The sequence below is a fragment of the Tasmannia lanceolata genome, unplaced genomic scaffold, assembly GCF_043159265.1.
Source record: "Tasmannia lanceolata isolate RefF3 unplaced genomic scaffold, GAP_Taslan_0.1 ptg000004l, whole genome shotgun sequence".
Taxonomy (NCBI): Eukaryota; Viridiplantae; Streptophyta; class Magnoliopsida; order Canellales; family Winteraceae; genus Tasmannia; species Tasmannia lanceolata.
The window spans coordinates 6872741-6942857 of NW_027518681.1; the positions used below are offsets into that span (position 1 = coordinate 6872741).

At 38.6% G+C, this 70117-nt stretch overlaps 7 protein-coding genes and 1 pseudogene across 9 annotated transcripts in view; 2 read left to right on the forward strand and 6 right to left on the reverse strand.

The window, feature by feature from the left end:
- Positions 1-265: 265 nt before the first annotated feature.
- LOC143876165 (homeobox-leucine zipper protein HAT22-like) lies at positions 266-2100 on the forward strand. The gene is made up of 3 exons (XM_077377851.1): positions 266-1075; positions 1489-1568; positions 1670-2100. The coding sequence occupies exons 1-3, from the start codon at positions 650-652 to the stop codon at positions 1962-1964; spliced, it is 801 nt and encodes a 266-aa protein (XP_077233966.1). The 5' UTR covers positions 266-649; the 3' UTR covers positions 1965-2100.
- A 12270-nt stretch (positions 2101-14370) lies between these two features.
- LOC143875778 (putative ubiquitin-like-specific protease 1B) lies at positions 14371-15407 on the reverse strand. Its single transcript, XM_077377379.1, has 3 exons — positions 15217-15407; positions 15043-15140; positions 14371-14941 (listed from the first exon to the last, which is right to left on the reverse strand). The coding sequence occupies exons 1-3, from the start codon at positions 15286-15288 to the stop codon at positions 14791-14793; spliced, it is 321 nt and encodes a 106-aa protein (XP_077233494.1). The 5' UTR covers positions 15289-15407; the 3' UTR covers positions 14371-14790.
- A 58-nt stretch (positions 15408-15465) lies between these two features.
- Positions 15466-16242, reverse strand: LOC143875779 (uncharacterized). Its single transcript, XM_077377381.1, has 3 exons — positions 15881-16242; positions 15718-15805; positions 15466-15633 (listed from the first exon to the last, which is right to left on the reverse strand). Exons 1-3 carry the CDS (start codon positions 16240-16242, stop codon positions 15487-15489), a joined length of 597 nt encoding a protein of 198 aa, XP_077233496.1. The 3' UTR covers positions 15466-15486.
- Positions 16243-16710: 468 nt separating this feature from the next.
- On the reverse strand, positions 16711-18885 carry LOC143875960 (uncharacterized). The gene is made up of 5 exons (XM_077377540.1): positions 18840-18885; positions 17938-18003; positions 17234-17860; positions 16997-17149; positions 16711-16926 (listed from the first exon to the last, which is right to left on the reverse strand). Exons 2-5 carry the CDS (start codon positions 17938-17940, stop codon positions 16711-16713), a joined length of 999 nt encoding a protein of 332 aa, XP_077233655.1. The 5' UTR covers positions 17941-18003; positions 18840-18885.
- A 2875-nt stretch (positions 18886-21760) lies between these two features.
- Positions 21761-45784, forward strand: LOC143876167 (zinc ion binding protein). Of its 2 annotated transcripts, none has more exons than XM_077377855.1 (11): positions 21761-21983; positions 25757-25827; positions 28596-28666; positions 32949-33027; positions 38685-38759; positions 38961-39057; positions 39143-39200; positions 39286-39357; positions 44663-44793; positions 45014-45137; positions 45408-45784. In XM_077377855.1, exons 2-11 carry the CDS (start codon positions 25786-25788, stop codon positions 45481-45483), a joined length of 825 nt encoding a protein of 274 aa, XP_077233970.1. In that variant the 5' UTR covers positions 21761-21983; positions 25757-25785; the 3' UTR covers positions 45484-45784. The 2 variants fall into 2 exon arrangements, with proteins under 2 accessions (XP_077233970.1, XP_077233969.1); XM_077377854.1 differs by having other exon boundaries at positions 21767-21983; positions 38943-39057.
- A 3639-nt stretch (positions 45785-49423) lies between these two features.
- LOC143876166 (putative xyloglucan endotransglucosylase/hydrolase protein 7) lies at positions 49424-51851 on the reverse strand. Its single transcript, XM_077377852.1, has 4 exons — positions 51593-51851; positions 51298-51398; positions 51000-51196; positions 49424-50051 (listed from the first exon to the last, which is right to left on the reverse strand). Exons 1-4 carry the CDS (start codon positions 51777-51779, stop codon positions 49661-49663), a joined length of 876 nt encoding a protein of 291 aa, XP_077233967.1. The 5' UTR covers positions 51780-51851; the 3' UTR covers positions 49424-49660.
- Positions 51852-60426: 8575 nt separating this feature from the next.
- Positions 60427-62024, reverse strand: XTH10 (xyloglucan endotransglucosylase/hydrolase 10). The gene is made up of 4 exons (XM_077377382.1): positions 61780-62024; positions 61591-61691; positions 61325-61518; positions 60427-61009 (listed from the first exon to the last, which is right to left on the reverse strand). The coding sequence occupies exons 1-4, from the start codon at positions 61964-61966 to the stop codon at positions 60607-60609; spliced, it is 885 nt and encodes a 294-aa protein (XP_077233497.1). The 5' UTR covers positions 61967-62024; the 3' UTR covers positions 60427-60606.
- A 3518-nt stretch (positions 62025-65542) lies between these two features.
- The window catches only part of LOC143875961 (endo-1,4-beta-xylanase 1-like), an 8635-nt pseudogene continuing 4060 nt past the window's right edge, over positions 65543-70117 (reverse strand). The window contains exons 6-7 of the transcript XR_013250243.1: positions 69271-70117; positions 65543-65737 (exon numbers count right to left, since the gene is read on the reverse strand). The exon at positions 69271-70117 is cut by the window's right edge and continues 78 nt beyond it. The product of XR_013250243.1 is annotated as an endo-1,4-beta-xylanase 1-like (transcript). The remainder of the gene's footprint in view (positions 65738-69270) is intronic.

Sequence of the window (70117 nt, forward strand, 5' to 3'; positions counted from 1 at the left end):
TCATGGTGTGGGTGACATTTCGTGTGGTCTGCGACTAGGTGGGCATCAAATGAATGGGCATATCCAATCATGACTTCTATCAACTTCCTGATTGATATTGACACCCCTCTGAAACAGGATATATAAACCGTATGATCTCATGTGTATATGATACCTCACTCAACCATCTACTTTATAAGAAAATCAACCCTTATTCCACGCTAAATAACAATAAGATATGGTATTTTATTCTTGAAAAATACCCATAAAAAGGTTACTAACCTAGACTAACGCAAGCATGTCAAGCTTGCCTTCTTGTCTTCAAGTAAGGTTGAAGAGACTAATATAAATGCAAAGATGTGTAGTTAATGTGAGTACGTGGGTGGGTGGCAAAGGGAGACGAATCATTCTCTTGATGTGTTCTTATTGTGTACCCACTCCCATGTGAATCCACGTATTCATCTCCCTTGCTTTGCTTTCTCCTTTCCCCCTCTCTACTATATTTAATAGTAGGTTTTGTTCTTATAGTCAACCTTTGAGAGTGATATGTGAGAATTATCATAATTCCAAAAAACCAGATTCATTCCTCTACTCATTCCCAGTCATTATTAATCATCCCCCCCCTTCACTTCTTTTGCAAAAGAGAGCTTGTAGAGAGAAAGGAAAAAAAATGGGTTTTGATGATGTTTGTAACACTGGTCTTGTTCTTGGATTAGGCTGTGAAGGGAAGTTTGGGAATAGATTGAAGGATAATCTTCATCCTCCACAAAACCCATGTCTTAAATTTGATCGATTAAACCCCATGAGTCTTGAGCCCTCCTTGACCTTAGGCCTCGCTGTGAATAAGGTGATTGAGGAGGCCCAATCTTCTCCTCGTAGCACGGTTTCATCCTTCTCTAATACCAACCATGAGAATTTTCTAAGTAGTGTGAAGAGAGAGAGGGATTTAGGAAGTGAAGAGATTGAGTTAGAGAGGGTTTCTTGGCGGGTTAGCGATGAAGATGAAGATGGTAGTGCTAGAAAGAAGCTTAGACTCACCAAAGAGCAATCCGCTCTCTTAGAAGATAGCTTCAAAGAGCACAGCACTCTCAATCCGGTACACCCTTTTTTATATATTTCTTCTTCTTAATACTTTCACTTTCATATACGAGTAGTTAAGGAAAGCCATTTAAAAAAAATAAATTATGGGCATCTTCGAATCTTTCTAAAGATAATTTACATATAATCTAATATGCAAATTATTTAAAGGTTAATATGATTATTTGTAAGTAATTGTCTACACCAGTTTAATTTAGATATGATATTGTTAAGGGCTTCCAAAGAGTCCTTAATCCTTATACCCCATTAGCAAATAAGATTAAATTAAAATTAACAAACATTTTTCTGCAAATAGGGACTTAGTTTTGTGGCATCCAAAGGGGGCCTATAGTTTGTAATTTAATTTGTCAATTAAATTATCAAAACTTCTAAAGTGGGTTTATGTTTTCTTCTTCTTTTCTTAATAATCAGAAGCAAAAGCAAGCATTGGCCAAGCAATTGAAACTACGCCCAAGACAAGTCGAAGTATGGTTCCAAAATAGGAGAGCCAGGTATGAAATTTGCTAAACCAAAGTGGGGGTTTTGAATTTATGATCCAATCGCGCTTTTTTCAAAGAGTTTCTCAACTAAATTTTGTATACTTTTATTGCAGAACGAAGCTTAAACAAACTGAAGTAGATTGTGAATTTCTAAAGAGATGTTATGAGACTCTAACTGAAGAGAATAGGCGATTACACAAAGAGCTTCAAGAACTCAAGGCTTTGAAATTCCCTTCACCGTTGTACATGCAACTCCCTGCGGCCACCCTTACCATGTGCCCTTCTTGTGAGAGAATTGGGACCGGCTCCGGCACCGGCGCCGGAGAAAATTCTACGAAGAACCCATATACAATTGCACCCAAGTCTCACTTCTACAATCCCTTCACCCATTCATCCACAGCATGTTAAAAGAATTACACCATTTTATTGTGTATTTCTCTCTTTATATCTTACCTCTTTTTTATTGAGAAGTAGTGTTAATTTTGTAACTATAAGTCATGTGTAGAAAGAAACTAATTAGCTCTTAATAATACTCTTTTGTTGAGATGGGTTTTTATTTTCTTTCAAATTTGCATAACTTGAGTTCCTCCTATATGGTATAAGCCTGAATAGTCCAGTATTTTGCAAAAGTACTGTACGGTGAGCACCGTAGGATGATCCAAACCGTTCATTTTATGGGCCATAATATACAGGTTGTGCTCAAAAAGTCATTTCCATAGGATGATCTTAGCCATCCGATCTAGAGGTATGGAAATTATTTCAGGATACAACCTATTTACATCATGGCCTGTCAAATGAACGGTTTGGATCATCATCCTATGATGTGTCTCATAGAATCCTTTTTGAAAAATACTGGACTATATAAAATCTCATGGCTTGTGGAGCAAGAAAGGAATGATGTTAAGAAAGAAGGGAGTTGGAGAGGGACGGTTCCTCCTTTTCACAAACCGGTGGGTCATACGCCCCACGTGATGACGTGATGTTGCCAATGTCTTCTTTTTCTTTGTTGTGTATCCTACGGCTTCTTTTTGGGAGTGCTTATTATAGGTGAAAACTGATATGTGAAACCATATTAATTATAGGGCAGTGATAATCGACTCCCCATGTGTCTTTCTCTCTCCTCTGGGTTAGAGAGAGAAAGAGGAGAGAGATAGACACATGTGGAGTCCCCCTAATTATATTGACACTCAAAATAATTTGTATGGAATGATACAAATAATAAGGCTATTTTATGGGCTACTACAATGGCACTACTATGTTTTGACTTTTGATAATTGCACTAAATGAACTTGTCATTTATTAATTAAGCAGCTGTCAAAAGACAAGTTGAGTTTGCGCAATTACTAAAACATGGTAGTGAGAATATCAGTAGCCATTTTATAATAGGGAAGTGATATATCCGCCCTCCTGATTACTTGCGACACTGTACGTGGCAATCAGGCCCATTGAATCCTTCTGACGTGAAGTACTTCAGCCTCTGGGGCAGTCACTGATACACTGCTGCTGGCTGTCCCAAGTATTCAAAAGGGGTGGATATTTCACTTCCTTTTATAATATAATTTATTATAATTTACCAGTGCATTTTAGTAATTTTTATAAAAAATATACAAATACTCAGTGCACTAGGTAATAACATTGTTTAATTTTTATAATGATAACTAAAGTTTTTTATTTGTTGATGGATGGTAAGAAGTTGGACTCAAACACCAAGTGTCAGATCAGAGGAATTTTTCGATTAGGATCCGAGAAGATCATGACAAGCACATGGGCTGATCTGATCCGAAGCATCTTGCTAATTGATAACCTTACAAAGAAGCTGAAAGTATGCTATATTTCCCCAGTAGTCATTTGGGAGGTCCTTCTATTTTTTATGCATATTTTAAACTTAAAAAAAAAACCCTTAATAATTCAGAGGTTCTTGCACTTTTCAAGTTAAATGTGTTTTTTTTTTAAAATTTAGATACAACTTTGATTTATGATTCATCAATTTCTCATATATTATTTATAAATCTTGTGCGAAATTTTAAATTGTTGAAAACAATATTGTGGTGAAAGCTGAAGTCACATCCTAATCTAGCAAACACATTTACTTATTAACTATCAATCCATGTTACTTGGAGTGAAAATAGAGAGAAAGAAAGGATGTATCTACTAAAACAAGAGGGTGTAAATCTCTCTCTCTCTCTCTCTCTCTCTCTCTCTCTACTTAGAGTGAAAATAGAGAGAAAGAGAGGATGTATCTACTAAAACAAGAGGGTGTAAATCTCTCTCTCTCTCTCACACACACAGCATACATCACACCTCTTCGAGTGCCATATATGATGGGAAGGAAGAAAATGATGAGCGCTTTCTAAGAAAGTACATGCCCAAGTTAGATGGCTGATCATCAATGTCTTCTTCCACTTCCAAGGGATATTAGACAAAGTAAAAATAAAAAAATGAAGTTTCATGCTCTTTTGCTTTTGGAATTGTGCGTGTTAAGTGGTTGCTGAGTGAGATTGGGAAAAAACCTAGTAAGTCATCCCACTTTCTTTATGTGGATTGCTTCATATAATAAAATCTAGAAATATGGTCAGTGGTGGATGGTTTACAATGATCTAGGGTTTGTCTATTCAATGTTTTATAATGATCTAGGATTTGTCTAGTCAATGGTTTTTTAAATATTTTAAGTGGTTTCCAGGGACAACCTTAAGATTATGCATAACACTCATGTTTGCTTATCCGGTATACATATTAAAAAATGGGATTTGCAAATCAAATAAGACAATGGGAAATCCCTCAATTCCATATTTCAATATTCATCTATTTAATTAATCAGTTGTCACGTGCAATGCATGTGCATGCAGCGAGGGTTCGAAAGGTTTCTTATAAGAGAAAAGGGTTGCTGCGCTCGAGCATAGAAAGCTCGAGCATAGAAACAGGAGGGTGGGGCCATTGGGGGGAGATCCTAAGCATTCATTTGGAAGGCCCCATCATGGATGGGGGCCCTACCAAAAATCAGCTCTATTGGATCACCTTAGGGTGTCCATTTGTGGGGCCAAAAATGCATGAAAGGGCCCATCAAATGAATGCTTTGGATCCCACCCAAAATGTGGCCCCGCCCTGTTTCTGTGCTCCAGCGTAGCAAATGCATGCTCTTCTTATAAATGGAGCATTTTAGTAAAGGGAAGTGATATATTTGCCCCCTTTTTTTTTACTTGGGACAGCCCCCTCTAGTGTATTTATGACAACTCTTTTACACTAGGTAGCTGTCCCAAGTAAAAAAAAAGGGCGAATATATCATTTCCTATAAATGTACATAAATAGGGCTGCGAAATCTAATCTAATCTAATCTACAGGAAAAGGTTATTTTAATTATAAGTCAGACTGATGTGGATGTGTTTGGATCTGTTTATCGGACCGAAAACCACGAGTCTGGGCTATTGTTGATCCCAGCTCGAACGGATGATCCCAGACGCTTGATCCATGAAGCCTACTTTTAGGGTTAATTAGCCAAGAAACCTACTCTATTGATTCTTGTAGTCCTTAATGTTAAAGTATAAAAGATTAAATAACGCCTCCTCCAACAGCTTAAGCTTTTGGAGTAATGGGTTGTTTCACATGGTATCAGAGTACAGGTCCTTAGTTCAAACCTCCTTGAGAGCAAAAAAATCCATATGCAATGGCCAAACCCGAAAGCGGGGCCACATGTGTAACGTGTAGGCCAACCCTAAAAAGAGGGGCCACACGTGAGGGAAAGTGTTAAAGTATAAAAGATTAATCCAGCAGCTTAAGCTTTTGGAGTAACTGGTTGTTTCACACTTAATACTATAGATGGGATTCCTATTCAGCGCAGGACCAAGATCGACCACGTGGATCCGCTCATGATGTTCAATGATCTAACGATCATACAAAGAAATCTCCCACACTCGATATTGGCCAGTTGGAAGATTTCTTCATGCGGCCACTAACCAAATGAACCAGGGAGCAACCAATATGGAGGCAGCTTCCGAAGAGATAAGAGAGGATAATTAATCCTACTGGGATTTCTGCCTTTCCACGGAGGACCATGACATAGTGTTTGCTTTTTGAACTGTTGGTTTGTCATGCAATAGTCATCGTGAATATCGTGCATGCCTCTAATAACTTATCATCCAATTTATAGGATCACATCCAAAAGCAGCTTATCTTTGATGCATAAGTCATTGGATACATAGCTAAAGTTGAGATATCCATATCGATTTCTCAATGGGTAGTGCTCTCAAGAGTCACTACATGTTTAGATTACAGTATATTTGTTAAATTTAAAGTCTGTTTTGGAAACACATTTTCCATGTTGGGAGAAACTCCAAACCCACTTCATGGGATGTTGTTTGGCATTTTCTGTTTCTAAACCTCCAATATCATCTTTTTATGACTCACCATCACTTCGATATTGGCACACCTTTGGAAACACTAAACCTCCCATAAAGTGGGTTTACAGAGGGTTTAGAGTTTCACCCTCTTATTTCGATATTGGCACACCTTTGTTTATTTTCTGTTTCTCCCCTAATCTGTAAAATATATTCAAAATAGTCATTAAAAAGATGAAATGGCTAAAAACTTAATTTCCTAAAAAGTATTTTCAACAAGTCCCCGAATTGTATTTTTTCTAATATATACTAGAAATTAAACCTTATGACACCATAAAAAAAGCTAGGAGCAACCACAAACCTGTTGGAATTCTAACCTTGACCACTTGACCATTATCGCTCTTAGAACTTGCAACATACTTGGAGCTTGCCAACTTCTCCATTGACTTTGCGACATTGGGACCTGCTACATAAAAATTTACTCTCTTGGGAGTTTATTATAGGGAAAATGACCAAATAGAAGGGGTTTCTTCTGACTATGACATTTCAAGAGGGCTGTTTTCTAAATCACCAATCAAGAGTGCATATGACTAAAATGCCCTTGACTCTCTCTCTCTCTCTCTCTCTCTCTCTCTCTCTCTCTCCCTATCAAATCACCTATTTGAAATGATTACATTTAGGAGAAAACAAATCCCAAAACCCACCTTTTTCCCTCTTCTTCTTCTTCCTCCCACCTACCAAAAAAACGTACGTATGAAAAACCCAAAAACCTCCATTTTTGAAACCCAAAAACCTCCATTGTTAGATGCCAAAAGCTCCATTCTAATGCTAAAAACCTCATTTTTAGATGTGAAAGCCTTCGTAACCCTTCATTGCATTGCACAGCGCTTCCATTTTCAACAAATATTGGAAAAAAACGTTATTAGATTTGAAAATCTTAAAAATCTTCACTAGAAACCACCATTCCATTGCAGAAAGCTTCCATTGAATGGAAAGGTACCCCTCTCCCTTCTCTTTCCATTATTAGGCATGTTTATAAACTTGAATGAAAGTTTTTCATGTTAAACTACTGTCTTCCATTGCAGAAGAATCACTATTTAATCTTATTTAAATTACTTTAAACACTTTATAATCGTTGTTATTTTACTGTAATCCACTAATTTCTTAAGTTAAACCAGTATTTCACTACCATAAACCAGTACTCAAGTGGGTGTTTATAAGTGCTTTATATAGGTTCTTTGGGTAAGATTCCTCCGTAGTGGTTTATAATCGTAATTAGTGGTTTATTAAGGGTTACCAGTGGTTTAGAGTGTTTATAAATGGTTTATAAGGATTAACAATGGTTTAAAATGTTTATAAATGATTTATACAGGGTAAGAAGTAGTTTCTAGTGTTTATAAGTGGTTTATATAGGCTTATCAGTGGTTTAGAGTGTTTACAACTGGTTTATATAGGGTAAACAGTAGTTTATATAAGCCTATTGGTGGTTTAGACTGTTTATAAGTGGTTTATGTAGGCTTATCAGTGGTTTAGAGTACTTATACATGGTATATACAGGGTAAGAAGTATTTTATACTGTTTATAAGTGGTTATATAGGTTTATCAGTGGTTTAAGTTTTTACAACTGGTTTATATAAGGTAAACAGTGGTTTATATAGGCCTATCAGTGGTTTAGACTGTTTATAAGTGGTTTATATAGGCTTATCAGTGGTTTAGAGTGTTTATAGATGGTTTATACAGGGTAAGAAGTAGTTTATAGTGTTTATAAGTGGTTTATATAGGTTTATCAGTGGTTTAGAGTTTTTACAACTGCTTTATATAAGGTAAACAGTGGTTTATATAAGCCTATCAGTAGTTTATATAAGCCTATCAGTGGTTTATACTGTTTATAAGTGGTTTATGTAGGCTTATCAGTGGTTTAGAGTGTTTATACATGGTTTATACAGGGTAAGAAGTAGTTTATACTGTTTATAAGTGGTTTATATAGGTTTATCAGTGGTTTAGAGTTTTTACAACTGGTTTATATAGGGTAAACAGTGGTTTATATAACCCTATCAGTGGTTTAGACTGTTTATAACTGGTTTATGTAGGCTTATCAGTGGTTTAGAATGTTTATACATGGTTTATATAAGGTAAGAAGTAGTTTATAGTGTTTATAAGTGGTTTATATAGGTTTATCAGTGGTTTAGAGTTTCTACAACTGCTTTATATAAGGTAAACAGTGGTTTATATAAGTCTATCAGTGGTTTATACTGTTTATAAGTGGTTTATGTAGGCTTATCAGTGGTTTAGAGTGTTTATACATGGTTTATACAGGGTAAGAAGTAGTTTATACTGTTTAAAAGTGGTTTATATAGGTTTATCAGTGGTTTAGAGTTTTTACAACTGCTTTATATAAGGTAAACAGTGGTTTATATAAGCCTATCAGTGGTTTATATAAGCCTATCAGTGGTTTAGACTGTTTATAAGTGGTTTATGTAGGCTTATCAGTGGTTTAGAGTGTTTATACATGGTTTATACAGGGTAAGAAGTAGTTTATACTGTTTATAAGTGGTTTATATAGGTTTATCAGTGGTTTAGAGTTTTTACAACTGGTTTATATAGGGTAAACAGTGGTTTATATAACCCTATCAGTGGTTTAGACTGTTTATAAGTAGTTTATATAGAGTTACCAGTTGTTTTAGAGTGTTTATAAGTTGTTTATTTAGGATAACCATTGGTTTAAAGTGTTTATAAGTGGTTTATATTGGCTTAACAGTGGTTTATATTGGCTTAACAGTGGTTTATAGTATTTCTAAGTGCTTTATATGGGGTAAGTAGTGGTTCATATTTCCTTGTCATGACTTAGTAGGTCTTAGTAGTGGTTTATGTTGTTTTATGGAGACTTAGCAATGGTTGAAGTTGTGCATAATTCAAAAATGGGTGCTTTACTTGTTAATTGGAATGGTTTTTTTTTGAATTGGTTATTTTGACAATGGTTTAATTTTGTGTACACAGGAGAACAGTAGAACGAAGAGCTTCTTTTATCTTACACGTCGACGGCTTTGTAAAGGATGCGGTATCATTTGAATACGTAGGAGGGAAGAAGTTGCCATTAATTGTGGGTCAGAAAATAAAATTTAGAGAATTTGACACTCTAATTCACAGGAAAATTGGGACTAATCGAAGTAATGTTTCTTTATCCATCAAGTGTCGATATATTTTAGACCCATATCAGATCATCTTATACGATATTCGAGATGATAACGACCTTGATCTGGTGATGATGCTTTTTGATAGTACGGTTATTAATTCTCTGAGCTTGTATGTAACTAAAGAGTACAATTTTGGAGGAAACAATTCTCCTCACCCTACGGATGTCGGTCTACTGTATCGGTGTGGAGATCCTCCTGATGAAGGAAGATGTGGTGATGGATATACGAGTGATAGGTAAAATAGTTGATTGTTTACAATCCATTTGTGAAATTGCCTTCCCTTTATTGTTACTCACCTTTGCGCAGATGTCACGCCAACTTAAGTGAAGTTTATGAAGATCATATTTCTTACCGGAATGTTGGTGTCGCAACGATCCCTACCTCATTTGCAGACGCTTCGAGGCCGAAAATTAATTCTGTCCCTGCATTACCGAGTCCATCGGTCGTTGCTCGAGAAGGAAAAAAAAGAAGACATAGCAGTAGTCATAACATACATCGGTAAATTATAGTAGAGAGCAATTGTTGAGTGCTATTCATATTCCTTCATTTCATTTATGAATCGATTATTTTATCTCTAATTGCTACCCGATGTGCAGCTACGAAGTGGACTTGAATCAGGATTTTGATGATCCCAATTTTAATGAGACCGACACCACTGAGACCGAGTTTGAGACAACCCACCCAAGCCAATACGAGGAGGAGTTGTCTAGGAATTTTGGAGGTGATGTTCATGCTAATGAATTGATTAGACCGAACGATGGCAGTAATAACGATGATGATGACTTTGGTGATGATGAAGAGGACTTCAGTGACAGTGAGGACATGGGTGATGAGCAGGATGAACCTACTAATTATCTAGGCAATGCTTTGGGAAATACGTATGAAAGGCAGCCGATGGAAGCAGATGAAATGGTTGTAGGGGCTGATGAAGTAAATGAGATTGTGCGACTTGAGGAGTTCACGGTTGGGGCAATGTTCCCAAATCTTAAAGTCTTTGAAAAGAAACTCAGAGACTATGCAATCCAGCATCATTTTGTGTTTGTCCCACAGGAGAAAAATCCCACAAAGTATGGCGTTAGATGCAAGGAGCGTAGTTGCCCGTGGCGTATCACAGGGACCACTTACACAGATTATGTTAAGGTAAAAACATTTATCCCCCAACACACATGCTCAGGCACAGTGAAAGGGAACGATCATCCCATGGCCACTGCAAAATGGGCTGCTGAAAATTGTGTAGCCTTATTCCCCCGACCAGAAGACGTCAAGGCTACTTTGATAAGAGAGTACATCAAGGTCCAGTGGGGTATAACATTGTCCTATCGAAAAGCCCACATGGCGAAGGAGCTTATACACGAAATTAAGTGCGGAAATGCCGAGGCGTCTTACCGCATCCTGCCTGCGTATACTGAGGAGTTGGTAAGAAGGAATCATGGCACAATAATACGGTTGTGCCGATCCCGAGAGTTACGGCCAAGAGGGGATGATACTTTCGCCCGTTTATTTTGGTCATTTGGCCCTAGCATACTTGCATTCAACCGAACAGTTAGGCCCCTCGCCCTAATTGACGGGACCCATTTGCGGGGGAAGTACAGGGGGACTCTACTAGCCGCAACTGGGATAGACGGCAACGGTGGGTTATTCCCGCTAGCATTTGCAGTAGTCGAGGCTGAGACGTATGAAAGCTGGGTATGGTTTCTGCATTTGTTCCGTCATAATTTCATTTCAGCGGGTCGAGATGTCATCACGATTGGGTCGGACCGGATGAAGGGGTTGCCTAGAGCCGTAACTGAAGCTTTGCCCAGGTCACACCATAGCTATTGCATCCATCACCTCAGTGCCAACTTCCATTCAAACTTTAAAAATGAAAAGCTCCGGAAACTCCTTATGACAGCTGCATATTCCCTAAGGGAGGGTGCTTTTAAGGAAGCGATGGAGAGTATTAAAAGTCAGAGTAAAAGAGCACACCAATGGATATCGGACATTCCTAAAGAAAATTGGGCGAGCGCGTATTTTGAGGGATGCAGATATAATGTGTTGACAACTAACGCAGCTGAGTGCTTCAATGCCGTTTTAAAGGGAGCAAGGGAGTTGCCAATTGCAGCACTTGTCGAACACACAAGATGGAAAGTTTGCGACTTCTTTCAGTTCCGTCAGAAGACATGTAGCAAATGGACGACTCGTTTGACACCAAAAGCGGAATCCTGGTTGGCGGAAGCACGTAAAGAAGCAGGTGCCTATACGCCGTGGCAGTGTAGTTGGACCGAATTTCAAGTAACGTCCAGGTATCACGTTGACCAGGTGGACTTAGCTAAGCAAACATGTACGTGTCATATGTTCCAAACGATGGGAATTCCGTGCGGGCATGCGATAGCAGCCATGGGACTAAACCACCAAGATCCATACTGTTACTGCCAGGATTGGTATCTGGCCGATGCATATCGGAAGACTTATGATGGAGTAGTTTATCCCACGTTAGATCGATCGCAATGGCCAGATCCTTCCCATACTTTGCCGTTGGTATTGCCGCCAAAAGTAAGACGACAGCCAGGGCGACCAAAAAAAGTCAGAGTGGAGAGAGGACTGGAAAGAGGAGTGCATCATAAGTGCGGTACCTGCGGGCAACTTGGACATAATAAGAGATCGTGCAAGAATCCTCCCATCGTAAATCGTCAGCAAAACGAGGCTCCAATCGGGCCTTCCGCACCAATGGAGAACAGGTATGATCAATCTAACATGTTTTTTTTACTAGTCCTCGATACAACCCGTGCTAGCGTTAATCGATTCGTGCAAATTTTATTGCAGGCCTGGTCTATCCTGTCTGCCTCCGTTTTTTCTGTAAGTATGAATTGCAGGCCCGGCATTTTTTGGAATACATAAACATTTTTTGGAATAATTGTATGTTTTTTTTAGTACATGTATGTTTTCTGTAATGGGGTGCTATAATTAATGAGAATTTTTTTTTACGAAGCAAAGGAGCACTTACAATTGTCAAAACCTGAAAGCGACTGATCACAGAATCTACCTATCAGGTGCTTGGCCAGCATACGAACTACATTATCCAAATTATCATCCAAGAAGATAAGCTTAATACATCATATGTCAGTATATATAAAGCGTCTGAGCAAAAAAGTATCCATCATCATCGGAGAACTGAAGCCATCTACTGCTCTGGAGGTGGTGGTGGAGGATATGAGGAACTGGCAGGCTGCTGACCCCACTGACCACCGGAGAGGTACTGGTAATAGGTGGTCCACTGTTCATCAATGTGTGTAGTAAGAGTCTGAAAGCGACTACCCATCTCCGTGTCAACGTGAGTACTGAGCGCCTGGAAGCGACTGGCCATCTCCGTGTCAACGTGAGTAGTGAGCGTTTCGAAGCGACTGGTCATCTCCCTGTCAACGTGAGTAGTGAGCTTCTCAAACTGAGAAGCCATGGATAGCTGAAGGGCCTCCTGCATAGCGGTGAAATCCTGAGATGCCCATGGTGCCACAGGTGCCTCAGTATCCTGATCCGCCTCTTCTTCTTCATCTTCTTCTTCTTCTTCTTCCTCTCCTTCTTCTTCTCCTTCTTCGTCTTCTTCTCCAGCTGCAACTTCAACTACTTCTTTGTTTAGAGCCATGCGCCAGAAAGACTTATCATCAAATGGAGCGGTAGGAATGATGGTCGCCTCACTATCCAGAGCAATGCCAAAGTTGCGGAAGATACACGTAAGGAGCATGCCATATGGCAAGGAGGCTCTGGACCGCTTAAGTGTTTGGAACATAAAACGGAAGATGATATAGGGTAGGCAAACCTTGCGACGCTCAAGAATACAATAGATGAGGTAGGCCTCTAAGGGCCTTAGAGCATCGGTCATGCCCCCGCGAGGGGTGAAGTTGCTAAACATGAAGTTGTGAAGCATCTTAGCTTCAGGAATGAGATGGGAGGCTTTCACTATCATGTTGGATCTATAACTCCAATCCGACCATACACAGTGTCGTGATCAAGATCATTAAGTGAATGGATCCCATTTCCAGGCCAAAAGTAATGCTCAAAACCATTGGGACTAATCTCAAGCATCTCAGCAAGTTCATGATAATTGAGTCGAATCGTTGTTTTCTTGACGCGAGACTCAATTTCGAAGTACGTAGGACTGATTGTGAGATTGGCATAGAAAAGACGTACCAATCTAGGATAGATAAGCTCATCAAGATGAAGAAATTGTGTCCATCCAAGAGCGTCAAACCGAGCTTTAAGGTCGAAGTGTTTGAGGACGTCGGGCTCTATGAAGCGTCCGGTGCGGACACCACGATTAGCCATTTTCGGCCATGCCTTCTTCGCTTGTGCAGAGGAGAAGTAGGAATTTGGAATAAGCTCCGGTTCGGGAGCCGGAGCCGTAGCTTTCTTAGACCGCTTCCTCAATGGTCCTTCATCGTCCTGGCGTTGGGTAGAACCTCTGATTTGGACATTTTTGGTTCGAGGCATCTTGAGAACAGTTAGGGAATAAGAGAAGTTGTAATGGAGGGTAAACGGAAGATGGGAAACCTTAGATTTCTGAAAATGGAGATTATGAAAGAAAATGGAAGAGAAATTGATTATAATGGAAGAGATGACAAAGAAAATGAGGAATGTGGAAGAAAAAGAAGAGAAAATGGAAGGAGAAGGAGTGTGAATGGAAGAAAATTGACAAAAGGAGGAGGAAATTGAGGAATAGGAAGAGAAATTGGGGGTTTTAGCAGGGATGACGCATTTTATGGGTTTTTGGGTAAAAAACAGGGTTGTGGAGGATGAAGATGATAAATTAGGGTTAGATTTGAACGAATTGTAAGGGAAAATGGTTAATGGAGTTAGGGTTTGGGAACGGTTTTCAGAGAGAACGGAAAACGAAGGGAGATTAGAAGAGGGAAATGAAAAAAAAAGCACGTTCGAGGGTTTAAAAGGGGTTACATAAGTGTCGGAATTCTGAGACTATGTCTCGGAATTCCGAAAGTTTTTTAAAAACCATCAGACTCGCTGCGGAATTCCGAGACATAATTCTCGGAGTTCCGACCACATAGGTTTTACATTTTCCAAAAAGTCGAAGTTTACTGCGGAATTCCGAGAAAAAACTCTCGAAATTCCGACCAGGATTGTGAAAAACCCATAAATTTACGTATACTTTCTACGGAATTCCGAAAATAATTCTCGGAATTCCGAAAATAATTCTCGGAATTCCGAGAATTTTTTTATTTGCTGCGGAATTCCGAGTAAATGTCGGACTTCCGACCAGTACTAAATTTTTTTTTTCTAACATAAATATCATATGTACCCTATTGTGCTATGTTGGATTTGTTTGACCACCTCCATTATGTCCATTATTTTGGAGCCTTTTCCATCCATCCTATCCCCATGAAAACAAAAAAAATTGAATTTGTTTCGAATAGTGTATCTCACTGCAAGCAGCATATGTGAACTCATGACCATGCGCAACAATCAAATCCTAATCCAACCAATTATTAGATGCCAAGGTCATGAAAGTTACATTCGATTTGAACCTGCATTGGAGTTGGAAAATGGAAGACATTGTCTGATCCTTACACAATGGACAAATTTACACACATTACAATTTGGAACTGAAGAAATGGAATAAGTGGTCTGACAATCACCATAATACATTACAATTTACAGACATTACAATTTCGAAATAATATGTCTCGAGAGCGTCGACCTGCAACAACACCACCACAGCCCCTACAAGTTGACAGTCGTGCCACACCGGCCATCTAAAAAATCCTCCAGTAGTTGTCTTCTCATGACCGTGATCTCTGCCTGACTGAACTTTGGCGGCACATCACGTGCCAGGCAATCCATCTCCTTCAGCACAAACAACCCACAATCATTGCTGCAAAAGAAGAAGACATCATCGACCAAGCTCGTGGAGCGCAAATAAGAGGCACAATGAATTTAAGTTTCCTAACCCCTGATTCTAATGAAATTTAGTACCTGTTTCTCTGTATGGGCCTCTTGTCAAGTTCTTCCACTAGAAACTTACTTACGTCCACCTTCCACTTTTCTAAGTATAGCCCCTCCAGGTATCGAACCTATGAAACAATCATTACAGGGTAACAGTTTTATATACTTACAAATTTAACGAAGGAAGGTGAGACTCGAACTCACCAATGGTCGAACCTCTGTCCAGTACTTAACATCTTTCAAGGAGTTGTAGATGTAGAACTTTTCGTCCACCATATCAAGGACCAGAAGAATCCAATGTTGAGGGACATGCACCGGGAAGAGGACTCTTTTTAGGGTATCCGGCGGGCATTGATTCAAGCGGCAAACGTACTTCTCAACGGAGTCGGGCCCGGCGTAGCCCTTGTCAATTATACAATCCTACAGAAGCAATACAAGCAAAGTGATTCGTGACCAACACACATTCAAAGCTTCCTAAAAAATTATAAAATGAAAGTTTGGGAATGAAAAACGATTTATTCTTACGTAGAGGTAGGTGCTGATGGAAACACAGGCTCTTTCTCCAGGTTTTCTATTCTGTTCATCCCGGACGTTCAGATACTCGCCGTATACGTTCATAAGCTACGTAAGATAACATATAGATATTAGAGACGAATATCACTACTGAAAGAAGTCAGTATTAGAAAAAATAACCAAAACACTTACCGGAGAAGTTAACCACGCTACGGGGTCGTTAAGAATAACCAAGTCTTCCGCACACATGTACTCGTTGTTGATCTGTATGACTCGGTGGCTGCAAAACTCCGAATTGTTTAGCATTTACAAAGGGTAGATAACTATATTACAGAAGAGCTTCAATCCAATTTACCTTTTCGGAAGTGCAAGAAGCGGTCCGAGCAACCGATGGTTTTGCGGCTCTGTCACCGTCTGTTTATTGTTCGTCTTCTTACGCCCAATACCTCTAAACGGCGAACTAGTGTATTTAGAGGCTTTCTTCCTTCTTAAACCCAGCTTCACTACTCTCTCAATACTCCAAACTTTCGGACCCATAGGTTTTACTGGAGTGTCGTGGATGGAAATTACTACCGGCTCTATTCCCTTTCGTCGGTCTTGGCTTCCAAACATGACCAACTGCTGGTCGTCCCCTCCATCCGGACCTTCACCTTCAACCACCTCCGGTGTATCCTGGCTGGGAATGATGACCAACTGTCGGTCATCCCCTCCTTTCATCACCTCCCCCACTCCTTCATCTCCATCCTGGCCTTCGGCCTCCTGGTCCCCTTCAGCCTCCTGGTCCCCTTCAGCCAGCTTCCTCTTCAACTCAGCTACTTCATCTTCCAACTCAGCCACTTGATCTTCAAGTTGTCTTAACCTCCCCACTATGAAATTTAATTCAGCCCTGCTTATAGGCTTCTCTTCTCCATCCACTTTATTCTTTTCCTTATCAGTTTCTTTTTTTGTCCATCTTCTTCTCTTAACAGCTACGTTGCTCTGCAAAACGTAAATGTGAAGTTAATAACATATGAAATATATAGTTATTGAAAATGAACTATAAAGACCGTACCAGTAGACTCAGGGACGCTATCGTTTCTTCCTCTGAAATGTGAATGTCTTGGAGACGATCATTGTCTCCAACACCTTTTCTCTTATAAACCTACGAAGATTAAAGGAAATTTAGATAACTTGAATACAATGACCCTATGTAAGCAAGAGAGTGATGTTCCTTACCACTGATATCGGAGTAGAACGTTTTTCGATCAACACATTCTCGACATCTAAGACATCATCTTCTACGACGGACTGCCGCTGTCCCTCTTCTCGAGGAAGAAGAGGATCGTCGAGATTGTCTACATCATCTGCTACGATGGATAAGAGACTCTCTTCTTCAGGAATAGGTAGTAAGCACTTCACAACCTGAAATCGAATAGTTCATTTCGGTTAGAATAAGTGAGACCTAGAGGAGTACAGAAGCTTTATGTCTCACCTCCTTCTTCTTTAGCTTCCTATCACGGATCAGGGTAATGAGGGTTGTCTGCTCCTTCATCCGTGTATCGATCCTCGAGGTCCACTTCAATAGGCGTGGACGCGCATCTGGAACTGAAGGTTCCCACAGGGTAGTATGCTCGAATAGCCACACCTGGAATGAAGACGTACGATGATTAGAGAACAAAAATTTAACTTACATATCACTTATATGGTACATACTATATGTACTCTTTACCTGTAGCAGAATAGCACAACCGTTGATATATCCCATCCCCTTCTTCGAATATGAATCCAATGACTCTATGAGGAAGTCATAGACAGGGTATGCCCAACCAATTCTTCTGATGGTCTCTGCTTCTAAGTAGGGGAAAATGCAGGATTTCGTCTTGTGATCCGTGGCGTCGGCATGTGCAAAAAGCACAGAGCAGCAGAGGAGTAGCAAGACATGTCTGACTGTCGCCTGGATCGATAAAATCTCGTCCGACATGGACTCTGCCCTAATAACCTTCGCAATCTCAGCGAATCTTGCCGTTGGACTGCCAAACCTCCAACCTTCGACCTCTTCCGTCGAATGCCAGTCTATCCTTATTCTATCCCCTTTAAGGCTTAGACCTAATGCTAATGCTACATCCTTAACCTCAAAGGGGACTACGATGCTGCCTACTCTAAATGCCCTGGACTTGGGTATCCAGGATCGCACGAGGGTGGTCAAAATTGCCTTGTGCAATTTTACACCTTCTAGGTTAAGCAAGCCTCCAAATGGGCTTCTACTTAGGATATCAGTATGTACATTCCTCAACTGCAGGGACTGGAAGAAGTCGTAAAACTTGGAGGGGCAGCATCTTGACGTAACATAAGACGGCTGGAAAATAAAGCATTATTAGATATATAGCACATTACCAGAAATACAACACTTAAAAGAATAACAGGAGGCATTACCATGATTTCACGAGATGATTACTATATGCAAAAGATGAATATGAATCCAAATAATCAGATGTGGACCTGTTCAAACACAATGTGAGGAAACAAATTAACAAATATCCATTTAATTTCTTAAAAGCCTATTAGGGTGTTGAGCAAATCTCTAAGGAGAATTAAACCCCTAATTTATCTATTAAACCACTGTTAACATGAAAAATTAGGGGTTTAAACACCTGATTGCTCGCAAACTCAAACCCAATATACCACTGAAATGTCTATTCTATTTTTTAATAGCCTAGTAGGGTGCTGACCAAATCACTACGGAGAATAAACCCCTAATTTATCAATTAAATCACTGTTAACATAAAAAAGTAAGGGTTTAAACAACTGATTTGTAACAAATTCAGCCCCTATAGAGCAATGACATGTCCATTCATTTTATTACAAGCCTATTAGGGTGTTGAGCAAATCACTATGGAGAATAAACGCGTCATTTCTCAATTAAACCACTAATTTCTCCTAAATTAGGTTTTTAAACCACCAATAGTTAGTTCAAACACCTTATTTATCAATTAAACGAGTGATTTCTCACAAATTAGGTGTTTCAACAAATAATTTCTCACAAATTAGGAGTTTAAACCACCGATTTCTCAGAAATTAGGTGTTTAAACCACCGATTTCTCAGAAATTAGGTGTTTAAACCACTGCTTTCTAACAAATTAGGGGATTATAACCATCAATAGTTACTTCAAATCCCTCATTTATCAATTAAATCACTGAGATTGGTTTAAACCACTGATTTTTCATAACCCTAACTGAGAAAACGACTAAATCTCTGACTTATCAAAACCCTAAATGACAAAACCACATAAAGACTGAAAGGGAGAGAGTGACAGTGAGAGAAATGGGTTACCAACCTGTGAGATTTGCCGCTGAGATTTCCCGCTGAGATTTGCCGCTCAGATTTACCTAGAGAGAGATACAGAGAGGCCGAGAGATAGAGAGAGAGAGAGAGAGAGAGAGAGAGAGAGAGAGAGAGAGAGAGAGAGAGAGAGAGAGAGACGGAGAGATGGAGAGACTTGCCGGAATTTCTCCGCCGACGCTCGTATTTGCAGCGAGAGAGAGAGAGAGAGAGAGAGAGTAAACAGTGGAAGTAAAAAGTAAAAAATAAAATCAAGAGAGTAAAAACAGAGGGAGAGAAAGAGAGTAAAGTTAAAACCGTGTTTTTTAACTAAGGGTATTTCCGTCCCATGGTCATCCAAACCAGTCAACATCACTTCTGTTTGGTGATTTAGAAAACAGCCCTTTTGAAATGTCATTCTCAGTAGAAACCGCTTCTATTTGGTCATTTTCCCTTTATTATATTCTTGCAACTTAGTCTTTGTTTTAGAATTGTGTTTGTAAATTGTTAAACGAGAAGACTATTTTTTTTTTTTTTTTCAAATAAAGCGGAGTAGAAGACTTCTGTTGCAAAAACCCCAAAATTAAATTAGCGACACTCGATATTGAGGCGAATAATATTCTGCCACCGATTATTGTCTTTTGTCGCCGATGAGTGTATTTCTTGTAGTGATTGTTGTTGGACAGATGGTTCCTTAGCTAACTTTAAAGCGAAACCCATTTGATATTTTAAAAGGTTGGCCATGCCTCCCTGTTGGTTGCTCCCTCATTCATTTGGTTAGTGGTCACATAAAGAAATTTTCCAATTTCTGGCCAATATCGAGTGCGGGAGATTTCTACAATCGCCATGGATGACAATACCTGAATTTTTTTAGAAAATGGAATGAACCCAATGGTGAGTAAATATTGAAAACATCAAATTGTGCAGTTCTCCTTTTGAAGCTTGTGGTTCATGTCTTTGTTGGATAATGATGTACTTGCGTGAATGAAATTTGAAGATTTCACATGAGGACGTGAGAAACATTAAATAGCAAGAATAAATTGATAAAGAGATTTCTAGGAGTTGCAAAAATGAATAGAAAAAAATTAAAACCGATTACTCAAGTTGTGAGTTGGATGTACCATTTTGCCTCATGTTTTAATCGGGTACGTCCCACAATCCCCACGCGAGCCCACGTGTATGGTGGGGCCCACAATTTACACGTCATGTGTTTCATGGGGTGGGCCCATTTTATTACACCCATGCATAAGAAAGCTAGTACATGTATAAAAAGGCTGCACACGGTTCAGTCCGGTTTAGCTTAGGTAGGTTTTTTGAACCGAACCGATCCCATCGGTTTGGAGAAAATCCAAACCGTAGGGGGGTATAACCGAACCAAACTGAACCGATTTTGGCTGGTTTGGTTTGATTCAGTTCACGGTTTATACCTCCAATGAGGCTTTTATGTTACATTTATATCTAAGGTTGATACCCTTAGGGTGATTACAATGACAAAATTACCCCTAGACTACCCAAAATGGCGAAAATGCCCTCTAATAAGAAGAGAAAAGAAAGGAGGTGCAATTTTGAGTTCTTAGAGAGGGGGGTGATGGGCATCTACAGGGGGTGGCCAAAATGGGATGTCTTCAGTTTCGGTTCGGTTCATTTTCGGATTAAAACTCAAAAACCGTCAACTGTACTGACCATCGGTTCAGTAAAAGTCCTAACCGTGGCCGAACCAATGCCTAGAAAAACTGAACCGAAACAAACCGACAAGCCTGGTTCTGTTCGGTTTATCACTTTGGCCAGTTTTTTGTGCAGCCCTGTATAGAAATGACATTCCTACACCCTTGATTCAAAGTACTTATCATTGACTGCCATGGGTATATTGGTCTTTTTACTTGGTATTTTTTTGTCCTTTCATGAATGAGGACATTTTGGTCACTATCAATGAGTCAATTGTTTTTAACATGGGTATTTTGGTCACAAGTTAATGGCATGACCTAATTTGCAGAATTCGCTGAGACATGACTCCATTTGCAAATTGCAAACTAAGACTCCTTTTGCAAATAAAGCTAAGTAGAAGATTTCTTTGCAAAAAACCCATTTTTTAATTGGCTAGCTGAGAGCTCTTTGGGAGTAATAATTGCTTTTCATAGCACTTAAATAACAAAGGACGACAAGGACTATTATGACGTTTACAGAAGAGTACTGCCTGCCAGCCAGGTGAACTAGAGCAATAAGACAAAATTTTGCTAAAAGTATGCTTGTGTGGGGGTATTCTCTCCTTCAAAAGTGAGCCATGAAATTGCTTTCAGTTAAATTGCCTAGCAAATTCCATGGATAGTGTTTGGTTGCACAAATTCTCATCAACTGCTGGGATTTTGATTTCCTCATTTGGTTGCCAATATTGCATTGAACTCACTCAGGCTTCTTAGGATGTTTTTAACATAATTGTTGCATGTCTAGTGAGGCGACATACATGCCCCGCCCCCGCCCCCCTAAGCTTTCAAACACAATTCTACAAATAGAGACTTTAAGTTGAAAATACATGATATCTCCCTCTCTCTCCCTTCACCCTTAATATTCGTAATGACCCACTTCCGAGTCTACTCCGTGCAACCAAACACTACTCACCAATTTTCTCCGTGGTAATCCTAGACAAATCCAGTCAACTTCTCATTCGACTACTTTCTCAGCACATCCAACACACAGACTTGAGGTAAGTCATTTACGAAGGTAGGGGTATATATGTCATTTTCGAAATAGATTAGGAGTTTTTTGTCATGAAAAATATTTATTGATGAAACGTGAACACGTGGCGCAGTCCAGATAGCCGTTACTACTTTCCTAACACGGACGGTCGTCGCTTCCAGCAATCCAGCAGCTCCCGTCATGATAAGGCCGATGATTTTTTCGCCCATTATGCGCCCCTACTTTAAACGAGATTTGACGTCAAAGAGGTTAAAGTCTGCCCCAATCCACGTTACAAGTGGAGCGCATAATCCTAAAGAAGGGGGTGGGGGCAAAAAAATCATCTCTCGAAAGAATGAAAAGAGAATTAAAAAAGGCAGGGGGGATAGATACATTACGCACCAATGCACCATGCCTATTCTAAAAGAGATTGCTCCGCTTCTTTACTGTGTTCTTTGCGGAGCAAGGCAGATGAAGTGAAAAACAGGTCTCTCTCTCTCTCTCTCTATCTATCATTTTGTTTATTCTAATGGGTGTTTTGTTCTGTACAAAAATCAATGTATTGTTTTCAAACAATATGATATTTTTGGTATGTAGACTGACTAATTACTGATCATCACACACACACACACACACACACACACATACTGACATACACACATGAATATAATTGGGTTCTAGATGGGTTCCCAATACAATGCAGCCATGTTTGGTAACCATGAACTTTTTGTTTTGTCAATGGAATATTAGTTTATCAAGTGGTGAGACAAGGGTAGGAATAGTGGGAGAGGGAGAGAATTGAGAGGGCAGGAGTGAGGAGATGGTGAGAAATGGGTGAAAATAGGATAGTGGAGTTTTTCTTTTTCCTGTTTTTCAGCCACTTCACTCCCTCTCATCACCCATGCCCTAAAATTTCATTGCCACCAAACATGACCTATACATTTGTGATTTTTTTATTTCTGTTGGGGGTTCCACGCGAAAGCGAAGATCCCACTTCGAAAAATTGAATGGATGTGGAAGGGCTTATAAGGGCTTGGTACCCTCCCCTTCATAGTTTTAAATTTTGGCCGAAATCTGAAATTCCGGCCTACCGAAACCGAAATTCACTGTGAATCGGATTTTTACAGGGCTTTGCCGAAAATTTTCGTGATGTTTCCCTGAAAATTTTAGACGTGCGGAAAATTTTAACCTAATTTTACATGATTTCGCCCGATATTTCTACTGAAAACGGAATATTTCGATTTTAGTGGTGGCTGAAACTGACACCAAAACTGAAATTTAAAACCTTGCTCCCCTTAACTGCTAGCTTTTAAGGGTGCGTTCTATACGGGTCTCCAATAAGTGGTATTAGTCGGGGCGTGGTAACTCCCTCCCCTTAATGGCTAGCTTTTAAGGATGAGTTCTATACGGGTCTCCAATAAGTGGTATTAGTCGGGGCGTGGTAACCCCCTCCCCTTAACGGCTAGCTTTTAAGGGTGAGTTGATGAGTTCTACCTGGGTCTCCAATAAGTGGTATCCGAGCTAGGGCGTGGACTGTGTGGTAACCCTGGCGTATCCTCTTGGATGGGGAAAATCCCTCGGGGAAGATCTCGTAACCCTGCATGGAGGGGGAGATTGTTGGGGGTTCCATGCAAAAGCAAAGATCCCTCATCGGAAAAGTGAATGGATGTGGATGGGCTTATAATGACACTGGCACCATCCCGTTAATGAATATAGCTTTTAAGGGTGAGTTCTACCTGTGTCCCAACAATTTCTTATGAGAGGAGTATGCACACACTCACAGTCCTACAAATGCGTTAAAATGATTTTTCTTCTTCTTCGTCTTCAACTGATTTGAAACACACTGGTTTGAGAGGCGATTATACTAGTAGAATATGTAATCACGGGTAAAATCAAATATGGTTTAGATTTGTAATTTCTAATCTATTTGACAAACGGATAAACATGTCTTTATTCATTACACTTGACAAGTTATATTAAATTGGGTTACTGTTTGGAACTTAAAATTAGTGCATGAACTTGTGTTTTAGTCAGTTGCTCATCTGGGTTGCTGCCGATCTGTCAAATTTTCTCACTATTAAGAGAACGGATTCTAAACGAGTCTGAACATACTAGGAAGTGGTGGGCAGATGCGATATTCTTAATCCATTTTGGGTATAAAAATTTAACCGGTTTGTCAACTTGAACCCCAGATGCTTGACAAAGTTATCAACAATAGATCATCCACTCTTTCCAAATGTAAGGTACACAAATCCTTTGAATTGCCAAATAGGAAAGAAATGGATACACATTTCATTGTGTCCTTCATGATTGGAACACAGTTCATATAACTAGGCACATCTGCCTCTGCCAATCTAAGATTCGCTAAGCCGACACCCCAATACCTTCCTTATTAAGCTATGCACATGTACTACTAAGTAACAAAACTAATCCGTTTTTGGCTATCCTCACTTTTCCCATGGAAGAGGCTCTGTCACTTCTCAATTGTTAAGTGTACCTTGCATTTTAGCCAAAGACACACTAGAATGCTGGTGATTGTTGAACTAACTAAAGTCTCCCTGGCTGGTTATAGTGCACTAGAACTTACCATCCTATGACCCATGATACCTTGTTAGCCTTTCAACCACTAGATTTTAAGTGCTATACTTTGGCTTGCCTGTCAAAGGTGGCTCATAGACTTCTATTATCCATATTCTCTTAAATCTGGGAAGTACCCATGCTAAGACATGTTTCAGATTTTGACACCACCTATCTTGGTGCGATACTTTGCAGGTTTCCTTTTTTTTTTTCAGTTCCTTTTCTTTTTGTACTTAATTCAGGGTTTTGAATTCTATGATATCAAGAGAGACCTTTTATATGGGAAATAGGACGTTGCATTTATATAATCTATTAAATTTCTTATTATACCATTCATTTTAAGTTTTAACCCTACCATCATTTAACTATTAAATTTTGTAAGTTGATTAAAAGTTTTTTCAGATCCATGAATCATACTTTTTTGGATTTTTCTAGTTCATCACTGTGCCTTTGTATAAAATTCCAGCACCTATATATATATTAGATCCCAACACTTGTACCTGTACGTCTGTCCCCAAGCTCTGCAACATAGATCGGCATTTGGATCATCAAACACTAAAAAAGATCTAATAGTAGATTGCTCCCAATGCTACAAACAATGCTTTAAGGTAGGATAATCCATTGTCCCATGCGTGAAAATTGAAACTTTAAGGGACCGTTTGGATACACGGATTTTAGAATCTTGGATTTCTTCAAAATTGTAGATGGGAGACAAGAGAAGGAGAAGACCAGCTGTCGTTTTCTGATTTCTTGCCCTTCTTTCAGTCAGCAAGAGAGTAGGAGATCATCCCATGTTTCCAGGTTTTAGAAATCTCAGGATGGGGGAGAGATTTCTGAAACCTGGATTTCTTACTTAAAATCCAAGATTCTAAAGAGAAGCGCTACAATTTTGAAGAAATCCATGATTTTAAAATCCGCATATCCAAACGGCACCTAAAGGTTGTGCGCTGGGCAATGTTCCCACACCCTCATATGGAGGTGTTATGTTGAGAGCTTTTACTATTCGTGCTGTATACGTGTGATAAGTATGATACATTCACACTGCATTACATACCACTATTTGCTGTGTCCTTTCTTTGAGTCTTTCCTATGACAGTGTTGACAATGCAATGGATACATGTGTACTCAGATCTGTATTTAGGTATGGATATAAATGCAGCCATTGCTATTCTTTTTTTCTTTTTTTTTTGAATGGTACAACCATTGCTATTCTCATCTTTTCAATATATTTTTTGGAGGAGGATGAGCATGTCCTTGCATACATGTGATGTAGCGCATGAAATTGTTCGTCTATACTATTGAATGATTATTGTATTTAGGCAATTCTTGATGGTTGATTATTAACAAGTTTTCAAAAGGCTCCTGATTTAATTCATTAAACTGAAATCCACATTTTAGTGCAATAGATTTGTAGTTCTAAATTTGATAATCCTAGATTTGGTGTCTACTTGGATAACTTGATTTTAATGGAAGCTAAATCTAGAAATGAAAATTGTTGCAGGTTAGCATTTCTCTATCCATTTTTTTCAATTAAAATAGAATTACATTAAATGAGGATGGCAATATCCTTTTTTACTTCTTGGCTAGAGGTTGTTTCTTTATTGGAATCTTGCTTATTAAACTTTTATGAATGCCACCTGTATCTTGAATTTATTCCCCCTGGATTTTATTATTTTATTTTAGGGACAATTTGTGATATCTAGAAACAAAGAATGCCTCCAGCATCTTCTTTCTACCGTGCTATTTATTCTGAGGTGAGGCCAATTATTTTAGAAATGTTAAACCATTATGTTCTCCACTTCCTCATTTATTATTCAAGAAAGTGTAAAATATCAAGGTTACATGTTGAGATGCCATTACTATTTTCTGTTCTTTGTTGCAACTAAACTACTATTTCTATGCATGATGGGTGATTTTGTGAATTTGAAAAACAAGTATAACATGATGGGAATCCTCTTCATTCCACAAAGGAACATGTTTGTCAAGATCAGATTGTAAAATGTAACACCATGTTTGAAAATTTTTGGGCTAACAGATGTTGATGCTAGATGGAATCAATACAAGCAAGTAAAGTAGAAGTAGAAGAGATGGAGCATAAGAAAGAGTTTATGGTGAAAAGCATGAGGAGAAAATGAGCTCCTTTGCTATATATAAAAAATAGCTTATTAAAAATGACTTAAATACCTTTAATGAAGGAAAACAAAGAAATAAAAGGAACAAGTTATCTAAATACAGCTAAATATACATGGGCACAATATATTACATTACGATACTCCCACCTCAAGCTGGGCGATACTTATTAGACATGCTTGGCTAGTATCCTGAAGAAGTACATGTCCTACAGCCTTGGTAAAGATATCCTCTAGTTGTTGCCATGAAGGAACAAGCCTCTAAAGTTTTAAATTTCAGTTTCGGTGTCAGTTTCGGCCACCACTGAAATCGAAATGTTTCGGTTTCGGGCCGAAATCATGTAAAAATATGATTACGATTTCGTTTATTTTTTAAATTTCGACTGAAATGCCTAAAATTTTGGTGTCAATTTCAGCGATTTCAGTTGAAATTTCAGCTATTTCGGTGGAAATTATAACATTTCAGTGTACGTTTTTAGAATTTCGGTGGAAATTTTGTGAAGAAGTCCAAAAATGAAATTTCAACTGGTAAAATTTCGGCGAAATCTTGTAAAGAAACGACTTCATGTGAATTTCATTTCGGTTTGTGCCGAAACTGAAATATTTCGGCCAAACCGAAATGTGTCGGCCAAAATTTAAAACCATGCAAGCCTCAAATATACTTTAAGCATTTGCTATATGGGCCATTGTTGAAGAACTCACGCCCAAGTTGACTGTATTTTACCTTGGCCGAGTTCCCATCCTAGTCTAAGTTTGGTCCTACTGAGTCAATCGAAAACTCATCTGACTCACTTGAGTTAATGAAAAATTAGCTGCATCAATCATTGGGTCACCTGACTCGGCTAGAAGCAGTTCAAAAAGGTGGGGCAGAAGCAGATTTATATTCCTTATGTTGTTTTTCATGGGACAATTAGACTTAATGTCTCCCGATTTCATCCATTAAGGCCACACACCTGTTGTCATATTAAAGGAATATTAGAAGTTCTATTAGTACGAGTGCTGCCCATAGGATTGAAATGCTGAGGTTCAAGAGAAGCATGCATAGCAGAAACAAGCACATAATTAATGGCATGAGGTTTGGGGATACCAAAACGAAGCCTTGTCTCTTCAGTCAATAACTCTTATACTGCATTGTCAACTGATGGTAATGTCTCCTATGCAAGATATAACCATGGATCTGCTCATAGCCAGGCTGAAGAGCCCAAAAAAAAAACACTGATAAATTTGTGTCTAACTCTTATATTTCCCAAACATGAGAGCACTATCAGTAGGGAACTGAGGCTCCATGAGAGCTAGATGATCTCAATAAAAAGAAATAACAGAGTAAAGTTTTGAACTGAAAGATCCTCCTGGTTGGCATTCGTGATGCCATTCTCCAATTGGTTGGTCCTCCCACAGTTGGATTGCAATAAAGGCTATTGTTGGCATTGTTAAGTCTCCATTCGTCAAGGAATCTAACATATCATCAGAGTGAGGTTTAGAGACCAAACTGTCAACCATATTTTCTACAAGATTTGACCAGCCAAAGATTCCCCATTAAGAATGAGTAGAAAATGTAAATATTTTCCCCCTCATTTTAATATTGATGGCTAGAATGGGGCAGAAGCAATGATGAATGATGAATAAGATCAAGTAGCAAGAGCAAGAACAAACAACTTAGGGTCGGGTTCAACCCGAAAGAAAGTCAGGTTCGGGTCGGGTTCGGGTTGAGGGCTTGGCAACCCGTTCCGAGTGAAACCCGACATTTTTGTATCATTTTTTAGTAAGCTTAAAAACTCGGGTTGGGTCGGGTTGAACTCGGGTCGGGTTTGGGTTGTAAAAAAGGGTTCCTAGGGTTGGGTCGGGTTCCGGTTTAGTAAACGGTTCCTCAGGTCGGGTTTGGGTTGGCCTCAACCCGACCCGACCCGAGTTGCACCCCTACTTCAAAATGCATTGAAAATTACATTAAAAAATCTGGGAAAAATTATGAAAATTCCCTGAAAATGCAAACTATTGAATGGCCCTAAGTTTTACGAGGTTTAAAGGGCTTACATCAGCTGTGAATAGTGGCTACTTTTCGGTTTTTCCTCCTTCACTGAGCCTCAACAACATCCTGTGAATCTGAGAAACAGTTACAAAGCTTGTTTGTTGTGTCTTTATATGTAGTTATGGCTAGAATACAGGCTTTTCCGTATGTGGATATCAATGAGATGATCACAATTTGTGGGGATGTGAATCCTTTCATTGATTAGTTTGTACATCCAAAATATATAGTGGGATCACGCACATGGATTCTTGATGAAAAAATTGCATAGCATGCTGAGTTTGTTTTTTCGTTTAGTGTTATCCATTCTATTTACTGAAAGTGAATAATAATTATAGTACTTTGAGATTAATTTTTGATCATTATGCAGATAGAAGAGGTCGGATGGGAATATCTAATAAGCTTGAGGGACGACCTAAGCTCTCTTAGCTTCCGTGTTTTGTAAGATCCAGAAAACATCCTATGTTTGTGTGATCAATGTGTAGTCCTCATTTGTGTTTCTTGTGTAATGTAAATGAAAGATGCTTCTTGATTTTTCTCTTAGCTCCTTGCCCTTATGTTTTCTTCACTTGTGAATCTTTCCAATCATGCGGAAAAGGTTACAGCAGAACATTTTTTTCTGGTGGGTAAGGCTATAGTTGAACGTGGAAACTACGTATGACTGCTTTTGTTAAATGTGGTTCTTAATCAAAGGATGGCTTGTATTGCTTCTTGATATATACATTCGATTATTACTTAATAAATGGATGAAATGTCTGCCATTAATGGAGCCAGAATACCCAAATATCCATGCACAATACAGTTATTACAAGGCAATCATATGTACATCTAAAAGACAGTTGATATATCTTACAACAGCTTCAAGCATCTGTATCAATTGCAACCACTCCTGATGCTGGAATGTCCTCTATTCACTTGAGGTTGCTAGTGCTGTCATGGGCCCTATCACAAAGCTTCATTGGTTATTATATAATGTAGATAGGGCCTATCCCCTTGTCACTTAGAGGTGGCAGTTCTACAATCTTTAAGATAGTTTATATACAAAAAAGATTTGGCTTTTCTCATTTATACTCTAGCATAAACCCTAATTTCTACCTGGTATTAAAGCTTATGATGATATGATCAACACTTCTGAAGGTTTGTAGTTGGTTTTTTTTTTTTTTTTTTTGACTCCCATCATCCTTGGATTGGACTACAACTAAGGGGTGGCTACTAGCAACTGTAGGCCTTCCGTACAATCACCCGTAAGGTCAGATCTACCTATGGACAGATATAATCAAATGAACAGATTTATGGGGTTCCTATGATTTCATGATTTTTTACTTATAACTACTGTTTTTTTTCCCTTTTAGAGAGGATTAAAATATATCAGATCTGGCAAGTTTGGCTATCTTTCATGTTGAAGAGGGTTTGTGGTGTAACCGTGTAATGGATTTTCTTCCCCCCTTGTGCCGTGGTTTCTACCGTATGATTGGAAGTTTGTTTTTTGGATCACAGCAATATGTCTCTTAGTAGTGCGAGTGTTGGGGAATCTGTCGTTGTCTTTGGAATGGTGAGTAGTGTATCTCATATGGGTAGTCTCCCAGGCCCACAGATTACAGTAGTGAAGTTAGACAGAAACAACTATTTGGAATGGGACACATAAATAGGCACATACTAGAATAGAATCAGTTTGATTTTTATATGAGAAGTAGGAAGCAGAAAACTTGGTGTGACGTCATGGCAGTTACATTTGATGCAACTGACAATTGGTTTTCTGTTCGAAATGACAACAAAAGAAATTTTGAGACTGTTGAAAAAACGTACTCCCAGGTCGGGAAATTTGCAAAGTTGTATTAGTTGGAACACGAGATCTCGCATCTTCGACGGGGGGAGATGGCCCTTGCTACATACCAAGGTTCCTTGTGGAGCAAGCGGGAAGAATATGATCGTTTTCAGTGATACACCCTAGTCCATTTTTTTTACTAATGCGGCAGCGTACATAAGATAAGTCCAGTACAATAGACAAGGTATATGAGTTCTTGGATGGACGCATCTCTAATTATTAGCACGCTAGGATATATTTCATGTGGCGTGATCTTGCTCCTACCTCCCTAGGACAGGTATCCTCCTATATTCAGAGGGAGGAGAGTGTGGAGAGCCATCTTGCCTAGGCCCAAACAAGATCGTTCAACACTAGTGAGAGTTTCACAAAGAGGCAATTGAGGTGGAAAGAGGTTTGGTAAAGTCCCAGTTGAGATGACCATTGTGGGTTTCCCTGTCACATTAAGGAGACATGTTGGGATGTGCATGGTCGATCAACCAAGTTCAACATGCCGAATAGCTCTGCAGCTCACACTATTGCTTCATCCAATATGAGTTATACATGCCATCCTTCTGTACGTGCGGCCCATGATCCATCCCATTAGGTCTCGATTCCCTCTAAGGAAATGATAGTGTTTCCCAATAAAAATTTGGAATGTCAAGGCGTGTGATGGCTGCTCTTGATAGATCATCAACCATATCTACCTCTATGGTTTTCCATTCAAGTACTTCAACATCAACTTATCTTGCATCCTCTGGTTCCTTTGCTCCATATTGGATCATCAATTCGGGAGTCTTTGATCACATGACTGGTATGTCATCCTTTCAAGAAGGGACAAGATTAAGATAGCTGATGAGACTTTTTCCTCGGTGTCTGGCATCTCTGTCATTAAATTATTCCTCATTTTTACATGTTCCAACTTTACTACTAATCTGTTGTGCATTAGTGGTATCATAAAGAATCTAGTTCTTGTTACTTAGTGACTTTTGCGGATGATTTTAATCTTTGTACTTGGTATATCTTATCAAATCAAAAGATGAAATGTATTATGTTTTTACCACCTTCTATAATAAAGTTTGTACTCAGTTTTGACATGGTTATTAAAGTTCTTCATTCTAATATTGGGGGTGAGTACAAGTGAGAGGGGCTAGCATCATATCTCTCAAAACATGGAATTGGACACCAAACATTTTATGTTAAAACCCCATAACATAATAGTGTTTGAGAAAAAAATAGGCATCTCCTTGAAGTTTCCAGTGCTCGTCTCCTGGTGCCAAAAACTTTTTGATCCAAAGCAGTGTTGACAACTTCATACGTAATAAATCATATGCCCTCAAGAGTTCTAAATTTCAAATCTCGCTACTCACTCCTTCGTCCCCATCACCCATTATTCTCCATTCTACCCAAAGTCTTTGAATTTATGCGTTATATCCACGTCCATCATCCAAAACATCACAAGTTAGATCCAAAGGCCTTGAAATGTATCTTCCTTGAGGGTGAAAGGTTTATGAACCGGTTCCCTTTCTACCCATATATTTTCTCTTTTCTTGATCTTGATCATTCTTTCCTTTGTTTCTCCTCATCTTGGCTGAGATCAACGCTTCTTTCTCTCTTTCTTCTCTTAGTCATTACCTATAGCGGGCGATCAAGGCACAAAGCTTGACACGTGACTCTCATGTGTGGATCTAATCATCTATATCTTTACACCACATCCTACAAACATTTTCCCCTCGAAACCTTTCCCATCACGCCATCAACCCTTACCTAAAAAAAAGGGCAGCCCAGTGCACGAGGCTCCCGCCATTGTGGGGTCTGGGGAGGGCTAGATGTACGCAGCCTTACCCCTGCTTTGCAGAGAGGCTGTTTCCATGACTCGAACCTGTGACCACCAACCCTTACCTAATCATTCCCTAATCCTTGTCATTTGATTACCTGCCCAGATCCATCCATCCACCATTACTCACATAGCCTGTCAGTAATTTTTTGGGCCATAGTTATTTTTATAGATCTTATTTCTATGAAAAATTTGATTAAGACATGATTTTATTCCTTAGCTGTTATCTTTTGGGATTATTGTATGGAACGTGTTTGAGATGAACTAATTTCTTTAGGTGAATGAACTCTAAAGCTTAGAATTTCTTTGAAAATCCTTAGCTGAATTTTGATTATTATGTTTTGTTTATGCTGATTTGAAATGCATGTTGCAGATTTTATTGAATTAGAACCCTTTTATTGCTCCTAAATTCCCGAAATTCAACTATGAACCTTAGATTTGCATCAAATCGGTATCAGAGCTTAGTTTTACATCAAATTGGTATCAGAGGTAGATTCATGTCAACTTATGTTCCAAAATGTGCTCTGCTTTCTACCACTTTCGGTGGATAAGGGCGAAACAAAGTTTTCTCTTATCATAGCCTTTGTTCTATCACGTGGAGGAGAAAAAAAAAAAAAAAAAACAGAAAAGAAAATGTCAATAAATTATAAAACAAAAGGCCAAACAGCCTAATCAAGATACATGGATCTACATTTAAGGCATGTATTGGCAAGCCCTCAAAATGGTTAAAGTTACAGCAAAGTTTTTGAGTTTATCATCTTGGTGCTTTGCTTGACGATGGTTAAAGTCAATATAATCCCACCTAATGGAGCTCACTTTGATCTAGAGTATGTACTCCATGTAATGCTACCTGCGAAATATGGTTTCTTGTAAAATGACTTGCTAGGGCCTGATTGCTCTCATCCCTAACCAAATGCACTTTTGATTGAATAATTTAGTGTAACCTGTAGGATCACTTATTTGTTTACATACTGTACATTCCTTTTTCCAATTTTATACTGTTTTCTCTTTTCGTTCTCTCATTCAAAATACTCATTTACTTCATATAAGTCACTGACTTTGAATTTCTTGTTTTTGAGTATCAGAGATACAAAGGGGAAAGCACATATTATGGATATAGAATTGCCTAAAAATTATCCCAAATTTGCACCTTCTGTTACAGCGGTTGGTTTCTTTAATTTTATTATTTATTGCAGCAATTGATTTCCTTATTTTAAATTTTTAACGGTTTCTTAATTGGCTCTCATGTCTAGTTTTTGATAAAATTGAGCTTACTCGTTTTCATTTTGTGTTGCTTTAAAATTATTTAACTCCTTTTCTGCCTCAGTATTGTTTGACGTAAAGTGCTAGTCTTGTAACTGTGGAACATAAGGCGACCTATATACACCATTACAGGGTGTAAATAAGTTGCATAGAATAGAAGGATAATATATAGATAAGAATATACCTCAACTCAAGTGTATTTAATGTAAGAGGTTTTCTACCCCGTCTTTAATGTTCAATACAACTGGTGTATGCTTGTAATTATGTTATGTCTAAAAAAAAGTTGTATACTTGTAATCTGTCAGAGATATTATGTAATGGAGATTTTATATGGTGTGTGGGCATAAAGTCCAGTATCTTTCAAAAAGTACTGCGGGGCCCACTTCATAGGACGATCCAAACTGCTCATTTGTTGGGCCACAACTTAAATAGGTTGTACCTGCAAAATCATCTCCATAGGATGGTCCTAACGCTCCGATCTATAGAGATTTCCATAATGTGCAATCCCTCTACAGATTGGAGGGTTAGGATCATCCCATGGAAATGATTTTCGGGGTACAACCTATTGAAGCTGTGGTCCAACAAATGAAGTGGGGCCCACAATGCTGGACTTTCACCGTCTTCTTTCATTTTCTCTTTGAAACCCTAGATCTGCCACTCTTACCCATCTGGACACCTAAATCTATTCCTTTCTTCCTCGGCAACCTAGATATAGACGCACAACTCTTCGAATCCATAGATCAGCCATCCTACCCCATTCACACACCTAGATCTACACCTTTCCCTCTCTGATTCTACACTCCTACGTCTTTGAATCCATGGATTTTCCAACCTAATCCATACACACACAGACACACACACCTAGATCCACACCTTTCTTCCTCAACAACCTAGATCAAGACTCCTACCTCTTCGAATTTATATATCTGCCATCATGCCCCACTTGCACATCTAGATCTACTCCTCTTCCTCTTCAAAACCCAAGATCTACCTCAAAGTTATAAATCTATATTTGGAACTCTTAGATCCATATCTAAATCCCATAACTTTAGATATAGATCCAAAACCTATATATCTACACCCAAGCCCAGTAGATACCAGACTAAAAAAACTTAGATTTTCTTCTCCATCATTTAGATCTAAACCCAAACCCTCTGTGTCTGCTCCAAAACATTGTAGATTATCCATTTGAAATTGAAAACTACGCCTTCACAAACTCCTTTTGAAGTACTTGACCTCTCTGTCCTTCTCTTTGTTTGTTTTCAGCCACTCTTGATGGTTGTTTGCACTTTGCACCATCATTTCCTTTGCCTCCCGCCACTTTATGGCTGGTTGCATCCGAACCTCTTTAGAAACACAAGTGCTCCCATTCGTGACATGTATTTTACCCCAATCCCATCCATTCACAGATCTGACCACATTAATTTTCGAGGTTTTTCCTTCTTCGAAAGCCTAATTTTCATCTCCCTCATTTGAAAGCAAACTCCCAATTCCATTTCTTTTTTATCTGATTTTTTTTTTCTCCTCAACATCTCTCTCGTCTTGCTTGGATCAACCATGACACATCTGGTTGCCTCCTAAATTTTAGCACTTTGATGATATCCACCATCAAGTTCATACTTATTTGTGACTGTTATGATTAATAAAATTGTACATTAAGAAATAAAAATTTAATCAAATAAGGCACTTTGTGCCGTTTTTAGCCTTTTAAGGACTTGATTTTTAGGATATTAAGAAGATCTAACCTTCACTCCTTCCTACAAGACCTGTTTCTTTGGACCCTTCTCAGTCGTTCTAAGGGCCTGCTTATCGTCTTCATAAAATTCTTTATGGCTAATAAATCGGATTGCATGACACAGGATGGGTATAGAAAGATCCCTATTCATGTAATTCTGTTGCCAATTTGATGCAGGGCTACCAATAGTATAAGACTATCTCCAATAATAAAGAGTAGTTTCAAGAAAAAGACATTATTTAAACTAAAATCTGATATGCAAGACTGTGAAGGGTAAAGTCTTAAACATGATTGTATATAGGATGAAGGAATGGAAAGGAGCTTGGTTAAAATCTAGATGGGCAAGGGTGCAATAGGGAAGTAAAATAGGACTGTTAGGCGCAGAAAATAACTGTGACAGACAAATCAATGGATTGTAACAAATGTCGCAGTCTGTATATGGTATATAATTAGTATGAAATAAAAAGACAGTTGGGTGCAAATTGGTTTTCACAGTAAAACACAAGGCTGATGGCTTAGTGGAGAGTTATAAGGAGAGGCTGGTAGCTAAAGGCTTCACTCAGACCTAAGGTATTGATTATTAGGAGATCTTTGCCCTATTTGATAAGATGATTTCATTCAAGTTCTTCTTTCTTTAGCAGCAAATATTGGATGATCACTTAAGCAATTTGATGCAAAGAATTCTTTCCTTCGTGGGGACTTGAATGAGAAAGTTTATATGGATGTCCCTCCAACATTCTCGTCTCCATCTACAGAACAAAAGTTGTGCTAGTTGAAGAATGCTCTAATCAGTTTTAAGCAATCTCCAAGTGTGTGGTTTGAGAGAATTCACAGAGCCGTGCTGCATTATTAATATAAGCAAAGTCAAGTTGACTATACCTGGTTCATAAAGCACTCTCACGATAAAACAGTTGCTCTAATCGTTTACATAGATGATATTGTGGTGACTGAGAACTTGCCTAAACCTAAAGAGATGCAGAACTTGAAGACTCATTTGGCCAAGGAGCTTGAGATCAAGGGACTTGGGAACCTAAAATACTTTCTTGGAATTAAGGGCATGTTTGGATCTAGGGAAAAGAAAATTATGGGAAATAATATTTTCCAGGAAACTTTTTTTTTGTTTGGGTTTTTTGGATTTTTTTCTAGATTACATCCATTTGAAACTCCATCTGGGTTTTTAGATAATGTGATTTACAGAGCTGGAGAGGTGAGTGCAAAGGCTTAGTTGAGTTGAGTTGAGAGGTGAGTGCCAGTGTTTAAAAACGCGGATTTGACGCGGAACGCGGCCAAGAAAAATCCTTGTTGACTCGGCGCGGACGCGGCCAAGAACGCGGTTAACACGGTTGACAAGGTCATAACTCGGGAGAGTCAAAGGAGTTTATTGACTCTGTAAGGCAAAACGCGGAACGCGGATGTGGTGAAACGCGGAATGCGGCCGAGGTAAAAAGGAGTCGACTCGGGCGAGTTCCTTGCCGAGTCAAGGAGTTTTTAAACACTACTGAGTGCATCAGAGATGGGGTGGCTCTGTTAACATCCAAACCCCATCGACAACCCTTTAAGAGCCAGTTGACCATGACGTGCTGCTGCTATTCCTGCTATCGTCAGAGGAAAAGGTCTTGGCCAGAATTCGAGAATGAGACTTTGGGGATCTGATAGGTAGGGCCGATGATTGAGCGTTTGGGTCGGGAAGGAAGAGGGAAGTGTTGTTCCTATGTTTTCTCATCATCTGCTGATCAATAGAACCCCTCAAGCTTACAATGATGAAGGGTTTGGTACTGTGTATAAATCCACACTACCTGTTGGTAGGCTGGTTGCTGCTAAAAAGCCGGCATTGACTTTAGACTTCGAGCTCGGTGGAGAAAACTGACCTGCAAAACTTTGGAAGCGAATTTTTTAGATCTCTCAAGATTTCAGCGATTTCTTGGGCTACACTAATCACAGGAGGCTCCATTTAAAAAAAATAATCTCAGGAAAGTTGAAGATATTAGCGGCTCTTCCTGGATCTGAAGAGAAATAGACTGATAAAAATGCAGATTTTGAGCCGGAGCTAGGGTTTCTATAACCGGAGATCTTCGTAAGAGTATCTTTAGAAAATCTCAAAGCCGCAATAAAATTTTGCGTGAACAGTTTACAAACTTCATCAATCGACATAAAGCGATTCGAGGCGGAGAGGCTCATGCTCCTTGAGCTTTAACCGGAGAACTTTGGTCTGATTCCTGCTTTGATTCCGCTTCTCCGACGCAGCATTCATTGACGCAAGAACACGATGTAATAGTTTTGTTGAATCTCTCCCTCCATGAACCGAACAAGGTTTTCTTGACCGATTTCGAAGCGATTAAGCCATTGCTTTACGTTCTAAAACCGGCAATTCGATGTGTGTGCTGCTGAGCCTGTTGTTGACGGTTGAGAGACAAAGAGGTAAAAGAGGGCGAGAAAGGGGACAACGGGGGTAGTAAACCCCTTGGGGAAAATGATGACCATACATAGAGGGGTGTTGGTGATAGGCTGATATCTCTGATAAATCAGAATTTTTGTTCTTGGAGAAGATAAAAACAGGTTTAAGGTTTCTCTAGTTTTTGCGGAAAATTTTATCCAGTATTTTAAAATACACATTAAAGTACTTAACTGAACATTGGATTTTCCATTTTTAGGAAATTTTTTTTTTCCAAGATAAGGCTTATTGTTTGCTAGGCACGATCATCTGATGATAGAGTTGTAAACAGATGCACATTGGGCTGGTTCAGTTGATGGTATAAGATCCACTTCAGGTTATTGAACCTTTGTTGTTGTTGGCAATTTAGTAACATGGCGGAGTAAGAAGCTACCCATTGTTACCTAATCAAACATAAATGCCGAGTTCAGATATATGACCCATGGATTTATGAGTTGCTGTGGTTAAAAATTATCGTTGAGGAATTATATGTTAATCATCACGTATGGCCATTCCATTTCGACAAAAGACCCACACCCAAGTTCCATAGCTTTGGGTCCGGAGTAAGAATCTACCCATTGTTACCTAATCAAACATAAATGCCGAGTTCAGATATATGAGCCATGGATTTATGAGTTGTTGTGGTTAAAAATTATCGTTGAGGAATTATATGTTAATCATCACGTACCTATGAGACTATTGTGACAATAAAGCATCCATCGATATTGCTCTCAGCCCAGTGCAGTACGATAGGACAAAGCAATTGAGGTTGATAGACATTTCATCAAGGAGAAGTCGAGTGCTTGCCTAAGTTGCCTTATTTGTGCTTCATTTGTGAGGATAGGAGATCAACTTACAGATATCCTGACTAAAGGGGCTAATTGTAAAAGTTTTCATAAAATTCTGTGCAAATTGGGCGTGCGTGATATTTGTGCACCAGATTGAGGGGGAGTATTGATTATGTAGTCTTCCGTCCTTTTAGTTAGTGAGGGCATTTATATTATTTGATTTTATGTGAATAAATATAAATAGAATTAGATAGTGAGAAACCCTTTCTCTATTCTCTCTCCTCAATCTTCTCTTCTTCATTTCTTCTTTTTCTTTACTCTAGGTCCTTAATCAACAAATTAACTTATAGAAACATGGTAGGAGCTCTATAATATCGCCCCCTTCTTGGGCCCGATATAACATGCATAGTGACCCAAGTCAGCCGATGTCTACATGATCCTAGAGAAGTGCATCTACAAGCTGCAAAATGCATCCTCAGATACCTCAGATTAACTATGTGGTTGATAATTATGCTATATAGTATCTCATTTCCATATAACGACTTCAAAATTGTTTCCAGGATATTGTTTCTCCCTCTAAATCTTGATTTGTTTTCTTGCTCAGGATGTACCCTTTGTTTGTGAGTTAAAGTGGTCAGAAAACTCAAGATTGAAAGACGTTGTGCATCAGTTCAGTGAGGTACATAGATTGTCATTAATTTTTTTCGCTTGAGTTCTATGTTCTGGCGGGAGCCTTGTACACTGGGCCGCCTCTTTTTGTTTTGAGTTCTATGTCTCTATGTGGAGGCTATGCTAACATACATGTGACTTCTGTGCTCACACTCCTTATAATTACGTGGACTTCCAATACAAATATACCCAGCATTTGGAGAAATTGCAGGAATTTTGGTCTACCATGGATGATATTGATAGGGCTCTCTTGGTTGTTGATCCTAGTCAACAATCTCATGCTGCATCATTTCGCCAAATTGGCCTAGGTGAGGATTTGATAATTACTTGTGTTGTTGGTTCATCTTTTCCATCTACAAGTTTTCTTACTTATTCAACTTGTAACTTCTTTAGGAAATGACTGCTATCTTTTATTGTCTATAAATGCCAATGACCCAAGGTCTTTACCAGAGTAAGATATTGTTTCTAGTTGACTGTTATTTTTTTCTATTGTTAGCTTAGTGTTTATTCAGTAACGGGTTATTGACTTGTGATAGGTGTCGTTTTTTTGGTCCAGACAACATCGTAGATTCTATGATAAAGAACTGGAGGAAAAATATCAAAAGATGGTATTCTTTAACCCTGTTTCATGGTTTTTTGTTAATTGCATTCTGGTATTGACCACGTGATATCCACTTGCATTTGTGTTTAGTCTTGAAATCTGATAAAAATGCCTTTTCAGTTTTCATCTATTGAGAGCTTCTAAGAATTAGATTCTAAAGCAAGAGTGGCATCCCCATGATTACAAGGAGGATTCCCACTGTTTGATTTTCTTGCACACATATGTATGTTACTTCATTAATGGCAGTCTTGTGATTAATGTAACTCATGTTAATTATAAGCTAGTAAGTGGGGTTTCAAATGATTATGGAAGCATAATACAAATCGCACAAATTGAGTGGGTTCTCTTCTCCTCTCTCTACATATTTCTTCCGCTCTCTCTTACGCATGATTGCAAGGGTCTTTACATGATATCAGAGCATAGGTAAATGAAGATTCAAGTTGAGATCTTCTACTCTTCAGAGGAAGTTCATGTCATTCATAGGGGTTGGGCCTGTAGCTCAATGATTGAGGCCTTGTATTTTAACTTCAGGTCGCAGGTTTAATTCCAGCTTACCTACCAAAAAAGTACATCCCAATCATGGAAACAGTAACTTTCCACCCCCTCTTCCATCTTGTCTTTTTGTGCTCCCTTCCACTCTCGGATCTGAGACCTTAAACTCATTCTATTCTTGTCTTTAGGCACTCCCTTCTGCTAGCAGAACTGAGCCTTTAGACTTATCGCCTTCCCCACTACATGAGTCGTTGCATCTTTGAACTGGAGTTCACATCTTTAAGTTCGAACCTAGATCTTGGAACCCTAGTTTACTCAAAACCATTAATCTTCCATTCAAAACCTTTGAAAACCCAATCTACTTTGTCTTCCCTATGAAACCCTAATCCGCCCCGTCTTCTTTTTTAACATCTAATTCACCTCAATCATTTATTTGAAACCCCAACTTCACCACATATCACTTCTGAAGCCCTAATTCTGCTTCCTCTTTTTCGATACCTTTATTCCAATCCCTCACAAATTTGAAACCTAATTCCTCTTCATCCCCTTTTGAAATCCTATATCCATCACATACCACTTTCAAAACCCCAATCCCCTTTCATCTCTTTTTAACACTCTTATTCCAACCCCTCACACATTCGAAATCTCAATTCCTCTTCTTTCCACTTTCAAAACCCTAGTTCCAACCCATCACATATTCAAAACCCTAATTTCTCTTCAGTCGTAATTCCAACCCATCCCATATTCTAAATCTTAATTCCTTTCCTCTTTCAAAATCCTAATTCCAACCCATCCTTCATTCTAAACCCTATCTCCTCTCCTAACTTTAGAAACACTATGTCGTCCTTTTCTTATTCATATTTCTCTAAAGCATTATACCTAATTTAGAACACCTTCTCTATGATCATCTTTTACATCAAATCCTTATTTTTCTTTTTTCCATCTTCAAAATACCTATCCTCACATCCATATGGCTTCCCCTTCCAATAACAACTTCCCTTTCCCATTTCTTGCGCAATTTTTTACTTTAAAATTATCTTATAATAACATTTTTCTTTCTAAGGGCAAATCTCTCCTATTACTTGTGCCCAAGCTATCTTAGATCACTAGAATGAAATTTCTATAGGTCATCCCGAATTTATTAAAAGAGGGGGAGTCAATTCTACCATCAGAGAAGAAAAAAGCACCCTCACGAGAGAAGAATCCGGCATACACAGAATGCTTGTGTAACGATGAACTCATCATTACATGGTTGAATTCCACACACACTAGAAGTACTTGGTTACTTGTTATCTTGTCTTCTTGTTCTTTGTGGGAATTCCACACACTCATATTATCCAACTTCGCATGGAGCATCAAAACTTTCGCAGTCACTCGATTGTCACATTTCTCATAAAGGTCTCTTTGACGACTCATCCAGAAGCCACTCGATGAGCATGATAAGGTTTGAGACACTCTCTGCTCTAGAAGATGATTATCTGATGTCTTCGATCCTCATGCAAGAAAATCCACTTGTGTTTGTGTATGCTTTTTATTCATCATAAGGGCCTTATATCTGCTACAAAAGGACTTGTGAAGCCTCCAACACCCCAATCCACACCCTCTGCTATTCCCTCCTTTGAGACTATGCTACCTCTCTAATGTTTCCCTCTGGTGCTCCTAAGCATCTTTGGACAGAGGCTTTTCACACTTCTAGTCATGTTACCAACATGTTGCCGCCACTAGTCATGCATCGGATGTCAATATGATAAGAAAAATTCCAGATTACTATAGGGTTACTATGCCCACGTCCTTGGCATGGGCAGAATGAAGCCTCTCCAGAGGCCATCATGTCCGTCTTCATTGGTTATAGTGATGAGCACAAGGGATATCAGTGCCACTCATTGTCCTTACAAAAGGATTTATTCTCACACCATGTTACTTTTGATAAGCTTTATTTTTATGATCCTCCTATAATAAGTTACGAGATTAAGGGGCAGTTAGTTTCCACTTACTAGTATGTCTCTTTTGTCACCTGCCATGTCCACTGGCACAGGTTTAATGCAATCTTATGAGAAGCACTATACTATTCTCGTCAATATAAACATAAGCAAGCCATGGGCGTGCAAATTAGCATCTCATCACGAGCCAAACCTTCTCCATTTGCAGAAGCTATAGCAGATGAGAAGTGGGTCGATGCAATGCAAGAAAAGGTAACTGCTTTACAAAAAAATGCTGCTTGAAAAGCAGTGACTCATCCCAAAGAAAAGAATTTTGTGGTGTAAAAGATAAAATAGAAATTTGACTGAACAGTAGACAAATACAAGGATATAACCAGCAACTTAGTCTTGACTATGAGGAAACTTTTATTCTAGTAGTCAAGGCAACTACAATAAGATCAATTCTGGTTCTAGCTTATATTTTTTGGGTGGAAGTTAAATCAGATTAGATGTGAAAATGCATTCTTGCATGGACACCTCAAGAAAGAAGTCTACATGGAGGAGTCAAAAGGTTTTTAGGAAGTAGACACAAGCACATATGCGTGCTGAATTAAGAAAGCTATGTTGGGGCTAAAACAAACACTTAGAGCTTGGTTTGAAAGGATGAATCGACCTCTTTAGGTCAGAGGGTACAGGTAAAGTGTATGTGATACTTCAGTGTTTTATAAAGACACTAGGACAGATACCGCTCTCATATTTGTTTATGTTAATGATATCATTATTATTAGACGAGATAATACAGAAATTGATAAGATGAAAAGTGAACTTAAGCAAATTTTGACAAGAATGATTTGAGAGAACTTCACTACTTTCTTGGTTTGAAGTGGAGAGAACAAAGAAAGTGTGCTATGGATCTCCTTAGGCCCTGTTCGTTTCAGATTCTGACAACCGATGGTGAGGCCCTAACCCGATTATTGGACCAAAATTAAACGCAATTTTGGTCCAATAATGTACAGGAGTATGTTTGGTTATTTCAATACTTGACCTTGACATGTCCTGACATCGCATGTCCGACATCACTCATGCAGTAAATCAAGTGTGACGGTTTATGCATGATCCAATGCAAGAAAATATACAAGCTGATGAAAGAATCATGAGGTGTCTTAAAGGAACCTTTACTCATGGTCTATTATATGGTCCTGTCCAAACGAAGGAATTAAATTGGCTGGATTCTCAGATATTAACTGGGAAAGAGATCTTGACACAAGGAAATCCGTTATAAGGACCTCATCAATGTACAACATTTTTTCTCTTGTTTGGATTGCCCTGCATGACTCCCATTCTCAGAGGGCTTCAACCCCATCTAATGCAATTTCATTGGAATCTATTGAATCTCCATCACTGTTTTTTGGATGAATGAAAACTTTTTATCATAGCTGACAAAGAGTGTCCTTCCAATCCTTGAAATGGACCAGTTCACCTATTTCATTGTGGGCTTTGGTGATGAGTGCATTTAGTTTCTTTCTCTAATCATGATGCAACCAACGGCCTCAACTTCGATTCCGCAATTCTACTCTCATGTTGTTTATTCAACACGAATTGATGTTTCATGCTACTTTAACTCGATTGTCAACACTCCCTATCATGTTTTAATCATCCTTCATCTCCAATTATATGGGGTTCTCCCTTAGAAGCACGAAGCGGGTGCGGGGGCGGGGAAGCGTGGGGTCGAGAAGTGTCTAAGTTTGGGAACGCCATGGGAGCGTGTATGTAATATTTTCTTTATATATCTTTCAAAATTCAAGTACATCAAAAAATAATAGTTTCTAACCATTTTCATATGTATCTTTCAAAATTTAAGTACATCTAAAAGCTAATTCTAACCATCTTCACCATCTTCATTTGTGTGCGCTCGTTCCTCGTGCCTTCTGAAGATGCACAAGCCTTTGTGCTTGCTCCAATGAAGTACTTTGAAGAGTTGGAGGAGTTTGATGTAAGGAAGTTGGTGGTGGTGGGACTTATAGAGTAATAGAAAGCGATTCCCGTCTCTCTAGGGTCGCGCTCCCTAGAAGCTCCTTCCTAAGGAGCGCCGAATCGAGGTTCCGACGTTGGAGCGGCACCCCGAGAGAAGGTTCCTGCTTCTAAGGGTTCTCCTTGCCACTTGGCTATGAGGACTTTGGGTACAATACCCGTTGTTGGAGGTGCCCAATAGTGTAGATGAGCAGTGAGCACTAGCTGCCCTGTGGAAACAACTTGGAAAATGCGGCACAATATAACACTATTGGTCTCATGTTCAACCCTTCACACACAGATCTAATTATAACAATTTGAGTTGGAAAATAGTGTTAAAATTTTATAAGGTGAACAACCTATACAACACAAGATTTGATTTCCAGGGTTCTGATACAAGATATATGCATTTCATCTCATGAAGTTTATTCTTAAATTGAGTAACTTTAGGAGTCATTAGGCCCTGAGATCTCTTAACCTTCCGAAATTGACTTGAATAACAGAAAGTATAATCACTTTCTATAATAAAAAATGATACTAAAAGGTCTAATACTCAAATCTCATCCACACTACCTCACATGCAAAAGTTATTTGTTGTTTGATATAACTGCAAAAGTGAGACAAAAATGGCTAAATAAATGATGGAACTATAGAATATAGATCCACATTTTGTGTAGTTGGCTTCTTAAGATCAAGTAATTCTATTGTTAAGATTAGCGGTGGAATAATTGGATGTAATCCCATGAGGTCTGAAATTTGTATCAAAGACTATAAAGTTAGAGTTCACACTTGACAACCATTGCTTGATGTACACTGTTATGATACTCTTGTTCTGTTTGATCACTTTTTTGTCTGTCAACATTGTGACTGTTAGATCTGTTTGTTGCACAGGACGAGAGACAAATCATTTCCTGAAAATCTCGCAAATATATTAGAGACTTCATTGCCTGGACCCCCAGATGCCAATAAGGATGATCGGCAAATTGATTGTGGCATTTGTTATGCTCAGTGCCTTCCAGTTGGTAAGATCAACTACCTCCTCTGGCATTTCTTAGTCTTACATAGGCCCTGTTCGTTTGAGATTATGTCAACCGATGGTGAGCCCTTAAACTGATTATCGGGCTCAAATTACATTAATTTTGAGCCCAATAATCGGGGCTCAACATCGGTTATCATAATCCCAGACAAACAGGGCCATAATTGGGTTATGCATTTATCAATTGAGATTTTCAATGAATTAAGATGATGAACTCGGAGGGATGAGCGGAAGTGCACCCGACTATACCTGTGATAATCCCAACTGCAGTAGAGCTTTTCATAGTCTATGCCTCCGAGATTGGTTGCGTTCCATTACAACAACACGGCAGTATGTTGAGATGATCTTTGTCTGTGTGTGCATCTGATTTTGTTTTATCTATTCCATTTAGGGGTGCAACTTGGGTCGGGTTGAGCTTTTGCAAAAAAAAAAGAAAAAAAAAGAAAAGGAAAAAAGAAAACAAAAGGAACTAGAATCAATCTGACTGACCCAATTTTAAGGTAAAAGCTCAACCCGAATTCCAAAAATCCACAGGAGTTGCATCCCAAATTCCATTAGGATCTCTAAACTTGTTTATGTTTGGCCTTCATTTGCTTGCAGGTCATTTGATGTTCTGTTTGGTAACTGTCCTTACTGTTCTGAACCAGTTGCAGTTAAAGTTAATAACAGTGAGTAAAATGAAGAGATGTCATTACCTCAATGGTTTTATTTTTACCGAAAATGGTGTGTACCTTTCTCCTTTACATTTATGCCTTACCATGGTGAAGTTAAATGCTTCAAGGAACATAACTTTTTTTATTCAAAATTGGATTATCTTGAACAATGTTACTGTTCTGTACTGATGACAGTTCAAGCTGATGGCGGGGAGCAATATTACTCTTTTTTCCCAGAACCAATGCTTCTCTGTTCCTTCTGTGTTGTCTTTGTTTTGCTTTGTAAACCATAAATATTACCTTGGAAGACTCTCTTCTTTTTTCCTTTTTGTATTCATAATGATAAAAAGGGAAATGATAAATGCACCCCTTTTCATCACATGGGACACCCATCTGAAGTGTATGTGGCAATCAAATCCGTTAGTTCTTCTATTGTGAAGTACACCAGCGTCTCTGTAGTCATTGATACACTCCTACTGGGTGTCCCTCGTGATGAAAAGGGGCACATTTATCATTTCCCAGATAAAAATAGTGACATTTATATTGTTTGCATTCTCTTAAGATGAGATGACTTGCAAATTGCATTGGCGTATTAAGGGTGCAACTCGAGCCAGGTTGGGTCTGGTTGAGGCCAACCTAGCCCAGCCCAAGATAGCATTCCCTCAACCCTAAGATGACCCAATCTGAGCCTCAGGTTGAGGATGGAACCCTAACCCAACCCAGCCTCTAAATCTTTCTACCCTAACCCAACCTGTCTAAGCCATTTTTTCTGAATCGGGACGAGTTGGGTTCAGGTTAGTACAGGGGGGAAAACGGAAAAATTACCAAAAAAAAACCTAAGATCATGTTTGGCAGCCAGGAATTTTTTTTTTCATGATAAATTGGTGTCTCCAAGTGGTGAAAGAGGGGCAGTGCGGGTGAGAGAAGGAAAGAGATTTGAGAGGGTCCATTGAGACGAGGATGTGAAGTGGGTAAAAATCAGGAAAAAGTCCTCATTCTGAGAAGAGTTTTTTGTTTCCTGATTTTTAGCCGCTTCACCTTCTCAACCCCTTTCTCACCGCTTGGAGACACCAGTTTATAATGAAAAAAAATAAATTCATGGTAACCAAATGTGCCTTTGGTTGCCCAAGGCCTCAACCCTAACACAACCCAAAATTAAATCAGGTTGGCTTTTCCCAAACCTACCCTACGAAATGCCAACCCAACCAGAGCCGAATTCGGGTTTAACCCGTGGGGTTCGGGTTGAGCCCGACCCAAGTTGCACCCTTATGCCTGTTTGGACACCCAATTTGCAGATATATGAAGAGCTCGTTTCTAGTACAATTTCATATGTGCATCCAACATGAGTGTGACACCATATGAGTCTCCATTTTAAAGTGAGAATCCTTTTCAATTTCCAATCAAGAAAATGACTGGTACGATGTGGACCCACCGTCACGTGTGATCGGGTCCATCAATATTGTTGCCTTCACAAATCTGGGAATCACTCTCATCAAATGATTCTAGAACTTTGATTGAGCAATATGAAAAATGCGTCCTTTAAGATTCCTTTATGCCCTTCATTTCTGCATGTCTCAATCTCTCTATGTTCAATGGCTTGGGACCTAGATCCACTTGGGCGCACTGTAATGGCCAAATTGGATCAATGGTCCCACATTTGCCTTTCTCGTTCATCAAGACAAGACTGTCTACTCTCCATTTTTCTAGGGGGTGCAACCATGGTTTTAAATTTCTGCCGAAATCCGAAATTTCGGACCGAAATCGAAATTTGCAGAAATTTCGGAGTTTCGATAATTTCAGCCGAAATTTCGAGAAAATGTATATTTAAAAAAAAAAAAAGAAGAAATATTTCGGAATTTCGAAATTTCGGATTTCGGTGGGGTCCGAAATCAGTACCGAAACTGAAATTTAAAACCTTGGGTGCAACTTGGGTAGGGTTGGGTTGAGCTTTTGCTAAAAAATGAACCTGATTCTATTTCATGGTAAAAGCTCAACCCAACCCGAATTCCCAAAAATCTACTCTACTTGCACCCCTGCATTTTCTCTCATCAACATCCCTTAAACTCCACATTTCTCTATCAAAAAATCGATCCAAGGTGCATCCCCCCCACTATTAATTTTTTGCAACTCTTCCATGGGCAATTCCCTTGAATCCTCGTGGTCCAAGCTCATTTATTATTCCTTTAATCTTGCATTTTTCAGTGTCACCATAAATTCACCTAAGTGACATGGATCCAACGAGGCGCCTTCATTCACAACCAATCTAAGCACTCGTTCGGACAGTGACACCCCTTTCACTCTTTCATCTATTTGGGTGTTAATAGGTTGTTACAGTTTTCCAAATGCGAGAAATTATACAATGGCGTCCACTTTGTTTGGGAGATCTAAACCATTCATTTGTTGGATCTTAACGTCCGTAGGTTGTGCCTAGGAAATCTTCTCCATTGGATGATCCTAACCCTCCAATTCATGGAGGTTTGAATACCGTGTGTTCATTTTAAACCTTCACAAATCGGAGGGTTAGGATCACGACCTATCTATGTCAAGGCCAAATAAATGAGTGGTTTAGATCACCCAAACAAAGCGAGTGGTGCCATTATCAAATCATGGGGCATGGATATACATATAAAGGGTAATTATATACGCACTTCCACATTTTGATTATAGCACTAAGTTTTCAGTGCATATGTCATCACATTGAATCGTATGTCCTTCCCATTGCCTTTTATGGTTAAACTCCCATGAAAATGTAGATCATGTTTACCATCAGATTCTCCCTTTGAAATTCTCTTGACCACATTACACCCTTCTCATTGCCCGGGCATTGACTCATTGAACCACCAAGCACGTACGTTTGCGTTAGAAAAATAAGCTTTTTGTAGCTTTTCATGTCTCATTTAGAGGAGCATGCATCCAAAGTGTTTTTGTCCCACAAAAAAGAGGGTGAGTTAAATGTTTGAAAAAGAAAAAATTCCCAAAAAATTCAAAAAAATGCTTTTATTTTCTTCAATTTAGACCATGATCCCGTCTTGATGAACAAAAAAAAGAAAAAAAGAAAGACATGTCCATGTGGAATATGTGCTTATCATCGGGACCATTGATCGGACGGACCATCAGAGCAAAACTCGCTCGGCCCTTGATCTCATTCATGCTGTTAAAGCATGCAAAAATCAATGGCTTAAAGACACCTTAAATGACATATTTTCCATCATACTTGATCAAAGGTCTAGAATGATCCGATGAGGGTGGGATCAAGGGCAATAGGCCCTTGATTTTTTATCATTTACTGTCTATATTTATTTTCAAAAATAAAGGATAGTTACTGAAGTGCGTGTGTTTTCTAGATCAGGAGATCTGGGTTCAAATATCACTAATTATCACTACTGTGATTTTTTCAAATATCACCACATGTGGCCCCTCTTTTGGGTTTGTTCATTGCATGTGGATTTTTGTTGTCAAGGAGGTTTGAACTAAGGACCTCTGCTCTGATACCATGTGAAACAACCCGTATATCCAAAAGCTTAAGCCGTTGGAGAAGGCGTTATTTAATCTTTAATGCTTTAACAATCATAACTCGGGAGAGTCAAAGGCATTTTGATTTTGATTGTGAAAGGAAATCAATGCAGGTTAGTTGACGACGAGGACGTGAGAGAGTTTTATATCCTATGCTTTTAGTTTATAAGTAGATTTCACATGCGGCTCTAGTAACTATTAAGTCGGTCGCCCGAAATCAACCCATTCACTAAGAAAAAGTGAATGGGCGCTTATCTTGGGCGACCCACTTAGTTGTGATAGAGGTGAAACAACCACAACCTCTTATTTTGTTAGAAAGTTTTTTAATATCATTTCCAAAGAGTTTTTCTATTCTATAATACAAATACATTTCTTCATCACCACAAGTGTCTTTTTCATTCGTGCACTGCATTCAACTCCAAGTCTTTCAAGACAATGGTGTAGCTATCATTCTCACAATCACGCAATCACTTTATTTCATAAATAATTCCCATACAACTGCATACAGATAGAGATATAATAACAAAATAACAAAATAACAAGAAAGAGAGTAGAGAGAGAGAGAGAGAGACCATTATTCCCATTTTACACTGCAATCTTAGAGGCCGTTATTCCCATTTTTACACTGTAATCTTAGAATTCCCATTTTACACTGTAATCTTAGAATTCCCATTTTACACTATAATCTTAGATGCCGGCCATGCATTCCCGTGGGGTCACGGGATATCGTGACTTATCGGTGCAATAGTCGTAGATCATGTGGTTCAGTCGGACCCACCGGTACCTTTCCGCCTGGACCTGGTTGAGTTGCTGGTAAGCCGGACCCTCCCACCAGTTGCCAAGGTTGGAGGCACAAGTAGCTGGGCCGGGCATAGGACATCCCTCAATATCAAAGTCCTTATAGTAAGCGTAGAAAGGCGCCCTGCTCCAATTGATCTTCTCTAGGCCCCCTCTAGTCGCCCAATCATCGGCTTCCCATAATGTCGAGTAGATTCCCATAGGTTGAAATTTGGGAAATGGAATTCCTCTTGCTTCATTGTTCTTGTAAACCCTAATTGGTATTTCATCGATCGTGAAGCTGCACCACAGCCAATATTGTTCAAGTATAAATGATTAAATAACGCCAACTCTAGCAGCTTAAGCTTTTGGAGTAGTTGGTTGTTTCACATGGTATGAGAGCTATCACCCCACTTCAGGTGATCTTGGGTTCAAAACCCAACAACTCATTGATATTAAAAGTTCATTCAACATGTGAGGGGGAGTATTGAAGTATAAATGATCAAATAACGCACCCTCTAACAGCTTAAGCTCTTAGAGTAATTGGTTATTTCACAATTAATGAAATAAATTTTCATGATCATGGTGATGATGAATTATAGAACGAATTAACTTTTATGTTTAGAATTAGCAATGGTAAAAAAAAATAGGGTGAAAAGATCACAACAATTTTGAAGATAAATAGTCTCGAGTATTTGAAAATTTGCATGTGGGGACATTTTGAAAATAAAGGGTGATGATAAATTGCGCCCACTCTACTTAAGTGATAAAAAACAATTGAAAGAGGGTGTTCCTAGTAAACACAGGGAGCAAAAACAGTATAAATAAGTTGGGACCATAAGGGAGTAAATCCTCAGATGAATCAAATGAATGAGACAAAATCTGCAAAAAGTGAGGCTACATGGCTTGAGTCTAATCTAATTTTAATGCTATAGTCTAATTTTGATTTAAATGTTTTAAGCAGTGGAATTTGGTATATATTAGGTTTTAATTGGATCTTAATTCTAAAGTCTAATTTTGACTTAAATGATTAGACAATGGGATTTGGAATTATCAAATTTTAAATATTATTGATTATTATGGCACATATATAGTTGTAATTGGGCATTTTATTGATACATATTGGATAGAAATTTTGGTATAAGCATAGTAGTTTAGGAGCTTCATTTCTTAAATTGATTAAGAAGACGATAAGCTATTTTTCGAAGTTATAGTGCTCTTAATCGAGCTTCTGCGATCTCAAACGTACACGACATGATGATGATTCCAAAGGATAGAATAAGTGTGGAAATCCATCGCAGGGTCGAACCAAAGGTTGATTCTCTGCTCTCGATCGCCCTTCCCGCGGGCGTACACATTAGTTTGTACTGTGTAAGGCTGCCCGGTCCTATTACCCAAAAACTCGAAGTCCAATTCATCTCGAACATTATCTGTGTCCGAATTCATCTATAAAAATCACAAAAGGAAAACCAATTATGAGTCTAATGACATATTTTATTGTTTCATAATCTGAAGATAAATAAATGTAATATAGTTAAGCAACATACATAGAAAGCGGTGACAGTTCCGGCGGAGTCGCCAGGGATGAGCTTGATCTTCATGCTAACTTTCCCAAACAAGTACTTGCTCTTGGAAGCAAACCCACATCCTAAAGTTAATACACCGAATAAAAATGTACGTCATACCGTATAATCAATTCTAGTATGTATATAATCGAAAACCAATAAGGTATCGTCAAATTACACATAAAAATGAAAATTGGGACACAATTCTAGTACGTATATAATCGAAAACCTATATGGGTATAATCAAATTAAACATAAAAAATGAAAATTAGGGCACCTGAAAATTGATCTAGGATTAATTGTATGGTGGATCCTCCTTGGATTTGCCTGATGTGAGAATCCGACCACGTGATTCGAAAATCTTGGTTGAAAAAAGCTGGGCGGGCCGACACCAAGAGAGAGGACGCAAGAAGATAGAAGAAAAGAGAAAGGGTAGTGTGGCTTAAGGAAGTAAGGGTGGCCATGGTTGAAGAAAAAAGAAGAAGAAGAGGAAAGGAGAGGTTTTGGGAGTGAGTGTAGTTGGGGTAGTAGAGAAAGGTAGGGTTTTATAGAGGGAGAGAGGGGAGAGAAGAGATTGGGACTGATGAATTCAAATCCAAAGGCCATTGACAGCTTTCTCTTCGGATTAGACTCACTAATTCATACAGCTAATAGCAAGCCGTCTTTGGCCCCGCCATCTCTAACTAACTCCCGCCAGATTTTTCAACGTCTATTTTTATTTAACTTAGTAGTGTAACTAAGTAGTAGTGAAGGAATGCTTCTTTTGAATCCTCATCACATATATGAATACAAGGAAATGATATTTCCACCCCTTTAGCTTACCTTTTCGTTAAAATAATGTCATTTTCAGATAAGGACATAGAAATGGGGTGTAAAAGCTAAAAAGAGGGTGGAATGTCATTTCCCATTTTGTCGTATCCTAAATTGAATTCATATTCAAGAAAATTCAAAAAAAGAAGTTGAAATTGAAGTTGTTTTCAAGAAAAGGCAAACATAAGGGAGTGGCATGCTGGAAAAGTGGGTGGAAATATAATTGAAACACTTAAATAAAGATGGGAATTGCTAGCGTCCATCGCAAAAGGGTTTTCGCGGCTGATTTGTCGCACATCAGACCAACCACCTCGTTATGTCTTCATTAACGAGGTGGCTGGTCTGTTAACGAGGTGGCTGGTCTGATATGCGACAGACCAGCCGTGAAAACCCTTTTGCGATGGAGCTTAGCAAATGAAGACAACAACTGTTGTCTTCATTAACGAGGGGGCTGGTCTGATGTGCGACAGACCAGCCGCAAAAACCCTTTTGCGATGGAGCTTAGCATATCCCAATAAAGATACGGATGAGTAACATTGTGTCAGAATCACACCTGACGTCGGAGCATGCCCTCTGTCTACTGTATCTATCCCATCTATCCAATAACAATCGGGAGACTCAAGTGCATCATGGAATGACTCGATGATAAATTTTGGCTACTGATATTGGCACTACCATGTTTTAATAATTGCATTAACTCAACTTGTCTTTCATTATTTAAATAGTTGCCAGAGGATATTATAGATCCCAAAAAGCTCTCATAAGCCAAATAAAACAGAAAAGACAAGATGAGTTTGTGCAATTGTTAAAACATTATGGTAGTGCCATTTTTAATTTTTTTTTACCAAAATATTTAAAAATTTATGAAATGTGTGTTTCAACAGAAGAATCCTATATCATGTTTTAACGGCTAAGTGACTCACTACGTCAAGTAGACTTGACCCAACTCACCGACTCTTTGGTGCCCTACAACTTACGATCACACTGATCGAATTCTAGTAACCATTCGATAAAAAAACTTCAACGATCCTCTGGTTTGGATCCCTCCTTGTGAAGTGATTTTCAGGCTATGTAGGCATTGAAATTGATATTAGACACTACACTCCGTGTGTAATTAATGTGTGGTTTCTAACGGGTGATGATATTTTCACTCTCCTGCATTATACGCACGCTCTGATTAAAATGTGATTTGACATTAAAAGTAAGCAACTTTAATGTTTTTTGACGTCAAATCACATTATAAGGGAAGTATGCGCGTAATGCAGGGAGAGTGAAAATATCATCTCCCTTTCTAATATATATATATATAGAAAACGGTTCCTGCACATATGTGTAGAGAGTTCTCTACACACTAGCTTAAAATACAGTGGGGGCCCACATTGTTTGGGTGATCCAAGCCATCCATTTTAATGGCCCTCACATAGATAGGGTGTCTACAAAAAATCAGATCCATAGGATCATCCCAACCCTACGATTTGTGGAGGTAATGGATGTTTTTAAACCTTCACAGATTAGTCAATTTTTTGCCTCCACAGTTCGAATGGTTAGGATGATCCTATGGATCTGATTTTTTGTGGACACCCTATCTATATGAGGGCCTTAAAAATGAATGGTTTGGATCACCCAAATAATGTCATATTATTGATATTTTCAATTTCACTTCATAATCAAATTGACCTCTCTTGTATGAGGAAAGTGTTCTTGCGTTGCAGCGCAGGGAGTTCCCTGCACTGTAGTGGTTTATAACGCCTCCCATTGGTCACTTTTTCTGGGCCAGCTAAGGTCGACCCACTAAACGAACCAATAAGAGGTGGTATAAACCACTTAAGCGTAGATAACATCAATGCGTTGTAGCGCAGGAACACTTTTCTCATCTTGAATATCAATGTATTTCTATTTCTCGTCTGTCCTTTTTCTTTTTTCTTTTTTCATTTTTCTTAAATCTATTACAATTGTAGCATTATTATTGGAAAGAGACAAGAGACCCCTTTCTCTTAAAAAAAAAAAACCCAAAAATAAAATCCTCCAACCATCAGATGACACGTCATCTACCTCTTATGGCCCCATTCTACCGACGTTTTAATGAGTCTACTCAAGCTATCAAATCATCACCTGTAGTACTCAAAGTGCACGTGGCAACTGCCCATTAGTGGGATATATGGATAAGAGGGTACGGTTTGGTTGTTCCACGAGAGGGACGAATGTGGCTATTAACAGCACGGACCCAGTTTGTTGTTTTGTGTCTAGAGCCATAATTTTCTAGTAGCTCTCTTTATTATATCGCCACCCCTCTCTTTAACTTTAACTTGAGAAATGAAAAAAAGGGTGTCAATATCAGAACTCATAGACATCAATATTACTTTATGAAAATATTATAAAAAATATAAATAAATAAATAAAGCTAGAAAAAGTTGGCAAGATGGGACTGCCCAACAAGAAGGCTTATCCTATGGATGCTAACAAAAGAGGTGTCTTTATTTCATTCTTGTATTCCTCTTTTTATCTTTTCTAAGTAGGAAAATAGAACAAATTAAAGGCTGTAATGGAATAAAACACACTCTTTTTGGAAGTATCTTCCAAAAAGTAGACCCGGCAAAATGGGATCCGTACCCGCGGGCACTACGAATTTCAATACCTGCGAAAAAAAATACCCGCACCCAACCCGTACCCGTGACCCGCGGGTGGGTCTGGGTCGAGCGTTGGTGCCCGTGGGTGCCCGCGGGTTACCCGCCATTCAGTTTTCAACTTTTTATTCTTAAGGCCTATACACTAAACACTAAAAAATAGACTATGTGGGTGGGCCAACAAAACAAGCTAAAGCAATCAGACCATGTGACTGGTACCTTTGGTTGTACCAAAACAAACATTTGTTAAAGTAAATGAAAAATTGTATGATAAATAGGCGGATAAACATGTACTCATCATCCCATCCTTGATATTTGATCCAACAGCAGCCGACTTGTTAAGAAGCTGCTGTTGGCTTGAATATCAAGGCTTGTACATCCATCGTACCACCTTTATGTGTTCATACACCGATTCATCATATAATTTCTTTTCGTAAATATATAGATACTTTCTTCTTTAAATTTGCCGGGTTACCCACGGGTATACCTGTACCCGCTTAGGTGGGTTCCGGGTTCATGAAAGGCTACTCGTACCCGCGCCGGTATTTCTTACCCGTACCCGCCGATACTCGTACCCGCACGGGTTGTACCTGTACCCGCCCGGGTTACCCGTTTGCCAGGTCTACCAAAGGTCATGGGTCAACAATGGGTCCCCACATGGGACATGTGTGAGTAATTGAGACCATTGATCTTGTGGGCCATCATAAACCGACACATGGTCCCGATCGAACAGAAAAACCCATCAACTAGCTCGGATAGATCAAAGGGCAATTATCATCTGATCAAGGTGGGGCCACGGATCAGGTGCAAAATTCCCTTGAGAATCTTGCTTGTGTTGTGAAATGTAATGAGATATTCTTGAAGTGGAAGGATCTCCCTAGAGTAATTGGGACCATTGATCTGGTCTGGCACATCGCCATGTTAGATAGTTTTTTTGTCTTTTTTGTTTCAATTTGTTGCTTATTTTTGTTGGATGAGTTATAGTGGCAAAGTTGTCTTTCTCTATTCTGTATTCTTTTATTATCAATAAAATTTGAGGTGCCACTTTCGGGTTTAAAAAAAGTAGGGCCATTGCAGTTGGGTCAGGACAGAACTGTGATCAGATGTTAGATTAACGGACCGGATTACATCCAAGTGAATCTCAAGGGTGATTCTAAGTAAAAAAAAACCCTAACAATTATCGTCTTTATATAATTTTCCATATATAAACCCAAGGAGGAGATTTAATTCCTTTCGGATTCTATCTCTTCTTTTGTCTAGTTTAGACCGGTGTGTAAATTCTCAAATCCGGGCGAGAACTCACCAAAGGTAAAAGGAAGCTCTGACTTGAACAGGTCAATAATTAACACTGTTAATTTTTTTTTCTAATTAACTCGGCCGAGTTAGAGGAGTTTTTGATTGACTTCGTAGGGCAAAACTGAAGAAATTGACTAGGGACAACTGTTATCGGAACTTCAAAATGACATTTTATCGGCCAATATGATCGAAATAACTACATCTGTTGACTGATTGATGAGGTTTATCCAACATATTGGCACATATAAGCCCGACATTGCATCTCATGGCCACGAGCCGATACTGGGATCGCTCAAGATAATGTTATTAACACCATAAACCTAGCATTATTCAATGGAGTTATGAAATGGTAATGTTATTAACAACATAAACCTAACATTATCCAATGGAATTATGAAATGGTTGGTATAATAGAGCTATATGCTATCAAATCCAATTTTTTTCATGAATGTGACAAAGGGTACAGGTCCATGTGAATGTTCGTATGATTTAATGAATGGTTGCCATACTGAGAGAACATAGAGGTTCGAGAGAGATGATGTTGGGTAGCTAGTATTCAATGGATCGACTTCATTTCCTTATCCATGAACCTAAACTTAATTAAGGTTTTCCACTTGGACCCACATGGGATTAAATAAACACTCTCCTCCCATGGATTTTTATGGTGTGTACCAAACAATAATGGAGGAGCCTTAGGCTTAGGGTTTTAACTCATTTGTGTGCTTCAAATAGTGTTTAAAAGCATGCAATTATTTTGATCATGGCACCATGCACATCCCACATACATTGCCTTGGATAAGCTTTGATGAATGAAGCCTTGCAGTGGTTTTAGACCTCTCTTAATTTCCTCAAATTGAATAGCTTAGCATACCCCTTCCTTAGGGGATGTTTGGATCTAGGAAAAAGAATTATGGAGAAAATTCATTGAAAATAATTTTCTGTAGAAAAAATTTCCTAGGTCTAGGCATAGTCGTTCACTAGAGAATACAATAATTTTCGTAAAAATAATTATAGATGTTTATAAAATTAACTACTATTTGCATCAACTTAAGTTCAAATTTAGTGAAATGTTTAACCAACAGGATGCTTCCACTGTTATAAATCAATTTATAAATTTTAGTCACAAAAGTCTTAATATTTATGAGAAACTCAGGCCTTTTTAGTGTAGATTGTTAAGATTTGTTAAGTTAGATATGGTCAAATCTTGACCGTTGGATTGGGTTGGATTAGGTGTTAAATTGGGTAGGTAGGATAGATTAGGCAGATGGTTTAGATTAGGTTTATCTTTCCCTAATCTTATCTTTATCCCTCTCTGTGTTTATCTGTAAATGCTTATTGAGGCATCTTTTACTCATTAATGAAAAATACATTAGAGATTAGTAGAAAATCAGAAACTAATAGTGAAATCTCAGAATTTAACATAGATAAACCATTTAAGTAATCAATTGAACCACAGCCAAATACTCCCTCTCTCTCTCTCTCTCTCTCTCTCTCTCTCTCTCTATCTCAAAAAACGTGTTTAATACATTTTACACGAATATAAAATTGTGGCCTTACAAAACATGTGGCTTGGCTTTTTGCTAGCTATGGGTGCACCGCATTGTATTACAATGAGGTCGCACCCTATTTAAGCATTTCTCTAACTGGTCACTAATCTAGTATATGTTGCACATGTGTACGTGATCTCTACCGTTAATCAGGTAGACCCCATCAATGGATGAGTTGAAACTTGTGACCCATTGATTTGTCTATCTCTACTCACGGGGTCTGAGAAATTTTACTAACAGTGTTCTTCATTTACTTTTAACCAGACATTTTACTCGTAACAATCTTCCAATTGGATGGTTAGGATTATCCGATTCACCAGAGATGGGAGTTGGGACCCATGGATTAGCAGTGTAGATCAAATATTTGCATCACATGAACAAAATTAGATCATGAAGGGCAAAAAATGTCCACCTTATATTCTCCCTTTTATCTTTGTTTATGGCATAAAGGTTCTTTGTGGTTTAGGGAGAAGTATGCTTTGCTTCTAACAGAAGAGATGCTTAGAGTGAATGGGACTGTGTTCATGACAAAAGGCAGAGAAATGATCTTGTAGATGATCTATACACCAAAGCACGGTATATAAACCATCTCTGCTACAATCTGTCCACATGCTCTTTTGATCTGGACCGTCCAACTGAAGGACTACTGTTGGATGTCCTTAACCCACAAATTGAGTAAAGATTGAACTATGAAAAATTACAATGTTCGGATTCGTGAATAATTTGGCTAGGCAAATATTCAAAAGTTTGATATGTTTAAAATATATACAGCTTCGGAAAATACATGTATTTTTAATCACATATTATATATATATATATATATATATATATATATGAGAAAAGTGTTCCTGGGCTCAAGGTTTTAAATTTGGGTTTCATTACCCATTTCGGACCCACCGAAATCTGAAATTTCGGGCCGAAATTTGGTATTTTGTAATATTCCGAAATTTCGGCCTAAATTTTGTAATCTTTCATTTTTTAAAATAATATACATTTTCTCGAAATTTCGGCCGAAATTCTCGAAATTCCGAAATTTCGGCAAAAATTTTATATTCCTCGAAATCCGGAATTTCGGCAAATTACAGTTTCGGTCTCCACCGAAATTTCGGATTTCAGCCGAAATTTAAAACCATGCTTGCGCTTAAGTGGTTTATAAAGCCTCCGATTTGTTCGTTTCTTGTGGACCCGCTATACGTTTCAAAGGGGGACCCGTTGTACGAACCAATGGGAGGCTTTATAAACCACTAAAGCACAATTAAGCTCCCTGTGCTGCAGCGCAGGAACCCTTTTCTCATTATATATATATATATATATATATATATATATATATATATATATATATATATAGAGGAAAGTGTTTCTAGTCCGGCCCATCAAATGAATGCTTTGCATCACCCAAATATGTGGGACCCATGTGTTTTTGGGTGGCGGACTAGAGAATGATCTCTAGTCGGCCGGATTAGAAACACTTTTCTCATATATATATATATATATAGGGAAAGGTGTGCGTACTCGGTCGAGTAGATAAGCTTATCTACTCGGTCGGGTTAAAAACAGTGGGGGCCCACATTTTTGGGGTGATCCGAACCATTCATTTGAAAGGCCCTTACCTAGATAGGGTGTCCACAAAAAATCAGCCCCATAGGATCATCCTAACCTATGCAACAGTGGAGGAAAAAATGGGGAAAAATAGACAAACACAGCTTCTCCACAAATCTGCCCATTTTTCCCTCCACTGTTGGATGGGTTAAGATGATCCTATGGGGCTGATTTTTTGTGGACACCCTATCTAGGTAAGGGCCTTTCAAATGAATGGTTCGGATCACCCCAAAAATGTGGGCCCCCACTGTTTTTAACCCGACCGAGTAGATAAGCTTATCTACTCGACCGAGTACGCACACCTTTCCCATATATATATATATATATATATATATATATATATATATATATATATATATATATATGAGAATAGAGTTCCTAAGGTGTCACCTCATATAGCTTATATGAGGTGGCGCTCACAAAACATAAGGGGCCCACATTTTTGGGGTGATCGAAACCACTCATTTGAAAGGCCCATAGATGGATATGGTGCCTACAAAAAATCAGGTCCATAGGATCATCCTAACCCTTCCATTTATGGAGGTTAAAAATGGGCAGATTTATGGAGGTTTATACCCATCCATTTCAACCTCCACAAATGGAAGGGTTAGGATGATCCTATGAAGTCGATTTTTTGGGCACACCCTATCTATGTGAGGGCCTAGCATATGAATGCTTTGGATCATCCAAACAAAGTGGGCCCCTTATGTGTTTAAGCGCCACCTCATATAAGCTATATGAGGTGACACCTTAGGAACTCTATTCTCATATATATATATATATATATATATATATATATATATATATATATATATATATATATATATATATATATATATATATAGACATATATTTTTATTAAGACAATGAGAAGTTTATGTGGATGTCTGTTAAACTAATTTTGGATTTCTCAAAAGAATTAGTGATATTATATGAGAAATCAAAGTTTTTTTTTTTTTTTTTTTTGTAAAATACACGTTTAATCTAGAAATTTCGCATTTAATTAAAAAAATGCACAAATATTTTTAAAGTTTAAAGCACGGCATAAAGGAGTTCACAATTTCTTAGATAATTTTTTGATCTTTACAGAATTTTGTAATTATGGATATTCCATACCCAAAAGGCAGTGCATCCATCGGATGGCACATACACCAAGCATAAGTGTATATTCTTCAGTTTATACAGTGTCCACCACTGTTAGCTCCAAAAAGTCTAGCATCTTGGACAAGAGAAGATGTTTTCCCTTGCATGGTCCCTTGATTTAATTCTTCTGATCAGAAGTGAATCTTTAAATGTCAAACATATACCACTTTCTTCCCTTGTAAAAGGGGTTTGAAATCACTGACTCCTATGGCAAATGTGGAGAAAAAACATAGTAATGAATAAATAAAAAGAGCATAACCCCTCTTCTTTGATTAGTACTTGGGTAGAGAACACTCCTTTGGAAGATGGTTTTGAAATCTCTGGTTGTCTTTGCAATAATCATATATGAGATGGTATTTCCTAACCCATTTGAAGAGCCTCCTTTGGGTTCGTGTTAAAGAGCTGAACTGTGGTTTGTGCCACCAATTAGTGGAGCTCTCACCCCTACAAAACCTTGCATTCCCTCTCCAAACACAAGCATCAATCTTATAGTTTCTGAATGAAGCTATGAAGGGACCCTTTGACCAGTCAACCTTGTCGTGCCCGCCACGTGTCGCCCAGCTGTCACCATTCCATAGGCTAATTTTGATTCCCATTGGCTGCCGTCTAGGAAAAGCGACACCCTTGTCTGCATGGTTTCTGTACAATCTAATGGGTACCCAATCCACCATAAACCTATAAAGAAGAGCAATGCATTAGTGTTTTAGTTAGTTATGGGGTGATCAGTGATCTAGACTGCTCATCTGGCGGGGTCTACCATGGATGGGAACCAATCAGATGGCTAGGCTTGTCCAATGGGGGAAGTATTTGGGACATGGCCCATCCATGGTAGACCCACAAGACACACATGGCCCATCTTAGAATTATATAATTCATCTTATATTAATCACCACACAGAATTATAAAATTTCGATTGATACTACGTTAAGTAATGATTTTAAATGACTAGCTTGGCTGTGAGCAGATACTGAATTTCCAAATTTGGCTTACACTATTTGATGAAGGTTCCAAAGGATTGAATAGGTGTGGAAGTCTTTTGTTGGATCAAACCACAGATAAATCCTCTCCTCTCTGTCATCAAATCCATCAGCAAATACATTTGTTTGTAGGATATATGGCTGTCCTGTCACGTTGCCGAGGAATTCGAAGTCGATCTCATCTCGGTTGGGTTGATCAGAAGTCAACTGCATTTCTAGTCAAATTATCAATCCATTACTCAAATGAGAGAATACAAAAATGGTAATTCGATTACTCACGTAAAAGGCCACGACCGTGCCAGCCGAGTAGTCCGGTATCAGCTTGATCTGCATGTCAATCTGCCCGAACAAGAACATCTCGTTCGAAGCAAAACCAGAGCCTAGACAAAAAAAATTTAAGGCAGTAAAGAAGAGAATTACAAGATGAATCAGTATTGAAAGTTTACATGTTTGTTATTTCAAAGTTACCCGATTCGTTGTCGAGCCTCAAGCTCCTCTCCCGCCCATCTGCCGAAGTGTTTATATGGCTAGGAGACCATGTCACAAAGAAATCCTTATTGAAATCCCCCATTGATACAACAGAAGAGAGTGCAGTTCCAATCATATTTGCAAACAGAAACCCGAAAAACACAGTAATTATGTTACTTTGGGCCATGATTTTTGTTTCACTGTGCTGTGAAATCCAAAGAAAGAGATGGGCGAGCTATATAGAGGGAGTGCATGTTGATAGTAATGAAAATGAAAGAAGAAGCAAGGAACGTTTGTTAAAGAAAAGAATCCCTTTTGTTAGAAGCAAAGTAATGTTAAGCAGTTTGAATTTTTGCCACTCTCTTGAAGGGCTAATAACATTTTCACACTTACATCTAGATTTGATTACAAAGTTCAGTTTGAAAAATAATTGGGTTGACTACGAAACACACCGAGTCAGCTAACTCAGAATGGAAAATGAGATGTTTAGAAAACGGGTCGTGTTTATGTTGGACCCATTAAAACCTAAGAATTGCAACCATTTCCCTCAAAAGCAGTCACACTGTTTGCTCAAATAAACCGAATTATTATCTTTTATTTCGTTTGCATCTTTGTTTGTCTGTTTTGCTCTTAATTTACTCGCCGACTCAACCGTGTCAACTCACCCTGAGTACAACCACCCATCATTTAATAGGAAAGGATTAAATTAATACAACTTCATTAGTAAGAGCATATTTTCTTTTCGTATTTATATACATACAGCATAATATACCTAGCTTTGGTACCCTTAGGCTTTTCCATGGGGGTTGTTTTCTGTAGATGGAAAGTTCAAAAAAGTAGGCAACTCATACACGATTTGCTTTCTTTCTCTTCTACTTTTTGAAGGATAACTTGGTCTTCTATGCTTCTTCTTGTCCCTTATCTTTTGAGGGAATTCTATTGATTCTTCCCTTTCTCCTAACCTTGTACAGGGCTATCCCTGTCCTTGTATAGGGCTGTCAATAGACTCAACCACCCAATGGGCTTTTAAGGCCCATTGGGGAAAAAACTCGAAAGCCCTTAAGACTGACCTTAGCTTCAAAGGCAAGGCTTAAAGGGCTACTTTAGCACATTTAAATCATTTGGAAGCATGATTATAGAGCATCATTCCTTTTGTGAGAAAGAGTTAATCTTTTTTAAATGCTGGCTACTTACGATAATGAGAAGCTTTGTTTTCATTGTTTGAACTCATAGCAAAGTTAATTTGAACTCATAGACTGATCTGTCTTTAATTATCTTATGCTGGTGATCATAACATTATCATGGATGGTAATAAGTTTGTCTTCCTTAGAAGGAATGTACTCTTACTTATTTTAACCATTTCTATGTACTTTTTTTTTTGGAAGTGGGTTACTATTTCTATATACTCTTCTATGTAATAGAAGAAAACAATGATAATAGCTCCAAATTAAACAGTATAGGATCCAATGATAGCTTGCAAACACTCCAATTACAGCGAGATGAACAGTCGAGAGTTCTACAGCCATGGCGTGACCACCGCAGTAGCTTCATGTTAAGCATTCTAACTAGTGTTTTTTTTAATCCAAATCTACATTTATAAAGGATTGCTACATTGAGGTGCACTTATCTAAGGATTCTCATAACACACTATGATCTGTGCCACCCGGATGATGTTGCTGTGATCTGGATGTTTATATGGCTCCATGCCTCCATCTTGGAGATGCATAGCTATCTTTTTTAACCCAAAAAAGAATGTGGCCCCAGGGAGGACCTCAAAATTTCATAGATAAAGCGAAAAAAGAAGAGGACAAACCGCCTCTCCGTTTGGTTGCCTGAATTTTTTTGGTTCTTGGGATTTCTGTGGAGCAAAAAACTCCCTGGGAGATTGGTGGAAAAAAAAAACTCCTGGGAAGTATCCCGGTAAAATAAAAATCCCATGTTTGGTTGACCGGACAACTTTGTTTGGTTGCTTGAACTGCTGGGAAGAAAAAAAATTCTTCCGCAAGCTTATTTTGGTTCCTGGGATTATTTTGGTTCCTAGGAGTATTATTTTTTCCAGGGTAGGGTTTCGTGCAGGGTTATTTTGGTTCCTGGGATTATTTTGGGCCCAGCAACCAAACGTGGGTTTCCTGTGGAAATTCCACAAAAGTCCCCAGAACCAAAAAAATTCCGGCAACCAAACGGAAAGGAGACTCAAAAGCCAGAAGACCAAACCAGCCTAGAAACAGAATTGGAGAATCATAGCTTGAAAATCACAACCTATAGTGAATTGAAACTCACCATTCGAACAGAGGGCCTGAGTGTAGAATGTTACTCAAAATTTTCTCAACTTTATATCTGTATGCTACCCATCTAATGGTTAGGATTTTCCAATCGGAACAAGATTTGTGAAAATGGTGGAACCCACTGGATGAAACATATAAGTGGGACCAATCACTGCATCTGAGAGGAACTCTGACATAACTATATCAAATAGTACAGTTCCTCATATTCATATCATACTTTTCTCCTGATTTCTGATTTTAAAATCAGGAAAAACATTATTGTGGAAAGTAGCAAAACTCACCCTTATAGTTTAAACCGTTTTCCCTTTTTTACTTCCATCCCTTTAATGTATCCATTCAACCAGAGGAAAGTTTTGTTACTACCATTCTTATGAATTTAACCTCAAACCATTTAAATAAATGTAACCAAAAGCTTATTTTATTTGCTCATCTTCATCTCTGACAACCCATATAGATTTCATAAATGGTGCCCTGGTTGACTGTTAATCAAACTCTTTGTAGTAGTAACCTTACACAGTAATAGGCAAAATCCCATCCTACCGACCAATAAAAAGTCATAATCATATTATATGTGATCAGATATGCTAATAATAAGACATATATTTTTAATGGCTGCTAACACTAAGATATAAAAAAAAAGATAAAAATATGGTAATTTCAGAGGAGCCAGCATGGATGACATGCAGGAAAAGAATTTGCTTTAATTATATTATTATAAACAAACAGAAACCCAATAAGAGTTAATCCTCCAGGAACAAATCAACCTCCTCCCAAAATTATTCATATACAAAACATTATTAGAGGTTGTTCTGTCCATGATAAGGAAATCAAGCAACAAGACAAAAGACAATATTACTTATTTGAATCTTCTGATACATGCTTAATGTTGGAGAATTGATGGTTGTGGTGAGAGAACAAAATATAGTGTTCCTTCAAGGCGTGATGTCACTTTCCTTAAGACAAAATTCGCCCCCCACCAGAAGTGTGCAAGAGTGTAAAATACGTGGAGGATTTTGTAGGAGCGTAAAAGTAGGTGTTTAGGATATTTCAGAACAGCCGTCAAACCACGATCCGACGACTTGGATTGCACCCGTTGCCACAATAGCCGTTGGAGCGCACTGGGCTCGTTGGGCTGACCGTTCGGCCCGACTCGATGCGTCGTGCGCCAATAAAGCGCCACTAGCGCCATACAGCCCACGCCAGACGCGCACAAACGGTGCGTTGCAATCAAACTAGTAGAGAAGGGTAATGCTATATAAGCCCCACTCTTTCCTTTTCAACATCTGATACGGGACTACCTTTTCAACTACTACACTACATTCTTTTATAAAAAGCAAATTTTTCCATTTCCCAAACACTTTTGAGAAAACATTTTCAAAAAACACTAAAATATGGCAAAAAATCAAGATTATGAAAATCCAAATCACTAACAATTAACTGCATAGAACATGATAAAGAATTGCTAATTCAGTCAATAATCATGTCCAACCTATAAAGCTCATGGTCACCACTAATGGAGACTCTCCCTTCTCAACTACTAATGTCTGAGAGTATTTCTTTGAGAAGGTAATAATGTCCACACTATATGTCCCATGGAAACCTCTAAATTTGAATTCTCCTTGTTCATCAACGTGCCCATGAGAATGTGACAGCCATTCCAGTGTAAGAGCAAGATATCTTGTTGGACAAATTAGATGTTGTCCAGTAGGGTCTGATATATGGCTTGATTGAATCCAGAAATTAGAAATGTAAATAAATCAGTACTTAGCTTTTGTAGAAAACGTTTCTGTAAAACAGATCGAGAAGAAGAAGGCTGAGTCGTGCCACTGGTCACTCTCCTTAAGAATCATATCCGCCCCCTACCGGTGCAAACAGGGATCCGCGAACCGATGCTCCAAGATAAAACAGCCAAAGTTGGCTCTAGTCCACGTGCACTCGCTGACTGGTCCACCCAGAATCACCGTAGAACTGTGCTCAGATCAGAACGGAGGAAAGGAAGAAGACAAGCAGAAACTTTGATGTTTTTTCTGTAAAAAACTATATCTCCAAGAGTGCTGTTCTCTTCTTTTTATAGATGAGAATATGACTGTTGGAGGATAATTAATCACCATTAAAAGACCAAAACGTTTCTCTTTTAATCACCATTAAAAGACAAAAAACGTTTCTCTCTTAATCACCATTAAAAGACAAAAAACGTTTCTCTTTTAATCACCATTAAAAGATAAAAAACGTTTCTCTCTTAATTACCATTAAAAGACAAAAAACGTTTCTCTTTTAATCACCATTAAAAGACAAAAACGTTTCTCTCTTAATTACCATTAAAAGACATAAACGTTTCTCTCTTAATTACCATTAAAAGACAAAAACGGTTTTGGTTTTGAAAACACACCACAAGCACACTCACCAAGGTCTTGGGTTCAAGTCCCCATATATGCAAAAATCTTTTGCTTTAAAACAAGAGAGGGAAACATAATTTGAATCTTCCCTCCAAATTTTTTAAACAAAAAGAAAAAACATCTTTGACTTTTCAAATCTTTTTATGATTTTGTTTAAAAATTCTAATAATCCCCCACAAGATTCAAAATACAGTTGAAAATTGAAAACGGAAGTATTTGAGCACATTAGAAAATAGAGTGGATTCATACCGGTGTCTTTTGGACTTCAACCGATATTTAGGATAAACAGATTACGTTACCGAGTACGGGTAGAGTTAGACTCCTTCAACCTTTCCTCGTGGGTGTAACTGACTAACCTGTTATCCACACTCTACATTCGATTCCTTGGTGATTCATTCACAGTTTTGGAACATTTTGGCCTTGTTCCCTCTTGGTTCTCATGAATGTTCTAGAGAATTACTCGTTAAATTCTCATAGGAAGCAGCCTTACCTCCACATTCACTTAGATCAGTCATCAAGTATGCACTGCAAGTAACATACCACCCAATACAAGTTATGATCTGATTAAGAGTCTATAACTCATCCTCTCTCATTTGCAGTGAACACTATCTTTCATCATTTTGCATCTAGGAGTAGGGGGTGATAGTGTTAACAAACCATCCGGTGACTTGTTAGTACCCATTGAACCAAATTCCAGGGATCTCCTTTCACATTGGTTGGGTGTCCATCACTAATGATTCATGCCACGAGCTTTAACCCCATTCCTTGCGATGTCTCATAAACCACCTTGTTTATCTGTGGTTTTGTCAGAGGATCTGCCAGATTCCTCTCCGACCTTACAAAGTCGAGTGCTATTGTTCCCCCACTCAAGTATTGCTTTACCAAATTATGCCTCAGGCGTATATGCCTTCTTTTGCCATTATAGGTCTTACTTTTGGCCTTGGCTAAAGCAGCTTGACTATCACAGTGTAAAGACACTGAGGGAACCGGCCTTGGCCATAAAGGCACATCTGCCATAAAATTCCTGAGCCATTCGGCTTCAGCTCCTGCTAGGGCTAAGGCTATAAATTCTGCTTCCATAGTGGAACTTGTACTACAAGTTTGTTTAACCGATTTCCAAGAAATCGCACCACCACCAAGGGTGAATACATATCCACTGGTAGACACTGAATCTCTTGAATCAGAGATCCAATTCGCATCACTATAGCCTTCTAAGACAGCAGGAAACCCCCTAAAATGCAGTCCAAAATTTATTGTACCTTTTAAGTACCTCAACAACTTAGTCAAAGCCCGCCAGTGTTCATGTCCTGGTCTATGAGTGTGTTGACTGAGTTTTCCAACTGCTAGTGCAATATCAGGTCTAGTACAGTTCATTAAATATGACACTGAACCTATAATACTTGAGTATTCCTTTTGGGATACAAACTCACCTTTGTTTTTCTTTAGGTGTACCTGACAATCTAAAGGTGTCTTTGCAGGTGAACTATCATATTGTCCAAATTTCCAGCATCCTCTAAATCATATTTAGTTACCAATGCATTCCAAAGATCAGCAGCATGTTCAAATGAATAGTATACTTTTTAAAGGTCATTTGACTAACCATTCAAGAGATGGTTCTTGCAAATATAATCACCATTATTCCAGTTTTCAAAATCAGCAGAATCTTCAGATGGTTTTGATTGTGTAAGAACAAAAGCGGCACCAATTTGTTGTAGAGCAAATAAGATCTGTTGTTTCCATCTTTTATAGTTCAATCCAGTAAGGCGTTCGATCTTGGAAAAATCTGGAATGGTGTTGAGAATTCTGTTCACAACAGAGGTGCGAACAACCGTTGGATTGGAATTCTCAACAGAGATAGTATCAACAGAAGCTGGGTTCGGATTATCAGAAGCCATATGATCAGATTTGAAGGATACGATTCTTAAGATTGTTGGACAAATTAGATGTTGTCCAGTAGGGTCTGATATATGGCTTGATTGAATCCAGAAATTAGAAATGTAAATAAATCAGTACTTAGCTTTTGTAGAAAACGTTTCTGTAAAACAGATTGAGAAGAAGAAGGCTGAGTCGTGCCACTGGTCACTCTCCTTAAGAATCGTATCCGCCCCCTACCGGTGCAAACAGGGATCCGCGAACCGATGCTCCAAGATAAAACAGCCAAAGTTGGCTCTAGTCCACGTGCACTCGCTGACTGGTCCACCCAGAATCACCGTAGAACTGTGCTCAGATCAGAACGGAGGAAAGGAAGAAGACAAGCAGAAACTTTGATGTTTTTTCTGTAAAAAACTATATCTCCAATGGTGCTGTTCTCTTCTTTTTATAGATGAGAATATGACTGTTGGAGGATAATTAATCACCATTAAAAGACCAAAACGTTTCTCTTTTAATCACCATTAAAAGACAAAAAACTTTTCTCTCTTAATCACCATTAAAAGACAAAAAACGTTTCTCTTTTAATCACCATTAAAAGACAAAAACGTTTCTCTCTTAATTACCATTAAAAGACAAAAACGTTTCTCTTTTAATCACCATTAAAAGACAAAAACGTTTCTCTCTTAATTACCATTAAAAGACATAAACGTTTCTCTCTTAATTACCATTAAAAGACAAAAACGGTTTTGGTTTTGAAAACACACCACAAGCACACTCACCAAGGTCTTGGGTTCAAGTCCCCACATATGCAAAAGTCTTTTGCTTTAAAACAAGAGAGGGAAACATAATTTGAATCTTCCCTCCAAATTTTTTAAACAAAAAGAAAAAACATCTTTGACTTTTCAAATCTTTTTATTATTTTGTTTAAAAATTCTAACATATCTGTTACCAGCTTCATGGATACTACCTTCTGCATCTACTAAGCGTGCATTATCTCTGCTCATAAACAGTTCCCAAAATCCCCACATCATTATACCATCCACGGCTGGATGTGCAAAGGCTTCCCGGAGCATAACCTCCAAGTCATCAGCTCTAACATATTCATTTATTGATGAGACATCTAATTCAGTGCACCAAATAGGAAGACCAAGGATACCCAACTTATCCAATGCAGAGTAGACAATGGGTCCCACGGGACTATCGATATGTCCTTGAATCCCAATACCTCCAACTGGGGCGCCTTGTTCTTGCAAATCAAGGATATGCTGAATGTACTTTTCTGGAGAAGATCTAGTATCACACCCATCTTCGATATGGTAATCGTTCACAAAAAGTGGCGGAGGGATCCAATTGCTGGGCTGTTTTAAACATATAAGCCCTGATATCTTTTCCCAATCTAGATAGAATGATCCATGCAGCATCTCATTAGTTACATCATAATGTCTGAATTTCTCTTTGTACCTTGTGAGAAGACCTGTGAGGCGATTTTGAACGGCTATCATTAGGTCATTTTTGTTCAATGAGCGGACCCATGATTGGATAGTGTATCCACTTCCCAGAAGATGCAGTGACCTCTGGCATCTATATCATGGCTCTTACACAAGTCTAAGAGCTCATCTGTGTCCCTGTAGTTAAAATTACGTTGTTCCGGCTCTGTCCACGGCCATTTCATTCATTTCCAAACACGGCCCAATTGAAATTCTTCACAAAAAAATCAACAAAGTCTTCGTTGTCTATGTTTGTCCCACTGATACATGATCCAATGGGAAAACTGTTTTGCACTTG

Coding starts and splice junctions, on each gene's coding strand:
- XTH10 (XM_077377382.1), bottom strand. CDS start 61,966: ATGGCCCAAAGTAACATAATTACTGTGTTTTTCGGGTTTCTGTTTGCA. Junction 61,692..61,779: donor GAGGCTCGACAACGAATCGG/GTAACTTTGAAA, acceptor TTTTTTGTCTAG/GCTCTGGTTTTGCTTCGAAC. Junction 61,010..61,324: donor TGGAACCTTCATCAAATAGT/GTAAGCCAAATT, acceptor TCTTCTTTATAG/GTTTATGGTGGATTGGGTAC.
- LOC143876167 (XM_077377854.1), top strand. CDS start 25,786: ATGCCTCCAGCATCTTCTTTCTACCGTGCTATTTATTCTGAG. Junction 28,667..32,948: donor TCTCTTAGCTTCCGTGTTTT/GTAAGATCCAGA, acceptor TTTGAGTATCAG/AGATACAAAGGGGAAAGCAC. Junction 44,794..45,013: donor TGCTCAGTGCCTTCCAGTTG/GTAAGATCAACT, acceptor CAATGAATTAAG/ATGATGAACTCGGAGGGATG.
- LOC143875779 (XM_077377381.1), bottom strand. CDS start 16,242: ATGAAAGGAGGGGATGACCGACAGTTGGTCATCATTCCCAGCCAGGAT. Junction 15,806..15,880: donor CTTCTTGCACTTCCGAAAAG/GTAAATTGGATT, acceptor GGAGTTTTGCAG/CCACCGAGTCATACAGATCA. Junction 15,634..15,717: donor TAGCGTGGTTAACTTCTCCG/GTAAGTGTTTTG, acceptor TATCTTACGTAG/CTTATGAACGTATACGGCGA.
- LOC143875778 (XM_077377379.1), bottom strand. CDS start 15,288: ATGGTGGACGAAAAGTTCTACATCTACAACTCCTTGAAAGATGTTAAG. Junction 15,141..15,216: donor GGACAGAGGTTCGACCATTG/GTGAGTTCGAGT, acceptor ATTGTTTCATAG/GTTCGATACCTGGAGGGGCT. Junction 14,942..15,042: donor AGGCCCATACAGAGAAACAG/GTACTAAATTTC, acceptor CTTCTTTTGCAG/CAATGATTGTGGGTTGTTTG.
- LOC143875960 (XM_077377540.1), bottom strand. Junction 17,150..17,233: donor GTTGTGCTATTCTGCTACAG/GTAAAGAGTACA, acceptor TCTTCATTCCAG/GTGTGGCTATTCGAGCATAC. Junction 16,927..16,996: donor GGAAGCTAAAGAAGAAGGAG/GTGAGACATAAA, acceptor ATTCGATTTCAG/GTTGTGAAGTGCTTACTACC.
- LOC143876166 (XM_077377852.1), bottom strand. CDS start 51,779: ATGGCCACCCTTACTTCCTTAAGCCACACTACCCTTTCTCTTTTCTTC. Junction 51,197..51,297: donor GAACTGTCACCGCTTTCTAT/GTATGTTGCTTA, acceptor TGATTTTTATAG/ATGAATTCGGACACAGATAA. Junction 50,052..50,999: donor TGGAATCATCATCATGTCGT/GTACGTTTGAGA, acceptor GCTGTGGTGCAG/CTTCACGATCGATGAAATAC.
- LOC143876165 (XM_077377851.1), top strand. CDS start 650: ATGGGTTTTGATGATGTTTGTAACACTGGTCTTGTTCTTGGATTAGGC. Junction 1,076..1,488: donor AGCACAGCACTCTCAATCCG/GTACACCCTTTT, acceptor CTTAATAATCAG/AAGCAAAAGCAAGCATTGGC. Junction 1,569..1,669: donor TTCCAAAATAGGAGAGCCAG/GTATGAAATTTG, acceptor CTTTTATTGCAG/AACGAAGCTTAAACAAACTG.